This window comes from Sander vitreus, chromosome 18 (assembly GCF_031162955.1).
Source record: "Sander vitreus isolate 19-12246 chromosome 18, sanVit1, whole genome shotgun sequence".
Lineage (NCBI taxonomy): Eukaryota > Metazoa > Chordata > Actinopteri > Perciformes > Percidae > Sander > Sander vitreus.
Genome location: NC_135872.1, coordinates 15,037,614 through 15,109,702, shown reverse-complemented (window position 1 = coordinate 15,109,702; position 72,089 = coordinate 15,037,614). Strand labels below are relative to the sequence as shown.

Sequence of the window (72,089 nt, the reverse complement as noted above, 5' to 3'; positions counted from 1 at the left end):
CAAACTGCTTCAGGGGTGATTAATATTGAGCCAAATGAGTGTTATCAAGAGGAATATTGTTACATTGGTGAAAAAAGTCTTGTTGAAGAATTTACTTTCCACCTAACAACAACTCTTTATTGGAAGTGACACATTATAAGAAATGTTCAAAATCAACTGCTCCCGAATAGCTCTGACTGAACTGCTTGAATTGATGTCGTTACTCCATCACAGATGAATAAAACAACTTTTGTTTGGCAAGGTTGAACGGGTGAAGTATTAAGTCTAAATTTCCCCTTGGTGAATTTCATTCCCCGTGTCAGCATTGCAAACAAAATGACAGCTAAGCATCTCACATACCTTCAGCAAACTGCAAACAGCAGCATTTTTCTTTTTAACAGCCCTTAGACGGGGGCAGTTTTGATGTGGTGTATTGCTATGACACCAGTCACCTCACTGACTGACTGTGATGTCTCCCTGATGTTAATATTGACAGCCTGGACATCCTTTTTTTAAAAGATGCAAATACATTTAATTGTAATCACAGCTGTCTGCATGTCAGAGGGAAGAAAGGAGTAGCCAGCGACTCAAGGTTTTCCAATTTAACAGGCCTGAGCCTCAAAGCTAAAGTGATGAAGATTAGAAACAGGTTGGATGAATTATTCAGATCAAGAGTAATCCTGGCCCCAGGTGACAAGGAAGGTGGACTGTACATCAATCATGTGTCTGTCCGGTGATTCAAGATGTCTGAGATAGCTGTTGGTTGGTGGTGTTTACGGAAAGTAGCCACATATAAAATGTGTAGAGGTGGGAGGAAGGAATAATTGACATGTCACTCATGAGATAGGACCTCATCCTCCTCCTCCCCTCTGAAGTAAAGAGATTTATAATGCAGTGATTCACAGACATTTACAGGTTTGCCATCATGCACTTACTTTGCAGGAGACAGCCTTCCTCTCGAGGCTTTGCAGTCCAGAGAGAATAAAACATATTTGCCATTGCTATGAACATGTGAAAGTAGTGAATGTGCTATGTTGTCCCTGAGAGGATGCAGTGCACCCACAGAAGATACAAAGTGTTTCAGAAGGAGCTAACTTGCATGTGTTTGTCTATTACTCTTTAATGCCATTTCAGGTCACCTCTGTAATGTTAATTCGACAACTTTCAAGTTGATGGAAAACTTTGGGTTCATAAGCCACAAGAATTCAAGCAACAACTCCATGAATCCTTTGACCTCTTGCTCTGTCATTAACAATGCTCACAGATGTGTTTCATTATATGATATTATATTATATGAGTCCTCTGCAATCCCAACAGTACAGTGATTTTAATTTGATGAGTAGTTTTTGGCATTCTGTCCTTGTTTGAGATGCAAAATAAATCAGTTATTTATTAACAGTACAAGATGTATGTGTGCAGGCTAACGTTTCGTGCTCTGTTTAAAGCGCAAAGTCCATTTAAAAAAAGCTATTATAACTTTCATGCCCGACAAATATGGCATTCAGAATAATGGCAAAACTCTTCAGTGTTGACTGGAGCCATAAAAATCAATTGGGAAATATCATTTGGCCGTATGACTGGAAAATATGACCTTTTTAATAGCTCTGAATATTATAAGGAAGAGAGAACAGACAAGTTTTAATTGGATCTATTTCAGACAAATTACTTTGATAATTAAGAGCAGATTCGCATGAAGACCTCAGTCAGGATAAAGTCAAATTAGCCTTAGGTCATTTGTACTTCTCAAATAAAAGGTAGACAGTATTAACTGTCAGCATAACCTTAGTCAATGATTACTGGTGTCACAAGACTGTATTAGTGGTTGATATTTAAATAAAGAGTACAACACTGTTTTCCTTTTGCCCTCACTGTGGATCCTACACACACTTCCAATAAAGCTTGATGACAGAGGTTGGCCTTTGAAGTCTTTGCTGGAAGCAATTGTGAAACTGCAAAAATAGCATTGGACAACAAATTCGATGATATTGATTACAAATCCAAAAAAAATTGAGATTCCATTTAACAATACTTAGAGTCTCACATTATGTGACATAATATATAATATTGTATAGTGTCATACAAATCTGATCTGTAGTTCAAGAAACAATCACCCTAAAATAAAATGGAGGACAATACAGACTGTATAGTGCACAATATGGTAAATTGTTATTCATCACCTGCCATTAATGTAAAAAGTCATGAGCTCTCCATGGGGCAGATCCACAGTTGCCTCATGTTTAATATACTTAATGTATACTGGACTAGGGCTGGGCAATATGTCAATATATATCCTTCAAACGATTTAAAAATGTCTATTGTCAAAAATGTTTATCATAATACAACTGCGTTATGGCAATAATTACGTCATTAGGACAACGATTTATGTTCTGGTCCTTAAATAGGCTAACCATGTGGTTATTTCATATAGACATTGTATTAATTGAATTAGCAGAACACATTCCATATTGTGATATATATATATATATATATATATATATATATATATATATATATATATATATATATATATATATATATCGATATCGAGATATGCAATTAAACTATATCGGGATAGAAGATTTTGGCTATATCACCCAGCCCTTTACTGGACACATAGTACAGATCTTGACACTATACAGTAATTACTGTCACTCATGTAAGACCTTCTTGCTTGTTTCATCCTTTGCAGAACCTCAACATCCAATTACTATCAATTTAATTCAACACATCATCGCTTTTCTTATGGGGTTAGGTATAACTACTATTGCTTTTCAATGATGGTTATCATTGATCTGCCAAGAACCAAAGAGCTTGTGTCATTTAAGGATGCGTAGGCTTCACAGATGAGGTCCACTAATCAAAGTAAAACATGGACTCAGGTTTTAAAGGCAGAGGAGAAAAGGAGAAAAAGATTAAGAATCTACAGGCGGATTCCTCAATATGTGCCAAAATTTTGAACACAGACATGTTTGGGGCTAGTAGTAGCTGCTTCAACATCAACATTACCTGAAGTAGAGGAAGGAGGAGAGGTGGCTGGCTATACAGAGAAGCAGAAACAACATGACAGGGAAGAAGCCGAGGAGGAGGAGAGTGACCTTGACAGGGAAATTGGGAGCGAGTGAGGAAAAGATGGAAGAGTAGATGACGACGTGGTAAGGAGTAGGCAAATTAACAGGGAATGTCAGGAAGGGAGGGAGGCTGTGTGTGTGTGTGTGTGTGTGTGTGTGTGTGTGTGTGTGTATGTGCGTCACATCATAATATATATATATATAATATATATACAAAATATGAATCTTACAATAGTTAAAATTAACAGTTAACAGTTTTTTAAAGTTGCTAAGCCAATTTTAAGCAAAATAGTAATAATAACAATGGCAATACAGTATCAAATATCAATAATAAAAAAATATAAATACCATAAATATACAAATCATAACTCTAAGAATGAATGAATTATTTAAGTGTAAGATCAACAGATAAGTCTTGAGACCCCTCTTGAAGGATCGACAACTATCACATGACCGCAGAACACTAGGCAACTCATATCATAGAATGCGCGCACATTTTAAGAGGACTGCAGGGAATGTGTCTGACTAATCACGGTGGGTGTGGGCCGCCTGGGCCAAAAATGCCAGGGCCAATTTTTTGTCCCAGTCCAGCCCTGTGCGGACGTAAGAGAGGCCCGTGCGAAGCCTATACGAAATAGAACATTTGGTTCAAGTGTTAAAGTTACTATATCGTTAGCTTGCTTAGAAAATGAATACATACTTTGATGTTTGTCCTTGGACAAACAGTCATTTATTCCAAATGTAATTTATATCACTTTTGTCCCCCTGAAATATGTTTTGTTACAGAATAATGTAATCCTAAACTAGGACACAGTTGATGAGATTGTGACCCTTGGCCAGCCTCAAATGTATTTAATTTATGGTTTGCATTATTACACCATGGTGCACGGGCAAACAGAGATATGATACTGAGAAAACACATTTTAATTTCAGCTTCTGATTATATTATTTTTTCTCTATAGTGTTCCATATTTACATACTCACAGACAGTGGAAAAGACACCTAGCTAATGAAAAACTGTGCTTGCCATTCCCTATCTCCACTGCTTTAGGCCAGGTTTAGATTGGCTGAGTATTACTAGACATAACATACACTGTGTGACTTTCCTTTTCTTTCCAATTCTATTTTTTTTTCCACCAAAATCATTACTTCATTATCACTGACCTGTGTGTCATATCCTTTTCTGGGATTTTTTTATTCATTATGATATTGAGACATGCATTAATATCATTCCATAAATAGTCACAACACCTACCCCTAAATTAACTTGCCAATGTATTTGGGTAGTTTTGAGCTAAGATTGCTGCCTCATGCATATAGCAGGCTGGTCATTTCAGTGTTTCATAAGCATTACATTTCTTGCTTCACCCTTATTTTGCATCTACAAGATATATGAGCTGCAAACAGATGATGAAAATGCTGTACACAGAACATTAACATTTATTGCACCATCAGTAATACATTTTGCTAAAAACATTGCTACACACTGCAACGCAAAGGCTTTGTATTGATGTTTGTGTAAAAGAGACAATATAAATAATGCATTTTTGAAATTAAATTGGAATCCCATGCAAGCAATGGGAGCTGGGAAGTATCCTCTAATCTCTTCGTTGACTCCTCAGCAGCAGAGACAGTTTTGGTGTTGAGGGAGTATACCACACCTTATTAGCACAATCACTCTGCTTCTGCAATATAAACAATGGAAAGCAGTAGTGTCCACAGCAAAGTGGGTTTTAATGGTGCCAACGCTGAATCGGCAGGAGAGAGGGCACAGTGTGTGTTTGTGTATGTGAGTGTTGTTGACTGAGTGATAATGAAAGTCAGCAAATAAATCCCAACCTGAGATGAACTGTGTGTCTCTCCTATGTGTACCTGAGGTAAGAGCAAATGTCATGTCATGCTGTTCAGGAAACAGCTTTTAAGATAACTGTGGAAATCTATGATAACATCTTTGTCGTGAGATCCATTGTGTGTAGAGCCAAATATAGCAAGATCATAATAGGGGGCATGTTTACAGTGGCTCTGGTGAGGCAGTTCATGACACATTTGAGACATGTTAGAAATGTTTTGCAAGCCCTCTGAAAACACAAACTGTGTATCAGGTGAAACTACATCAGCATTCTTGCACTACTTCCACCCTAAGCTTCAACAAATATGGGTGTACTACTGTACAAACTGGGAATTTTGAAAGATGTGCCTCCTGTGATACAGCTTCAAATAATGATGACATGTGGCTTCAGATGTTAGAGATGAATCTTGAGCACTTCCTATTCCAACCAACTTTTTAACACCACTACATCTATGTCACTGTGCACTGTCCAGAGCTCCAGAGTTTCTCTTTCTATTGCAACAGTACACCTACTATGCACTGGTAGAGCTTAATGGCTGGCTAATGTGCAATGACCCCCATATATTATGTCTCTCAATGTGCTCGGCGATAAGATCAATATGGCTCACATCACTCCACATGGCTCCAAACAGGTTCTCTCTGTTGGGATTTCAGTGTGAGATTACAAACTGAGAGATTTTATCATAAGTCGCTTCACAAGCTCAACAAAACAACTTACTGGGTTTGTAACCAGTGTTTCAATCTTGACCATATGACAATAGCTGTTATGCTATCACTTATGAAACACAATCAGAAAAGTATTTGCTGGTACTGAGTTCCAATCTGAGTTGCAGTTAGAAAGTGAAGATAGATTACTGCAGTGGACTAATGCTCCTCTTCTAATCAGCTGGCTATCAACTCTGGCTCTTTTCATATGTACTGACAGTTGGACAGACCACACCAATGTGCTCTTCCACTACAGAGAGGTAATACAAAGTGGCATCTTCACTCACAGGTCACAGGAGAAATGTGAAATTGCCCATACCACCTGCCCATGGTCTTTGCCACGCTTGCTTTCAAGATAATTAATTTCTGCAGGCAGGCTCAATGAAGGGAGCACCGCTTCACCACACTGCACAGCTGCAGCACTTCAGCAGCAGAATATTTCTAAATAGGCTCATTTAGCCTGGTACTATAGGAAAGATCATTTTGCCACACTGCAAAAAGAGTTCAGAGTCATCTTGTCAGAGCAAACCTAAATTAGAGTAAAAAGGTCAAACATATTAAGGAAAATGTTCTGTTCAATTACTGACTATTCATTGTTTATTCTTATTATGTACACTCATTTCTTTTCAGTCACAACTGGTGATAGTACATGGTTCAGTGAAACACCAATCAGAATAGAGATGATAAATACATTATACTTGAATATATGAAATTGAGTAGCACATAATGCAGACTATGTACATAATGTAGGCTATGAAAAACAACTACAGCTAGGCTAGCAGCTCTGTGAGGCTGTACTTAGACACAGAGGTGCTTTGAGCTAAATGTTAACATCATCCTTACAATGACAATGCTAGCATGCTGATGTTAGGCTGGTAGTATATAATATAATACAATGTTTATTGGACCAGATAATGGCACTAGATAACATAATCAGGGGACCATCAAACATATTACAGTTCATCCTGAGGGGAACATGAATGTTGTACCAAATGTCATGGCAATCCATCCATTAGCAGGGGTTGAAGCAAGAAACATTTGTGAGCCTGAAATGCTGCTCGGGAGGAAATGTGTACTATGTATTGAATTACGTATTATATAAATGTAAAACTGCACAATGCCTGAATTCATGCCTGAGAACTTTAAGCTCTCCGTTACCTGTCGAGACACACAAAGCCACAACTGTCAACCTCATTGTGGCGCTAGATGAAAAGTCAAAGGATCACCAAAGTCAGATTACTCCGCAGGTCACCATGAATGTTTGAAGCAAATTTCATGACAAAATTTGTCTGAAAATATCACTAAAACCCAAATATAGTAACATCATGAGATCAACAAAGTCATTAGGATTCTTCCTCTGGGCACCATACTGGTTTGTACAAAATGTCATGACAGCTAGCGTGGCTAAAAATACCTTTTGCCATGCTGTTGTAGAAAACAGGAACTAGGATGTGATGCGTTATGCAGAGTATAAGCTAACAAAAATATGCAAACGCCCTACATCACTGCCAGTAAACATTGAGGACACAGAACACCACAATAAGTATGCACTAGTGCCTCAGTTTGTCAGTCTGAGAGCTGTCGTCAGCCTCCCATTACAGATAAAACTGAGGCTCCAGAAGCCTGCTCAGTTATTCAATTTGTGAAACATATCACACAACCAATAGACAGAAAAAGGGTTTTTTGTTACACTGTTATGGGGCCCTAAGTTTATTCATTTCTCAGTCGTGGGAGAAGTTACCTCTCTGGGGTGTTGAGAAACGTCTCTATTGATGATGAACACTGGAGGCTATCAAAACTGTCAGTCACAAGAGAGACTTGAGGGCTAAAAACATTATTAGTCATGCCCCCTGTGCCTCCTCAGAGTGAAAGTACATCCTTCACTCTGTCAATGCTTTCCATCACCTTAACCTAGGCCTAATTAGCATGTAATAGATCCATTTGTCACACTACAGAAGCATGGAGACCCTTGATAGACTGTGATTAATGTGATTCAAAATAGCAGTTGGTTCTTTGTGGTTTACATTTATTCTGAGATTTGATATATTGATCACTGTTTCAATCTCCAACTAGCATATTTATTTTAAAATAACATTATGGTGTGTGTCATTTTTGCATTTGTCTGGTCATGCATTTGTCACTGGATAAACTTGTTTAGGAGTTTAGGAGCGTTACGTACAGTATGAACTGTTAAAGGTTCACTCCAAGGCTTTATGTTTCTACTACATGACTGTATGGAGACATGCAAAAAAGGAGCGGGTTCTGTAGGAAAACACCAGAATGGACTGGACTTCCTGGTATGTTTTGAGCTTAAGTCTGAGGCTGAGCTGACAACACACAAGAGACACTTCACACTGCAGTTGGTATTTTGGCTTTTTGGGGTGAGTAAACATGAGCTGCAAAAACAAACCACTGGTGACGGTCGTGCATTCAGTGTGAACAAACATTAAGAAAATAGCCTCTAATGATAGTATCCAGTGCTTATGGAGTTCTAGGGGCTAAAACTCAACATATCTTGGCTTCTGCTTCTTATATTTTAACCAGTCCTTTTTCTTATTTGTCTCTACTAAATTGCTGAAGGTCCTCTTTATACTTTCTTCATACTGCAGGCAGTTCAGTAGATGTCAACCAAACCTCAAAAGCTTTAGGCTTGTGCACTGTACGTTCACCTAACAGGAGGATTTGTTTTAACTCTAGTTGTCAAGATATGAATTAAATATTTTGCTCCATGATTTATTTAGTTCCAGCAACACAGCTACTGTATCACAGCGCTTTGCTATTGTTACCTGGACTTTTTACAATTTGACTCATTATGCATAAACCCTGTATAAACTCCAAGCACATACTTGTTTCTTCAGTAGTTACTAAGAAATAATAATTTGTCTTTGTACAATTACTGAATTTACAGTACAATGTCTATTAGTGTATGTAGAATAATATCTGAAACTTTAACTGGAAGAGCATCAATCATCTGCATACAACAGCAGTAATTATTTGTTCTACATTCGACAAGCCTCCTACTTTGTTTTAAGTTCATTTGTTAAATTGACTCAGACATATTTTAGAAATATAAAGGTAAATGAGATTTATGGTTTATATTTAATTAAAATACTGAAAAGGTATAATAAATCTCTGTTTTATGGTGTCATAAAAAAAATAAAGTGAGACTGACAGGATCACTTATGATAAAACCTTTAGACTTAGACAAATAAGTTGTAAAATTTGTGTCAAATGGGAGGTAGAAAATGTATTTGTAGCAAACAATAAATCATCCTAGATTCCTTAATTGACTTTCCCTTTAAGGGACTCAAATGTCCACTCACTTTCACTTACTGTGATGAGAATGAATTAGGGAATTGCATGGAGCTGCCGAGTGGTCCCTGAAAGTCCTCTATAAAGTGTGTGACTAAGAACAGCATAGAAGAAGTACAGGATCTTTAAAGAAGCCCCCATATATATCTGCAAAGCCAGAAGAAGTATTAAATTATTATTATGGTAAAGGAACTTACCAACAGGTTTGTGTATTTGAGCATAGCTTTTTAGATGAATGAATCCGTTTCTTACCTTCAAGACAGTCACTGGTTGACAAAGCAAAAGTACAGTATAATAATTAAAAAATACAAAATCAGAACTGTCACCACCCATTACCATATACTTCTGCTGCTCACATTTTGGAAAACAAGTCCGTTATTTATCTATGATCAGTTGAGTTTAATATATTGCAATATCATGTAATTGTTGACTAATCTGCTGATCATTTTAATGTATCATCACAATTGTCTAAAGCCTAACATTATTGTCTCCAAATGTCTGTTTCATCCAACCAACTGACTAAAGGAAGATACTGTAATTAGTTTACTTCCATAGAAGACCATAAAAAGCTGTACATTCATACATTTGAGAAGCTGGAACCATTTTTGCTTAAAGTTAAATAATAATATATTATCCAAATTGTTACAGATACATTTTCTGTTGATCGACTAACCAAACACTGACAAATTATTTCAGTTCTAATTTGATTCTAACAATATAATAACATTTAGCAGTAAGGCAGAAATCTTATCTAGACCTCACTCCCCTCTTCCCTGTGGTCATCATTCCTCAATATCCATTTGAATGCATTTTCAATCCGTAGTGAATGAAACGGTAGACTTAAAAGACTTTACGTCTTTAAGACACTGGTAAGGTTAATACATTTCATACTAGTATTGAGTCATTTTAGTTTTTAAAGATAATTGCTAAGAAGCTTATGGTACTCTCACCCCATTGTTTGTGTATTTGACATTGTATAAACAAACCCAGTTCATACCCTTCAAAACTATAAGCGTGTGTCCTATTTACATAATTGGAACGTTTTCTGTGACTTGCAGTTAGGGCTCAAAGCAATAAAAATAATTGTAAACAAAAATGACGTATGAGTATGGTAACCTTGCCATGTTTAGCACCAATCAGCCGTGAATTTAAACAGCTCCTGCCAAAAGATATACCCTTGTTAGAACTCATTTACTCATCAAAGTCCTTTTACTATTATCTATACTGTGTTTGTGCCTTTTAAATTTCTATTATAGAATATGTGCTGCTATCTGACACAGGCATTTATGTCAAATGTTAAATCATGAATGTCTGTACAAAATGTCATGGCAATGCAATCCATCCAATATTTTTGCGATATTTCAGTCTGGACCTATATAACCCCCTGACAGACTGACATCCCTAGAACCACGTCGCTAATGTGGCTAAAATGCAGCAACATTTTGTAGACTACCTCCCTTGTGGAAAATTGAGTTAACAGTATTAACAGTTATCCGCCCACAACATAGCGTAAAAACACAACTGACAGAATTACTTAAGACTGTTTTGTAGAGTTTGAGAAAATGGGAATCATTTCTAAATTGACCAAATATAGCTTATGAAATTTGATATGCTATTTACCACACCAAAGCCTGCCAGTACCATGAGACCCAATAATCACTCTAATAGAGAAGTGGGTCTCAGGCACAGAGCATCCAGAGCCATTAGTGGCTACAATCTGCCAGTGTGGGGAATGTAAGCAAGTCCTGACAACAACCAAACATTACTCTCACCATACCATGGAGCACGTCTACATTACACAAAATAAAAAATACTGAGGCCCGATGTTGACACACTGACTTGTCCTTTATTTTCCATTATCTGTGAAATGTTAACCCAGTAGTCTCACAATATCCATCTTCCTGGTAAAAGCACAGACTGTTATGCAGTTATGTACCAGTGCCTTGTCTTGTGCATGTATTGTCCACCAGCATTGAGCCATAATGAAAGCTAAATGAATTTGATATACAGAGATGGACGACAGTGTTTGACCCTGACTAAAGCCATACCATCAGCTTGTTTTGTAACTAAGAACAGTAATGTGAGAGGAGCAAGACAGCATTGTCCTGAACTGAGCCCTTGACCCAGAACAGTACACACAGAAAAATCTGCTGTTGACTATACTGTTTAGGAAAGGTGTTGTATAACTGCCATCAATGGACAAGGGTATTGCAGAGGAAGGGGGAGTCCTTGTATATGAGAAAAACATTTGTAAAAAAGCTTCTTTTGATAGAAACATCTAGGCAGCAAGAGTGAAAGTGACAAGGCTGACCTGTTTCTGCCTCTCCAAGTTTCTGCCATTTTTGTTCACTTTTCGCAGCAGACTACGTAGCTTTACAATGATTCAGTATAACATGTGTTCAATTAAGCGTATGTCTTGCATTGCTTCAACTTAATACTTACAGATACCATAAAATGCAAATCTTTAAAGAAGGTTTTACACCAGGCCAAAGGGAGGCTATTAACCTTGGGAGGAAGACTGACAGTGATTCAACGAGATGGTTTCAAAGGAAACACTGCTTCTGTGCGGTGTTGAGCCGCAGCTGAGGTTTCGTATAATAGCAAAACATGAATAAATAAATATGATAAACAGTTATTTGTATTTCTACCTTAAGTATAAATAATGAATCACTTCTTATTCACATTTTGCACATGCCACAGTGAACTTTGCATCGGGTTCTCAATTGCCTTGATAGCTACACTACTGCTACTAAAATCCGATGTACCCAATTGTCTAAAGCCGTGCTAGCAGCACATAGAGGCTGCAACGGCCAATACAATAGTCTTGAAGGAATAAACATTCACCACAATCATGTTGTGGAGGGTTCATTCTTGACCTTGAAAACAGTTTGACAAAATAAATTATGACAATTATTAAAATTCTCGGCAAAAAGGCCCAACTTTTCAACGTTTGTGTAAATATTTTTTTGTCAAACAACATAACCATGATTGTTAAAGCAGTATTGGGACTAAAATCAAATTTGTCCTGAGGGTGGCGCTACAGGTACTAGGAGGCCATACAGTTGCAATGCATGAATGTCATCAGCAAATTTAGCTACAATCCTCCTTATGACATATCTTGTGTGCACATGGACATTTGGCCTGACAGTGGTGCCAAAGGAAAGGTCAGGTGGTCAGGTGGTCAGGTGGTTAGCAAAATGAATAGAATCATCCTTTGGGGACCATGACTATCCCCACAAAATGTGCCAACTTTTATGGCCAGCCTTGTTCCATTGGTTTGCATTGTTGGTTGTAACACAAAACAACACATTCACAATGTAAAATACTTCCTAACGCAACATAACTATAATATTGCCATTCAAGACAATTTTCCGAGATGAGAATGACAATAATATTTGTGGAAAAAAGTCTGACACTACATCTGCGTCAAAATATTCTGTGTCCACCATGAATCTGAGAAAATTACATTTCATTGCTAAAGTCAAAGTGCTTATTTACAATATGACCAAAATAAAATGTACTGATGTGGAAAAGCCAGTACAGTTACTTTTAGCAGAGTCAAAACTATTACCAGCAGTGACTGTGTTTTATAATCCAGCAATGGGCTGCGGAGTGATCACTCAGCAGTTCAGGATACAAACACACACGCACCCAGTACTTACATTATCAACATATAAATTCTCTTTCGGTGTCACCCATAAAACATATTTTAGTTGACAAATTAGACGTCTGTTTGTCTCCTATTTCCTCCTCTTGTCTTCTTTGCCTTTTGAATTTGGAAGGCAACCAGCTAATAAACAACTAAATCACCTCAGTGGGGCTTTCTCCCCAAACAAAGAGCAGGTAGAGGTGTCTGAACACATCACCACCAGCCCATCTGCTCATGTATACAGCAACATTTAGGATTCTTGCAGGAACGCTGCAGTGGAATCCACAAGTAAGAAATTAAAGATGCAAGAGTGACACTGTCCCTCATCATGAAACAATACAATACACATAAAAGGCTGCATCAAGAAATTGGTCACGTATATTTGTTTAGACAATGCTTTATCAAATGCTGATTCATTTCACATTCAACAATCCTGGGAATAGTTCCTTCCACCTTGAGAGATCAAGCATTTCATTTAAATGCAACAGATGGATTTTATGAAATGCATTTGTGTGACGCTTTAGACAGAGCTTTTTAGACAGGTAATGTCCATGCGTTAATGTGATCACTGAGCAAATTCAGCTGTTGTCAAATTTCATGAAATATTGTGTCACTAATGATTGTGTGCGTGTGTGTGCTTGTGTGTGCATTTGTGCAAAGGGGAGAGAGCAGGAAACACAAAGGACAGGAGGAGCAAGAAGCCAAAACACCAGAAATTCCAGACCCAGCGTGCTTCTAGATAGCAGCACCACAACGTATTTACAGTAAGCTAAAATCAGTGTTAATGTTTGAACTGTACTACGAGTGTCCCAGTGTGTGGTAAGTCCAGAGCAGCACCACCATTTAATCCTCTGCTCGGTGCTTGGCTGCTCAGTGAAGCAGACTATTAGTGTATTTCCTGAGCAATACACGTGTCACTGCCCCTTTTTAAAGTCAATGTAACGTAAATTCAATTTGAACTCGAGTGCACCTTTCCCTGGAAATATTATTCTCCCACATTAGCGCCCAGTGAGTTTCTATGTAATGTGTGGAAATCCCATTAATATAGGCAGACTGACGAGAGCCTGAAGGACAGCCTGATTCCCTCAGAGCTATCTTAAGTGCATACGGCACTGGTGTGATCTGAATGCCAATGGCAGGTAGCAGAGCAGCATGCCCGTTTGAAAACCAACATCAAGAAAGGATAAATGAAGGATTGAATTGAGTGTGATTATTATGTCTGCTCTTTCTAACCAAATGTCACATTAAAAAGACAAACCAAACACTGTGGTAGAGAAAAAAAGGTAATCTCAAACTTTGATTACTTCTTTTTGCTGAAACTTGAAGCCAAATCTTATTGAGCTATAGGAGAAAAATAGATTATTTCTATTCTTTGTCTTCATTCAGATGGCTCAGCACCCAAAGACCCTCTGCACCCCTGGAATCTCAGTGTTCAATTTGGCACACAAGACTGCTTTGATATTTGTGACCCTGACCCTCGCTATTTCTCGATGTGCTTCTTTTGGCTACCTGGTTTTGATTAAGAGTCCTTGCTTGGATAAGGACACAGCTGGGGTCTTGATTCTCACTTTCCTTCTGCTGACCTCCCTCCATTACCAACCAGAGAGGCCCAGAGGGATAGAGGATGCAGTAGATACAAGTGGGAAACACCTCAGCAACACTATTTCCTGTTATCCGTCTTGTTGTGGTTTTAGAAACCTCTCGTAGATTACAAACCATTTTCATTCCATGTAAATCAATTTATTTCAGATAAGAACTGATACCTTAAATAAAGTTTCAAGACAGTAATTACCATTACATTCTTGAAACCAGTCTGCTGGAAACAGCTTTATCACTGTACTTGATGAGATGGAGATTTTTACCAATGATGATGAAAGGAATATGACTTATGTAAATCTTTTTCTTGTCAAATACTAGATACTCTCACCTCTTCAGGCCTCTAAAATACTTTAAATAAAACAATCTGATAGGGAAAACTGCTCATAACAAACATAGCATGATGCATTGACCTGCACCTTTGTAATAAAAAAAAAAAGTCTTGAGAGTTGACTTTTTTCCTACAGTCGATGGAATCAAACATGTCCATGCCCTCCTCTCTGATACAGTACAGCTCCTCAAATCCTATTTATGCACAGTAGATGTATGGAAAAGATCAAATGTATTAAAATCGTAAAAAAAAAGATGAATGTGTCCAACCTTAATCAAACCTCAGCGAGGGAATCTCCAACTGTGACTTACATGGTATAACAGACTTAGTTCTTGCTATATCGAGTACATTGTTGCCTAAAGGTCTCTTATCACTTTTCTAACAATATTCTTAACTTCATGGATATTTGCAAGGAAGGGGAAGATGATGATAAAAAAAAAAAAAAAAATAGGACTAAAAAAAAGGGATTAGCGTGTAGGAGACTGCAGGAGACTTAAGAAAGAAAGAAAGAAAAAAGAAGAAAAAAAACACTGCAAAAGTGAAAACAACTTTAAGATGTGCTGCCCGCTGAAGAGTTTTACTCTGCTATTTGAGATTTGTTCGGCTTGACCGTGGCAAATGAACACCAAGAATTCTTAAATGTTGTTTTCTTTAAAGTTATTTCCTATCCTGCTTTGATTTCTCCTTTTTACTACAAGGACAACAGCAAGCTAAGTGGCCAGAGGCCTGTATTACTGACACTATCACATCAAACAAACAACAAGAGTGGGTCATACAGTAGGACTGTGCACTAGACCTATGCCAGTGGGGGGGATAGAGGGTGTTTACAAGGAAGAAAACAAGGTTTTCAGTAAAAAAGCTCATCTTTCACTGTTAAACTGGTCGAAGTTAGTAAAACCAGGCCTAAACTTCTAACAGTGGCAGAGCACAACTAATTGAGTTCAGCTGAAATGTAGCTTGCATACAACATTCATGCTAATATTTTGTTATCTGTCTTATTGCTATAAAGCAATAATGCTGTGCAAAATGTGGTTAATAATAGTATTGCTTGTTTGTGTTATGTTGCTTTGTAATGCTTCGCATGGATGCATGTACTAAATAGTGGATGTTGTCTTTGTATTGTTGCATCAATGTTTTGTTTCTTCCTGTTGCACTACATGTTTTGTGCATGTCTTGTGCATTCTGTTGCTTTTGCTGTCATTTTGGCATTTTTTTTCCCTATGTTTTGTATTTCTTAACCTATGACTTTATTGGTTTTTGAACATTTTGCCAAAGTACTGCAGTTGACAATTAGCATGCTGGCTAATACTGACACAGTTACAGAAATGTTGATGTATATTATAAAGTATAAAGTATATTCTATAGTAAGAAGATGATGTGGTGACTGCTATACAAAGTTATATGTATGTGAATGAATCACATCTATACTACTGGGTACTAAAACCATCAGGTGCCAGCTTTCAATACTTTAATTTCCAGACAAATAAATATTCCAGCAGTGAAACCGCTTTTATCACCGTTCCTAATCATTGCTGTCAAAACTACTTTAAATTGGCAAATTATCCAATCACATGCACAGCTAAAGGCTAATTCCACGGCAAAAAATCCAACTAAAAGTACCGGTAATAGGCACATAAAGGCATCACATAATGTGGACAGCATGAACATCTGTATAGTCAGAGGCAATCCAATACAATGCTGCCTTTGTGATTAATCTTTGCTGAAATTGTGTCTTTGTGAGTGCTGTCCAAACTATATGGTAATTTTTCAGGCCATATTTCCATACTGCATTACATATGTATTGTACTCCTGTTTGTGTTAAAGGAGTACAATACATAAGGTCTGCCGAGTCTTTGTTGTCCCTAGAACGCGGCTCAAAAAAAGGGAATATCAAGCATTTTCAGTCGTGGCCCCAAGGCTGTGGAATGAATTGCCTCTGCATGTGTCAGATTGGCCCCCAGCCTTCACATTTTTAAATCCCGACTTAAAACTCACTTTTATTCATTGGCCTTTAAACCTGCTTGAAAGTTGTATTCTGCATTTTCATTTTCCAGTTTGTTACTTGTTTTAAATGGTCGTTTTTGTTACTTGTATGTTTAGAATCTGTTCAAAATCATGTCAATGTCCAGCACGTTGGTCAACCTGGTTCTTTTAAATGTGATTTACAAATAAAGTTGGATTGGCTTGGATTGGATTGGATAATGCCGTTACTGAACATCAAAACATTAATATTAGCTAACTGGACCCCGTTCGCCTGCATTTCTCCACAGCAGAACAGAATGACGAATACAATCACTTTTCAAGCTGAAAAATAAAAATCCTAATAGCTTTCTCTACTTTCTCCAAGGTGATGTATTTTGTATGAATTTCGAATGGGTAACTAATACTCAATGTTCTTTGTGTAAACAAAACATCACTGCTGTACATGCATGTTTTATTTAAAATGTAAATATAATATTTCTAGGTTTAACAAATTATGTTTATTTTTTCAAGCAATTATGGTAATTAATGAAGGAACATAGGATGAATTATACAGCCCTGCAAGTCTTCTAGGTTTCCATTTAGTACATTTTAATAAGGCTGAAATCTAACTAATCTTTAATATGGTAATTTTAAAAACAGCAGTCAGAGAATCCTTCTGCTCCAAGACAGTGCCTACTTAGTCTGAGAACAGGTAAGACTAAGACCACAATAATGCGGACTAAACACTAAACCACACTTATACTCAGTGATAGACCCACTTATGAATTACTGTCATTAAAAACTAGTTCTTCTGAAATGAGTAATCTGTAACATCCGACACCCCATTTACTTTAAACCTCTCAGTCTTGTGGAGGTGACAAAAGTTTCTTCTGGCTTCTCTACAGCAGTGCATTTCCCTCCTGCTGGAAAAACAAGTACTGTATCATCTAAGCCACATAAGTCAATCAAAGAATCACAGGGAAAACTATGAGCAAGGAGTCAACAGTGCATTATCTCCCTTGAATTTAACGATCAGTGAGCAGAACTGTAGAAGACGTCCAAGCTTTTAATGATATTGCAGTTAAATAGTCAACGGCACTTCAAAAATACGCGAAGTCGTATGGATTTAGAGCACAATTTCACAGTTTGAAGTTTTACATTACTTCCAAATATATGTGTATGTTCCATATGGAGATAAACACATCAGGCAAAATGGAAAAATATCGCCCCCATTTGCATGTGTATCAGCACTATCTAATAAATAATGCATAAAAAGCCCAATATTCATATCTACCATTGAATTTACATTTAATATTGTTTTGTAGCCTTTTGGGTAAGTGGTGACATAACTGTAAGATGACAGTCAGCTTCCATTATGTAGTCATTTATTCTGTCCTCATGGTCTCTAGGAAGCATACAAACTGGATAATTATGTTTGCCTGATTACATTTTGTCTTGCCTTCTAACCAGTTATCTTATATTTATCCAGGGATATTTAATTATATTAAACCTAAGCTAAGAGAACTAGGATGTAAAAGAACACTGTCTTTGATATGTGCAGACCGTTGTATTTCCATTGGTCCAAATCAGTGTCATTCTGATTAATTGGTGTTCACAATATCCTCAGGCTGTCTCATTTCCTGCTGCTTGACTTATATAATGAGGTCTGGATGGAGGTCTGCGTTTTCTTTTTCTAGGTGGCATCTGCTGTGAAACACTTAACAAAGCCCAGACAGCTTGTGCAGAACCAAGCGCCCTTTGGCTGCACCAGGGATGCAACTTATAGCCTTTCAGTTTCCACCAACAAGATTTGCAGCGCTAAGTGCGGCCAAGTGTGCAGTTTGCAGAGGGCATGATGGCACTTTTGGTATCTTTGTGACCTGTGGCCCTCTTGATAATGGGGTGGGATTAGAAGAGACCAGTAGGCTATCACACAGTAGCAGTGGATGTGTTAGGGGCTGAAATCAATCATAGCCAATCACAGCTAATCTTGTTCCTTTGAAAGCACTGCTCTTGCTACCATAACATACTGACAATTCGGTAATGCAGCATCAGCAGAGTCCCGTCCAACTTTTTAAAGAGCAAACTCATATTTTTTTTCCAGGAAGTGCAATGTCATCATACAGCAGCTCAAATTTAAATATATAATAATAAAAGAAAACATACCACATGTCAAAGTCTCTTTATCTAAGGCCAGTCACAAATGTCCACAATAATCTACAATATTAGCCAGTTTCAGTGCACCTAGAGGATATCATTACCTCCAACAGCTGCACAGCAGAAACTGTGTAAAATACAAACGCACAAAAGTTGGTTTGGTTATCTTACAATATCCTGATGCTGGCTGCGCAAGATTTAATCGAGGCAAGACAGTGGAACAGTGTGGCTTTAGGGAGTCAATCTACTGAGGGTCTTCATAAAGCATACAAACTGTTGTGGACAGATGCCAGTAAGAATTACAAAACAATCTACAGTGTAATCTGATTTACTGGCACATTTCACATTGTTGGGAGTAAAATTGTATTTTGCTGCTGTCTATCTAGATATGTCCACTGACTGAATAATGTATAGTCAGAGTGAAACAGGCAGAAGATGTGATTTATTATTTTTTTTTAAAGGAACTATAATTAGTAGCTAAATATAATTTTAAAATCCTTTTTTGGGGTCAACGGTACTTTACTGATTCACTTGCTGACCTGAAACATAGTCCATACCACACTGAGCACACATTGAAACCATTTTCATGTCAAAAATCGTCAGCCGTTTAGCTGACTGTAACACTACCAGCTGCAACTTTTCACCAGACCGTTGTAGGGAAGTTTTTTTTGTTCACATTTGATGTTTGGTTTCAACTTTTGCTAAGTTGCATACTGTATTTCCTCTCATGCAGAGTGTGCATGGCATGACAATGTAAATGTGTGTCGGCTGGCCATCGAATGCTTTGTGCTGCGTTCGAGTGCAACTTCATTAGTGGGCCTTTGTTGGTGCTTGTTATTTGAGGTAAGTCTGGTGTGTCAGGGCCCTAAGAAAGATAATATGTCACTGTTACAGAATATCCATTGGCAAAAGCCCTACATTTCACAAAACATTTCCAGTGACAGATTTATTAATTGTTGCACACAATTTGACATGTTATAGATTTAAAAAGTTAATGTTATCACAAATCCCTGCCTGTTACTCCCAAAGCAAACATGAATAAAGTGGCAGAGCACACTGGTTCCGAGGACTAGGAGAAGCCTGAACTGTGTTGGTCTCCCAGAGTGGATTAGCAGAGTTTATCAGCACCAGCACACTGCGGCACTCATTGCTTACGCACTGCTGTGGATAAGTGGCTGCAGAGAGCACTGAGTCCTTGGCCTTGGTCAATAACAGCCCTCAGGGTACACAAGGTGCTGGTCAATTAGAAAACGCTGAAACTGTTTCTTGGTCAATATATTCATGGTCACAGTATAAGCTACTATTTATTTTGTAAAACACTCTGTGGAATGTTGTGTGAAATCATATTTTGCTTTCATTTGGATTTAAAGACGATATACTAGACAGTGTTGTTACAAATATGGACGAATTCTATTGCATATATTGAGCAAGACAAAACATTCATTTCCTGAATATCAGACATATTTTGAAAAATAGCATAAAATAATGTATGCAAATAATGTCTTGCATACTGAAATGTTGTAAAAGGTGATGATTATTCAGCTTTAATCATCAGAATGTGTCACTGTCACATAAGACAATTCCTCTGCATCACAAACAGCAAATCACTGTTATGGTATGTATCTGCCAAGCAAATCACTTTGAGGCTTTAAAGGACATTTAGTTCAATAATCCATTTCCCCTCCATAAAAAAATCCATATGCAGTTATAAATGACTGGATTTTCTACCTGTTGTAGAATTCAAACAGCTATCTTTAAAAGATTTCCTCCTACCCACGTAATGGAAGCTGCTGCATTTCAGGTAACATTCATTGCAGAAGTCAAGGATTTCGTGGTCAATTATGTGACATGGTTTACATTGAGAAAGAAAAAAACGCTCCCATATGGTGCCTTTTTTCCTGGGTAAACTGAAGCATCTTGGACATGCCACATGCATGTCTAAACATGGCGGAGGGCTTTTAACACTGTGACGTTTGACACAACCATCTGGTCTGCTGCAATATGACAGTAACACGTGACTCAAGTGTTATTGTCAAGTCTTTTTCAAGATTCTTTGAAATGTTAGAGTAAGATATGCAAACAATACAATACAAATAGGAAATTATGTAAAAAGGCAACATTTTTATCTGGACCAAATGAACCAAACTACAGATGTGAGAAGTGACCTTCGCACAATAAATTCATTGAACTAAATCAAAACGTACGAACCAGAGAAAGCTCCAGAGGGGATTGTAAACTACCACATAGGAAAAGTACCTTTGGGCAGTCAGCTTTCTCCTATCGAGCAGCACATACATTACCTGGAACACTATACCCACAGAACTAAGGAACATTACATCTCTCAACTCTTACTTGGTTTCTGGACTATCAAACATGCTGTCATAATCTGATGATAGTTATGTAATTGTTTTACTATTTGTTTGTGTCTATGTTATGTAATTGTTTCACTATTTGTTTGTGTCTATGTGCTTATGTATCTGTGCTTATGTGCTTTTGGCTGTGCTTATGTGTGTATGTGCTCTGATCTGCTTGTATGTTTTCTTTTAATGTCATCAACCTGCCAGGGACTGCCGATTAAAATTAGCCTGTATGGCTAAATCTGGCACATTTACATGTTGGACTCAAATGCTCATGTAAATAAATAAACCTAAATGCAACATGAGGTGAAGATGATATGAACAAAAGGTTGTTTAATAGCATATCCTAATTCAAAGTTGGGTGATTTATGTGATTATTAAAGTGTGTCCTTTCACCACAACAGACACTGTGATGACACATACCTATATCAGATTATCCATGATTTAAAATGTGTTTAATCCTCTTCTTAGATAAGTTAAATGTGCCAGATACCTATCAATGTTGTTATGTCTCGGTTGTCTATTAGAGTTTGATAAAAATCATAGATCTCTTCCATGTCTTTCAGCCTCTGGTTAAACACTTTTCTGCAGTAGGTATCAAAAATCAATTCAAATTATTGCTGATCTGGATAACTGGATGCCATCAGCAGTAGATTTGTACCTCCAAGATTAAGAATTAAAAAAAAATGTCTTGTCAGTGAACCCACCTGCCTGTGGCACTATTCCAGGAACATGTGCATGGTCTTTTTTAGATTGTTTTGCTGTCTATTATTCTGCATTTAAGAGACAAGGACATCTGTGCAGGGAGGGGGAGAGGAAATGAAAAAAAGTATTCAGAGTTAGATACAGTATGAAGTGAAAACTACACACCCTTTCAAGTACTCTGTTTTTAAGAATGCATTTCTTAAAATCAAATACAATTAAACCACATTATCGGAGCCAACTCAACTTTACAGTGCATTCTTAATCTGTCACTACTGTACACTGTCTTGGTATGGAAGTCATAATATCTACTGGGAAAAAGTGTTGTGGTGTTGTTTTTTTCACATACATTACTTAAGTACAGTACATACTTCAGACATATTTTAATGGGACCATTCCTAGAATAAATAGGAAATGTATATCCAACGTGGTAATAAAAAGACATTCCCCCTATACTAACCCAAATGCTTCCTCTGTCCCCCACCAGAGCCTACAGATGTGAAGTAGATTACTCCCCCTATACGCCTCCTTTTGCCAGCCCCTCTTTCCACTGCAAAGAAAGAAATCATTCAGTTTCAGCCTTTTCTGCTAACATCCCCCTCCCCTACCTTCCCCTCCCAACAGCAGACAGGGGCTCACAGACGACCACACTCTCCAGCCAATCCCTAATTGTGTGTGCGTGTGTCTGCATTTTTTTCCTGACATGAAGAAGGAAACCGAGTGAGTATTTGTTCTCTGAGCCTGTGTCTGGTAGTGCTGAGCCTTTTGAATTGTTTGCTTGACTGAAAAAGTGAAGGTGGCAGAATTTAGCCGTGAAAAATTACTGGAGTTTGGTAAGTTTGGTTTTTGGATTTATAAAACTTAACTTATAAAGTATATTGGAAAGCTAGGTTTTTTCACCTGGCACTTCATAACTTACAAACAGCCTACTGTTACATTTCTATGGCATTTCTATGTATAATATACATATAATGTAATTATTGTTTGGTTTTAGAATACTCTTACTGATGTGGTTGCTTTAGAGCTGAAATGTATGTGAGGGAAATAGAGAAGTTACCTTTTTCTATGTCAGATTGTATGTGCAGCCAGTACATGTTGATATAATATGTGTGTATAAGTATACAGTAGGTGTGTGTTTGCAAACATATCTATATCTAGCTCTTGGATTATTATGCTGCCAAGTATGTCTCCAGTTTACATGATTACCTGTCATTTCTGTATATGGTATTAACCTGAACCTGCGAGGCCTCTCTATGCCGTACTGGCTTATTGCCAAAGACCTTGCTGTCATAACAACATTGAAGCGATTGAGTGTTGTGACACCTGTGAAACACACCTGTTCAGGCTTTGACAAGAGGGGCCACAGGGTTGAGCTGCAGATCAGATTAGCTCTGACCCACAGCTAAGGATGTTGCCAGGGATAAGTACTGTATTAAATCGAAGGTGCACTTTGACAACTAAAAAGGCTGGAAAACAGAGATGTCATTGGTGAATATATCACAACCATGCACTAGTCATGAAGTGAGAACTACACACCCTTTCAAGTACTTTGTTTTAAATATATCACAACAAATACTAACTATTTAAAAAAACTATTTTGATAATCAAAGAATCGCTTAAGTCATTCTAAAGGCAATTATGCCAAACATCCTCTTGTTCCAGCTTCTGAATTGTTGAAAGATTTGCGGCTTCTGATCATGAATTAAATAGCTTTTAGTTTTGGTTAGTTGGTCGTACAAAAAAAGCAGTGTTGGGCAACTTACTTCCAAAATGTAATGCATTATATATACATTACTAGTTACTGTCATTTGAGAGTAATTTGTTATATTACAATATTACTGTCTCTGAATTGTAATGCTTTACACTACTTTTGCGTTACTTTTGACTTACTTTCACCAAAATAACCACGGATTTATGACTTGGCAGTTAGCTTGTGAATTTCACCACAGGATCAACACAGTCTCATCTTCATCCAATTTAATACATGCTAATTTATTTGTATTCATAATATTTTGTCTTATTAATCTGAATCTGCAAAGTTACTAAAGTTATAAAATAATTAGTGAAGTAAAACCTACCATAGGCCTACTTGACTGAATCGTAGTGGAGTAGAAGTATAAAGTAGGAGAAAATGGAAATTTAAACCTTACAGTTGTATTGAAGTCATGTTAATTCCCGTAATGTTTATATCTGCCAGCTGCTCGGAGACACCGCTGTCCTCGCTGACGTACCGTTACCTGACGGGACTATAATAATAATAATAATAATAATAATAACTCCTGAAAATAATGGAAGTTTGTCCATCTCGCAAATGTAGTATCAGTCTCTGCAGTCATCTCAACCATCGAATTCCAGCAACAGGAAATAACATTACTCTTTACTCACCGATTTTTTTTCTCTGGTGCCGAAATAATTTGCGGTGTTGGTGAATTCTTAAAAAAACAAAACACTTAATTTTGGGTTAAAATGTGTTGTAACTCACGTTACTGAGATTGTAACAGGTCTAATATTACCGAGACTGTATTAGTAATGCATTATGCGTTACAGAAAAAAGCAATACATTACTGTAATTGCATTATTTTTGTAACACGTTACTCCTAACACTGAAAACAAGTGATTTGAAGACGTCCCCTTAAGCTTTAGGAAATTTTGATAAGCATTTTTTTTACTTTTTCTGAAATGTTTTGGACCAAATGATTAATCAATTAATTGAGAAAGTATTCCTGATTCATTTATTCAATCAAGGTGGGAAAATGAAACCTGATTTCTTTAACAATTGGGTGCTTGTTGAAGCTTCAGCCAGTCTCAGTCCTAAACTCTGCCAGTTGACAGTTTTTAACATAGAAATAAAATGTATTATGGATCCTTTTATTTCTATAGTTATGAAACGAGGATCATGCCATTTTGGCTATATGGGGGTGTTCAATGTTGGATTTTACATAAAACTACCTGTTTTCTCCCAATAAGTTAATATACAGTGGGGCAAAAAAGTATTTAGTCAGCCACCGATTGTGCAAGTTCTCCCACTTAAAAAGATGAGAGAGGCCTGTAATTTTCATCATAGGTACACTTCAACTATGAGAGACAAAATGAGAAAAAAAATCCAGAAAATCACATTGTAGGATTTTTAATGAATTTATTTGCAAATTATGGTGGAAAATAAGTATTTGGTTAATAACAAAAGTTCATCTCAATACTTTGTTATATACCCTTTGTTGTCAATGACAGAGGTCAAACGTTTTCTGTAAGTCTTCACAAGGTTTTCACACACTGTTGCTGGTATTTTGGCCAATTCCTCCATGCAGATCTACTCTAGAGCAGTGATGTTTTGGGGCTGTCGCTGGGCAACACAGACTTTCAACTCCCTCCAAAGATTTTCTATGGGGTTGAGATCTGGAGACTGGCTAGGCCACTCCAGGACCTTGAAATGCTTCTTATGAAGCCACTCCTTAGTTGCCTGGGCGGTGTGTTTGGGATCATTGTTATGCTGAAAGACCCAGCCACGTTTCATCTTCAATGCCCTTGCTGATGGAAGGAGGTTTTCACTCAAAATCTCACGATACATGGCCCCATTCATTCTTTCCTTTACACAGATCAGTCGTCCTGGTCCCTTTGCAGAAAAACAGCCCCAAAGCATGATGTTTCCACGACCATGCTTCACAGTAGGTATGGTGTTCTTTGGATGCAACTCAGCATTCTTTCCCCTCCAAACACGACGAGTTGAGTTTTTACCAAAAAGTTCTATTTTGGTTTTATCTGCCCATATGACATTCTCCCAATCCTCTTCTGGATCATCCAAATGCTCTCTAGCAAACTCCAGACGGGCCTGGACATGTACTGGCTTAAGCAGGGGGACACATCTGGCACTGCAGGATTTGAGTCCCTGGCGGCGTAGTGTGTTACTGATGGTAGCCTTTGTTACTTTGGTCCCAGCTCTCTGCAGGTCATTCACTAGGTCCCCCCGTGTGGTTCTGGGATTTTTGCTCACCGTTCTTGTGATCATTTTGACCCCACGGGGTGAGATCTTGCGTGGAACCCCAGATCGAGGGAGATTATTAGTGGTCTTGTATGTCTTCCATTTTCTTATAATTGCTCCCACAGTTGATTTCTTCACACCAAGCTGCTTACCTATTGCAGATTCAGTCTTCCCAGCCTGGTGCAGGTCTACAATTTTGTTTCTGGTGTCCTTTGACAGCTCTTTGGTCTTGGACATAGTGGAGTTTGGAGTGTGACTGTTTGAGGTTCTGGACAACAGGTGCCATTAATACAGGTAACGAGTGGAGGACAGAGGAGCCTCTTAAAGAAGAAGTTACAGGTCTGTGAGAGCCAGAAATCTTGCTTGTTTGTAGGTGACCAAATACTTATTTTCCTGAGGAATTTGCAAATAAATTCATTAAAAATCCTACAATGTGATTTTCTGGATTTTTTTTTCTCATTTTGTCTCTCATAGTTGAAGTGTACCTATGATGAAAATTACAGGCCTCTCTCATCTTTTTAAGTGGGAGAACTTGCACAATTGGTGGCTGACTAAATACTTTTTTGCACCACTGTACAGCCAAATATAAATATCAACATATTGGCGTAAATAAAAATGTGAAAAGAAAGAAGCTCTTAGACATGACAATTGTGATTCAAATATGTAAATTCTTAGTCGGGGACACCCCTAGATCAGAAACAAGAACTGAAATATCCTAATGGTGTTCTGAGCTATTGGCTGGGAACTCCTTTCCCTCTGCAGGCGAGCTTCTGCTATTTTAAGCCAAAAGAAAAGTCAGCCTATAAAAGCCACTTTACAATGACAGATCCTTCACAGCGAAGCCAAAAAAGGTCACTACAGGCCACAAAGAGTCTAACACAAACAGTTTCAACTAAACCATAAAATGCCAGCGTGGAAATTGTGCAGACATTTTCCAAACAGAAAACTGCTCCTGCCAATCTGTGACACAGAGAGGAGCATGTGTGCTTCTAGTTAGCAGGCCTTTTAGAGACTGAAATAATGTCACTAAATGTCCTTTGACTTATGCCTTTTACCGCTGTGATGCTAATAGAACACAGAGACAATGAAGTTATAGTTTAAGATGAATTATATTTCCATTTGGCTGCATTCTCTCATTAGGCTGAAAGTGTTGTCACTCTATGCCATAAGATTTTGATTTATATACATCCAAACAAGTGCAGTAAAAGTTCAGAGCAATAAAAAGTTTTGGACATGCTGTTCTGCAGATCTCCAATTAGAAGATGGAGATGCATTCAGCATTAGAGTGTTTTTTTGCCTCACCTTATGACAAGTTTCACAGTAAACTCGTCTACAAGTGTGCTTTCTGAATCTTACTAGCCCATTTCAAAGTTCAACATGAAACGTAGACTCACTAAAAATGTTTTTCCAAATATTTGCACACTTGAGGGTTAACGCTATGGTGGGTTGAAGGACAAAGAATGACTTGTCACAGTGAACCAGCAGATATCTATAATAGTACAAAGATGTTTGTAAATGCTCATGACGTAAACAATATCTGAAATATTCAACCTGAAATGAGCACATTTATTACTCTGACGTCATGATTCAAAGCTCCTGGATTGTGTCTCTGCTTGCAGTTTGGATTGGTTTGAAGGTTTCTGTTTACAACTCTTCTAACAGCTGTTGTAACATATGTGAGGTCACCATTTAAAGTAGTCAGAAACAGAGGGAGGCAGGGAGAGGGAGGCCAACAGTTGGTTGTTTTATGGGTTACAACTCATCTTAAAATAAATAATTTTACGGTGTCCATTCTAGCAAGCACGACTGGGCATTCATTTTGCTTTTCTCTGCAAAACAAGTCAACCAACTGACCAATGAGAAGTTGAGATAGTTTCAAGGCTGCTGTAAAAGTAAACTGCAGCTGAAACTAAATGTGCTCTAAGAGCAGAAAGAGCTCTGCAATGCCTCTACCTCACAGGCCTGGTTTGGGTCTTTAAATATATTTCCAAATGCACAGGAGAGAAAAATGAATGGCAGTCCACAAAGTGATAAAGTGACACTTGTTGTTTGACTGTAACACATGCAGGCCTAACTTGATAGGACTGAGGTTTGATGGATCTTTGGTAGGCTGGATAATCTACAGCAAGGCTTTTCAAATTGGGTGAATGTGAGCCTCCCCTTAGAGTAGGTAAGGACAGCCGAGCCCCCCCTTCCCCAAAATCCCGTCCACCTGCCCTAACCAACACACGCCTCTGCAGTAAATGCCATCTTTTGTGTGTTTGATGAGTTTCAATAACAACTGATAAAATGTAAATATTTTTTAATATTGTATTTGAAGACATTTTATTTCCAAGTGCATTCATAAACGATTCTTTGCAACAGCAAATCATTTCCAACTTCATGCAGGCCTAATTGAGGCTACTTTTAAAATTACTGAACATCAGTAGGCCTATCCACAAGTCAACAAAACATGCTTAACATGTGTAATTGGCAAGTTAGATGGCACCAACATTTGGCCTAATCATAACTGGCCTGGCAACCCAAAGGCCAAGGTTTTGTTTCCAGATTTGTGTGGTGACTTATGATGTGGGGGGTCTGGGGGTCCACCCCCCGAAAATTTTAAGCATTAAACACTTCATTTCCTGCATTCTGGTGAATTTTTATGCCCCTATTTCTACCTTTTTCTGAATTAATATGCTGGAAATATCTTTAAGTAAAGGGAAACATATTACAATCCAAATATAAAAACATAATGGAATATTTTGCATATATGCTCTTAGGCATTCTGTATTGTTTTCAACTATTTATTCTCCTTTGGATTGACTGTCCTAATTATATCTGAGTGAGCACACATGCCTAGCCTAGCATCATTTACTCTTCCCTTCTCTTTTGCATCTTTTGTTGGGGAAGTAGGCTAACCTCCGTAAATGTGCATATGACAATTATTCACCTCAATTATACATTATTCATTATAATTTATTAATAAACCCCTGGACTGTAATATTTCAGATGTTTGAGTAAGATTTCTGCTCATGTCCAAAACTTTGTGCACATTCAAAATATAACTCATCCCATCTGTGTTCTCTGAGGTTTGGAGGAGTCCTGATATTTTGTGAAAAATAAAGTTATAATAGCCTATTACAAGAATAAAGTCATTATATTTTAGAAAATAATCTACCTGCACCATAGTCTGCTGTGCAATACCTGATTGCTCTGCTGATACGGTAGATCTCAGACCTTCTGACAGACACAGAGCCCCGTTTGAGACTCTAGTCTCTGAATGAGACAAAGTTTAGGGAAGTGGCTGTACGCTGCTCTACATCGGAGGTGGAAAACCTAAACTACTGCAGAAATACACAGAGCACAAACATGAGGTGAGGCCGCGCTTTTGATGCGCAGAGGTGTTCGATGCGGGGCTGCACTGCAGAGAAATAAATGCAAGTCGTCCTCCACCTGTAGCCTTGATCTGTATTTGTTTTTAATCAGGGTCAGTGCGGAAAACCCACATAACTTAACTTATAACATAACTTTTCAATGCTATACATTCAGTGGAATTTACAGTAAATGTCAACATTAAATTATTTCTTAACTTCAACATTTCTTAAATAGGTGTTCAGTTGCTAAAATTTAAATTATAAAAGCATTTATATTCCATCTCTGGTAATGTGGGTCTTGATAAAAGAAAGACTTCCTAGGACTCCAAATATCCCTTGATCAAACTTCCAGTAGTACAACAGCCTGCTCCTTTGAGTAAATTATATATATATATATATATATATATATATATATATATATATATATATATATATATATGTATATAGCATTGTTATATAAGGTGTCAGTGACATATTACAAAAGGTTCAAGAGAAAGGAAATGTTAGCTGACAAACTACACAATGGTATGAAATGATCACTGCTAAAATATGCAGTGTGACATTCACAGTGTCACATTTTTGAACCATTACAATATTAAAGATTAAATAGAAGCCATTTATATATATTACTGACAGATACAGACATACAATAAATGTCTAAAGGTCATGAATCAGATTTAGGTCTAGCCTTTGAGGTCACCAGAGCACCATTGTTTTGGCAAATAACTATCCCCAATGTTTGTGTGATTTAAATAAAGCTGTTTAAAACATGGAGATGCAGAAAGTACAATATAAAACCTTCAGATTAGAATTTAAGCTGTGGGAATGTGCCTAATAAACAGACTGTGGTTCTTTGGATACATAGCTATTATCCCTGTTTATCTGGGACTACTAAGGGAGCAGAGTGGTGAAGCTTTGATTTCAAAAGGTGATAGTGAAGAAATGAGGGTCCACACTTAATATTCTCTCAATGCTCCAAAGATCTGCAGAGATATTGACTTTAAAGATGTCTTTAAACATGAATTTACATTTATTTATCTTAGCGACATTACTTTTTTGGTAATAACCACTGGAGACATTATGTGAATGAGTTCATTAACTACAAAAACAAATAAAAAAGGTTACAGACTTGCATGCTGTTTGAATAAAAATCATGTTAAAAGTGTAACATGTACACTATCTGGGCTAAATTTCACTTAAAGCAATAAATTGACATTTTGGAGAAAAAAAACATTTTTGCAGAGAGTTAGATAAGAGGACTGATATTACTCTCATAATATAAAATATTAAGCTACAGCCAGCAGCAAGTTAAGGTTAGCTTAGCATAAAGATGGGAAACAGGTAGCCTGGATCTGTCAGAAGATAACAAAATCCACCTACCAGGGCCTCTAAAGCTAATTAACTAACACATTATATGTTGTTTGTTTGTTTAATAAAGTGTAAAAACGACACATTGTGGTTTCATAAGGGCTTTTGTGTAGCACTATTTCTTGTCTGGGAGCAGTAAAAGTTATTGAGCTTAAAAGGTGCTGGCAGGCGGATTTTTTCTTCTGTATCTTTGGACGAAGCCTGGCTAGCTGTTTCCCTCTGTTTCCAGTCTTCATGCTAAGCTTAAATTAGCTGCTACTGGCTGTAGCCTTGCATTTATCATGAAGACATGAGAGTGGTATTAATCGTTCCATCTCACGCTTAACAAGAGAGCAAATAAATGTCCCAAAATGTCTCCTTCAAAGTGCTTCTACACCTTTTGGAGTTCTCAGAAGTTATTAACAGTCACTTACCTCCTTCTCTTTTCAGGTTACCATGTGGCATTGTTGGATGCCCTTCATCTTGGCCTGGGTATCCATGGCAACCCCAACGCTCTGCCAAAGTGGAGATTGGGGTTCAGGCTTTGACATTTACTCTGCGAGAATGGCCACCAATGACACATTGCAGGCAGTTGGTGATGAGCCTGTGAGGATAAGAAACAATCAAGACTGGGTCACATCAGCAGCTTCACCGATGCTGCAGTATGAGCCTCAACCGGACAAGTGCTTGGTCCACTTCAGCACTAACACTGCTTCGGCTCGAAGGCTGAAGGTCCAGAAAGAGGAGCTGGCCTATCTGCAGGCCATCCAGCATGGAAACAAGGCAGTGATGGAGAACTTGGTGCAGTTTGTGGGGGCAGAGTTGGGAGATCAGAACTATGAAGATGTGATTAAAGAAAATGTCATTGGCATCCAAGAGGACCACAAGAGTTGCCATGAGGTGGTGGAGAAAGCTGAAGAAGACATGGAAAAGCAGCTGGAGGGGGAAGTGTTGGGCGCTGGGATGAAGAAGTGAGTGCAATAATCTGTTTTAAGATGTCAGGAAGAATGTGTCTGCTAAGCTTAATAAAAGGTCAAGGTTAAAATATGAAGAGAGCAGCTAAAAAAAGATCAGTTCTTGTTTGTTAGCGTACTGAAGACAAACAAATTAATGATAACAGAAATGGGAGGAATTGTGAGTGAAGATGTGATGGCAGAGACAGGCAATCGTTTACCTTTTATTAGAGCATAGGCGACTGCATTGATGACTGCTGTTTCAACCTGTCTGTCATAATGCACATGTCAATCAAAAGAAATTAGCAAAAGTATTAATATAATGATGCAAGGCTACCGCATTGTGTCTCTGCTTGAAGTCTACACTGGTGTCGAGATTTCTGTTTACTACTCTTCTTACAGTGTACAGATATGTGTGGGTAACATATGGTATGTGTGGTCACAATTCAAAGTAATCAGAAACAAAAACCTGTTTTAATTGTTTAAGATATTTATCAAGCAAAATTGTCACACAATCGCTGGTTCCCACCTCTCAAATGTGAGGATTTGCTGCTTTCTCCATGTGTAGGTCATTGCAAATATCTTTGGGTTTTGGAGTGTTCGTTGGACAAAACAAACAAATTGAAGAATTACCCTGGCCTCTGAGAAGTTATTTTATGGCGTTACATAAACAAACACTTAACTGAAAAGCAATTAACAGATCAATTGTTAATGAAAATAAGCTCTGTAAGTGAATAAATCTGAATCCAGTAATTCACCTGATATGCAGCAGGAAATTCTTTAAAGTTGAGGTAACTAACGCATACAAATTATTTTGTAAATGCTGAGTACAAAGTGTCGGACTAAAGAACATTCACTGTGTCTACACATACAGATATTATACATATGGTATGGTGCAGCACAAAATGGCCTTTTGTTGTCTCTGTTATGCTTTGCATTATACGTCTTCCCCTTTACACAGTCTTTCCTATTATATAACCAGCTTTAACAGCAACCATATGTATGACCGCCTTATAATGTATTTAATGTCCTCAGCTACTCATTTACTTACTGTCTCTCTCCACATATGCCCCTGTTTCTTCCTTCCCTTCACTCGGTGACCTGGATCGTTTGTGTTTCCGGAGCAGAATCAGAGAAGAGTCCTTGGCCTTTGAAGACATGCTTCGTGCTGCAGTGGACATCGCCAACAGGCTAGAGATCTCATCGCAGTCTCTGCATGCTTCATTCACCAAGCAGCTGAAAGACATGGCCAAAATTCATCGCTAAGGAAGTGTTGAAAAGACGGGCTGCCCTCATGTCATCCTCCAACTTGGTGAGGATGTATGGTATCCTCATGGTGTGAGACCCAAAATAAGGGAAATAAACCTTCCTGCCATTTGATATTTTTAATTAATTTATCTATATATGCTTAAATCACTAAGATACAAAATGTGACTAGGTGTGCCATTATATCAACTGTAGGAATCAACGTTGTTAAAAGATGACAGGAAAGTTAAGAGAACAAAGCAAAAAATCATTGCTGGTTAAAAAAATATTTTTTCCCTTCACCCAAGTTATAACCCCATAACTCAACCCCATAAAATAAGATATTATTTTCCATTCAGGCATTATTCGTGGAATTGGGTGAGGTCAAATGTGGTAACAGTATGTGGTGCAGGTTCAAGCCAAGTTGAGTGTTAATGGATCAAACTAGATTGGCCTTCAGAGACCAAACATAATGGCTCTGTTAGTCTGTTAGGGCAAGCTATGGATCAGCCATCTGGTTCCAGGGTGAGGATGGAGGCCAGGATACGCTAGTGTGTTCCAACTGACATTTTTATTTTTGCAACAAAAAAAAAGAGGAGACTGCAAATGGGTCTGCAATACAAACCATTGTTATCTCTTGTTTGGGAAACAACTATGCAATAACCTGTGTATGAGGGACAAGATATTGTTTAAAGTGCTCATATTATGCTGATTTTCAGGTTCATCATTGTATTTAGAGGTTCTGCTTTCGCACACTAATCCCCCAACCCCCACCCCCAAATCCTTCTTGTCGGTTATTGGCTGGAACGCTGGAAGACTGTTATGTTCCGTGGTGCAGGTTGGCGCAGTTTGTTTTTGTTGGCATTTGTGGAGCCTGGGCTGTCTACAGAGACCGCATTTTTTACAGTGTGTTAAGGGACAGGCAGCTACAGTTTGCTGTATGTGACAAAAACATGTAGCCTAAAAAACGCGTGACATCGCTTAGAGCACCTTTAAAACATAGCACCTCTGAATCTGCACATTGTGTAAATGAATGTTTTCGAGATTTCACACAGAATGTAAACTTTAGGATCAGAAAAGAAAAACTACAGGCTTTTGTTGTGTATCCAGCACCATTGTGCTATTCTCTCTTTGACCCTGCCAGGACTTGTGATAAAGAATGCTTTCATGTTTGAAATCATTACATATATAATAATATGAATTTGTACAATGTATGATATGAAGTATGCGTTATCCAGTTAACAGCAACAAACAATAAATCAGCCATTGTTTGTTTTCTGAATATGTTCATTGCCATGCTGTCACATCTTCTATTCTATCGTCTATCAATATTTTAGGGGGACCAAAACGCATATTCACTCACCTAGTCTGCCCTCTAGTTGTCTCCCACAGAAACATCTCACGGACGTTTCAGTTGCATGTGTCACTTATTCTACAAAACAAATAAACGATTAGTCTTTACTCTTTTGGAGCGAACGTGATGTAATTTGAGTTAATGGTCTATCATTTCCCATACATACAAGTTACCACTTTAACGGTGAATCCTGTGCGTGTATGTGTGCGTGTGTAAGAGTGAGCAGGAGAGAGAAAGGAGGAGGGACTGTTATAGGTACCAGATGAAAGACGCGAAGTACTCAGATGTATCCTGTCTTCTCACAGTGGATGATGCGGTTTTGCGGATCTAATAGACCAAAGTGGTCACTAAAAATGCTTCTAATCATGGAATAGAGCTAATTTAACATTTTAAATGGTTATCGAAGTCTTAGATTAGGTCACAAAAGAACGCGTAAATTATTGGCACCGTGCGTAAAAGGGTGGAATTTGTTTGGATAATATACACGGCAACAAACCGGACTATTTTCCGTAAATTAATTTCTTGATACTTGATTTGTATATAGGCAGCATTGAACTGGCACTTTAATCTGCTAATTCACCAGAGGTAAGGTACGGTGTTCAGTGCCGCTGCCCGTTTCAGCACCGGATGGCTCACGGACTCAGTGCGCGGACAGGCTTTTGGAGCGCGGAAACAAGAGGTGCATAATTACTCGCTCTCATTCGGTCTAAGCAGGGCTAAAGTGTGAAGAGTGACACAAAATCACATAGTTGCAGGGTTGTAGGGAAAAGACAGTAATTCACACAGAGTATCGTCCCCGCCCACAGATGTAAACGGGCTATAGCCTACAGTATGGTGAAGTTGTCCTGATATGACTCCCAACTGCGAAGATGACAGATTTTGCTCACAAATCACGATTTCAAGGTAACGTTTTGACAGCGGACGTAAACACTTCCGTGCTCTCCAGTGAAGTTGGACTTATTTTAAGCAGAGTCGAAAATGGGACAAAACAACCACCTGTTCTCTGTGAGGACGGCTATTCTCTGCTCGCTACTCTTGTGTCAGTCAGGTAAGCACTTTTTAAACATTTTATCGTGACCTCAACGTGCCTTCCACAAACGGAGAAGTAGATACGTGCAACTTATACGCTAACTTTGACAGTCAGAAGGCTACTAAACATTATTTGCACGATAGTGATAAACTTCGAATTACCTTAACGTAGTCTCTTAACGCCAGACCTTACCTTTCAATCTCAACACCTGCTCACTTTTACCCAAAACTCCCACAATGCTTTTCTCAAATTAGTTAAATCATCGTCTCGCGCCAGTCTGCTAAAGCTAAAGCCTACTCAAGTTATTTCAGCTCATACATACTGCGATACAGTGTGTATTTCTTTCATTCTTTCATTTGTTTTTGATATGTGACAGCCAGAAATCAATTCTGGAAGAGACCAGTTTCATCACTGTATGTTGATTTAGGGAGTCCGCCATCTTTTACTTCTGCAGCACTTTTAGTTTTAATAACACGTATAACAAAGCTACAAAAGATGAATGAACTAGCTAGCTTCTCTGTTATCTGAGAGTTTGGTATCCTTAACCATGAACATTTAGAAGTTGTCAGAGAGAACTTAACGAAAAATGTACAAATCCACAGAGTGTGAGAAAATATTCTACACAATATTTTCAGTGGGTGTTAATGGTCACAGATTAGTTTTTTAGAAACAGCAATGGACAAGACAAATATGCATGTTTGTAGTCAGAATTCGGAGCAGGTTTCGCTGTTCAACCACAGAGTAATTATTTTTAAGTTGAGCTGCAACTTTAATTCTCACTGCTGTATCCATACTAAAATACTATTTTCAAGACCTTTTTGTGGGCATATTTGTGTCTAAGATAATACAAGTTAAATTCAGTTTAACTTTTTAAATCCATCAAGCTTGACAGTGGAACTCAGGGCAGCTCTATTTATCAATTCAGGAGCTTCTGCAGGGGCATTCATGAGTTCTCTTTGTATGCACAAACCAGCACTACCTGAGAGTTTTTGTCCCCTCTGTCCTACGTGTTGACATGCTACAGCAATCAGATGTGCAGGTGCTTCTCTGCCAATTTACATCTCATAATGTCACTGACTTTCTGACTCAAATCCTGGAATTTTAGTCAACTCGTGAAAAATTGTTGCATGTTGTTTTTTTAGTAAACTTTTTACTCTTAGATAATTTGACAGCCTAATTTCACGAGAGCGCCTCTGTCTTGGGAAGCTGCTGACTCGATCATCTAAAGTGGTCAGTGGTCAGTGTTTCATACATCTCGCCAGGGGGCTTGGCTATGGTCCAACATGCACAGCTCAGTATGTTGGAGGTGTCATGTCATCTCATTTCAAGTCTCCGCTGGCAGGAGCCTTTGATCTATGCCACCTTTTTTTGTAAGCCCCACATGCACGGACAGATGAACATGCACCGCCCTGACTGTCAAGAGAGCAGATAAGAAGTCTCTGGTGCATGCTTGTTTGGCAGAATGAAATTAGTCCATGATGGCAGGAGACGCGCCCCAGTGCGCCATGAGCAAATTAACTCTGAATTCACACTATTTACCACATCTAATGCCTCCTTTTTTCTTTCTTTTTTCCAAACTATTGTTAAAATAATTACGTTTTGCCTAAATTGCTACTTCACATGATAGCCACTGATCCCATTTGTAAGACAGCTGTGTTACACAGAGACTTCATCTGCATATTTATCCATGCTTTCACTGTTAAAGACCCTCAAGCCAAGGAATTAACATAGGCAATAAATCATTTCAACAGATTTGCATGTATCCATCTTGCATGTATCCCTCATGCCATCTCCATGCAACATTTAAGCCCCTCATGTGGGTATCCTCCAATGGGCTGTGTTACAGTTATGGGTTGTCAATGTGGTCGTCAGAACTACAACTTACCCATGGTCAGGTAATGATGTGGCCTTTGCGACTGCTGCCAAATTCAGGTGGCCCAAGGTCTCATTTTTAGGATCTTTGATGGAAGCACACTTTATTCGGTTGCATTACACCCTTACACTGTAAAACAGAGATGCAGAGGGAGTGGGTGTTAATAGCATGCAAACCCCATGGTGTTTCATTTAAAAAAATAATATTGATTCTTGAGGTTTGGCTTTGTTGGTTGTGATGCCTTACTTATTTCCTTATATACATCTCTAGAGAGAAGCTGCCATGAGATATTTGGTCAAAAGATAAGTTATCTCTGTACATTAAACAGTAGTAAAAATATGATTACGAACAGGAGAATGAATGACTAATGCAGGTTCAAACATACTCTATACACTAGAGCAGGACCGATAAATTGGCAGATATTGGCTTATTACAGTTATCCATGGTATTGCGAGTCGGTCTATAGGGGATAAGAAATTCCATTACAGTAAAGTCAGTGATATGGGGGTAGTTTATGAACAGGGAAACCGTTACTTAGTTTAGTTAAATGTAAGGTGTACCTATCTTGGTCACAATTGTTTAGAAAAACAATAATTACATTTATTGGCCCTATATGATTATCTGATTATTTTTTAACTCTTAAATATCCAATATGGGTCGCAAAACTCTTGTATTGGTCAGGATACTGTATACACAAATGCAACCGCGTTATCGTCAGCACCCCCTGCTTAAAGTGAAAACTAAGTTAATTGTTTCACGTATCAACTGTAACACAGAGTGACAGACAGCTCGACAATAAACACCCTTCACTCGTGAGAAATTAGCTCACCTCCACTTAACACAAGCAAGCAATGATGTGTGTAATTGACTCTAACTACATTGATGAAGGTGGAAGCGGTAATCCCCAAGGGGCGGGATTTGCTGTTTATTTCCATGCTATTCATTCTGCAGAAAATGAAAAATAAAATTCACTGAGTCAGTCTGAGCTTGTACGCAAATCTGTCTAGACTTCATATTCAAAATCAGTTTCATTAAGCCACCTCTCATTGTGTAGCAACACATGCATAAGAATAACATTACATAGATAAAAAGAGGTTGCAGCTGAATCGGTGTTGCCCCAGTCTCCACCTGCTCACCTCGAGAGGTTTTAACAGACGAGCCACATGGATCAAGAGATCAAAAGATTTGCTGAGATGTGGAAAAGTCAATAAGACTTTACCAGGAAAGGTTTTAGTTGTTTAGAGCATGCATCTATGCTGAAACATGAGATGTTCACAACACTCATCTTCACTCCCAAAAGCCAATATGATGCCAGGCTGATTAACTAGTTTGACAAGTAAGGATTAGAGGAGACACGGGTGAGAGAACATAGATATGATCCCTATATACTGTGAAACTTACTCCTGTCCTCTTCTTCAGTACTCACTTCACACGCGTTTGTTATAATACCAACAAATATTAATACTGCTTAATACCAACAAAACAAAGTCAGGAGTTCAAACTGGCTACATTACCGTGATGTCAAAAGGACATTTGCACTAACATTGGTTACTTTAGTTTTAACAGTTTCAAATATTTAATGGTTCTCTTAAATGCATATGAATGAAATTTAATTTAATCTGGAATTTCATTTGTACAGTGTTGAACAAATGTGTCCAATTTATAAATCCCATTATTGTCATATTCTATCAGTAGCTCTATAAATGTTTAACGTTTAACACTTCAATTAAAAAGCAATAATGTATCTGCAGTTCTTTGTCATGAGAAGACCCACTCGCACGCTGAGGACGAGCTCTTCAAGACGCTGTTCGCTGGTTACAACAAGTGGTCGAGACCTGTGCCAAACATCTCTGACGTGGTTATTGTCAAGTTCGGACTGTCCATAGCACAGCTCATTGATGTGGTGAGTCATCACGCATGTGTGTCCAATTCATATAAATTAGTACATTAATAATGACATTAATAGAGGTGATATTTAAACACAAGCTATTTGTTTTCTGTGACTTGGAAGCTGCTGCTTTTAATGTGAACCAAGATTTCATAATGGGATGATATCATTTCTGTCAATAATGTGTCCCTAGAACTTTAATTAGTATGATTAGTCCTCCCTATACTAACAAAGGTTAAGGCATAGCAACTCATTAGAAATGTACCTTGTCAGTTTACACTATGTGTTTTTTCAACAGTATGTTTTTGGCATTTCTATATACAGTAGCAAAAACAAATTTAGAAAAACTAGATTACGGTATGCACCCCCTCCACAGAACAAACTACTACAGAACACTTCCATCAAGTTATTGAAGTAAAGTTGCTGCACGCTATATTTGGGTCTGCTTTGACAAACCTCCAAGAACCTCTCTCTCATATTCCTCTGGCCTGAGTTGACAGCCTTAACTCAGTCTGTCTCTCTGTCTCTCTCTCTCTCTCTCTCCTTCTGTCTGTCTGCTAGGATGAGAAGAACCAAATGATGACAACCAATGTGTGGCTTAAACAGGTCAGAAAAATGTGTGTCTGTGTTATTTTATTATTAAGATTTTGACTTCTGGTGATATAAAATGGTAAAGATATGAAAACTTTCTTCTACTGTGCTCATTTGAAAAAGTTCATGAGGAATGGAATGACGTATTTGACAGTTAAGGATCATAGCCCCCCAAAACATGTTGTTTATCTCCCAGGAGTGGAATGACTACAAACTTCGCTGGAAACCATCCGACTATGATAATGTAACGTCCATAAGAGTGCCGTCAGAGCTCATATGGGTACCAGACATTGTCCTCTACAACAAGTAAGTGTGATATGAGACTAACATAACAGTAAAAAAAAGAACCTTAACATGCAATTAACTTAAATTATTTAACTATTCTCTTGATTAACCGATTTATTGTTTAGTCTATAACATGTCAGAAAATAGTGAACAATGGCAAATACAATCTCCCAGAGTTGAAGACGGCCTGTTCAAATTGCTCGTTTTTTCCAACCAACAGTTCAAAAATCCAGAGTTTACCATCATAAAGGACAACGAAAACCATTTAATATTTACATCTGAGAAGCTTTACATTGCTCTAAATGATAAATTGATTATTCAGATTGACAAATCTATTCCGCTCTTCATAAGATAGGCATGTTATTTAATTGGTGATCAGGTAAAGCCTATAAAGCTATGTCTGTCTACTGCACTGTAATACTACAATGTTTCTTTTAATAACATGCCACAGTGGATGCTAGCAGAGTTGCACACAAATGTAAGAAAAGAGTAACAGCTACCCTCATACAATGATAAATTGGTTCAGATTGATGCCTCTTTACTGGATGGTGTATAGTATAAAAATGGCGCCATCTAGTGATAATAAAACATGCTGCTCCTTTCTATACCTTCACATTGGCATTAAGTCAAAGAGTTTTAATTAAAATTATGACATAACTTCCTTCCGTTCTTCCTGTCTCAAATTGTACGTTGCCAAACACTATTAACTGCATTTGTATTTTGCATCTCTGTAAATGTATATTGACACAGTTTATTTAATAGAAAATGAAGACAACCTCCAGGCTTGTATTGCTTCAATGTGACATAGATTTTAAGACACCTCTCCCTCCTCCTAAATCCACCTCATGGAGATTAAACCGAGAGAGTTGATGATGGAGTTCTACTGTGTCGAGCCAGTGTAATCACAATCTGTGAGTGAAATTAAAAAAGGTGTGAAACTGATGAAATGATAACGACTCATCATTACATTTTCAGGAGAAGCTATTATCACCACTAAAGCGATGAATGGAGGGAGATTACTGGAGGAGATTATTATTGGAAAATGCTTTTTCACTGCATAGCTTCTCAAGTAAGAAAAGGATTTTCTCAGCACAAGGGGTAGTAGAAGCAGGATATGATTGTTTATCTGCTATTTTAGCCTTTTGATATTTAAAACTGATGTTTCGTACTGTATGTCACCATCACTCATATGACCACTTCTGCTTTTCCAGCGCTGACGGTGAGTTTGCTGTGACCCATATGACGAAAGCTCACCTATTCCACAATGGTAAAGTACGCTGGGTCCCTCCTGCCATTTACAAGAGCTCCTGCAGCATCGACGTCACCTTCTTCCCCTTTGATCAACAGAACTGTAAAATGAAATTTGGCTCCTGGACGTACGACAAGGCCAAGATCGACCTGGAGCGAACTGAAAACGTGGACCTGAACAACTACTGGGAGAGCGGCGAATGGGCCATCATCAACGCGGTGGGGACATACAATACAAAGAAATACGACTGCTGCCATGAGATCTACCCAGACATCACCTATTTTTTCATCATTCGAAGGCTTCCCTTGTTTTACACCATCAACCTCATCATCCCCTGTTTGTTGATCTCTTGCCTCACTGTTCTGGTTTTCTATCTACCCTCAGACTGTGGCGAGAAGATCACCCTGTGCATCTCTGTGCTGCTGTCCCTCACTGTTTTCCTTCTCCTCATCACTGAGATCATACCATCCACATCCCTCGTCATCCCGCTCATCGGCGAGTACCTCCTCTTCACTATGATTTTCGTCACCCTCTCCATCGTCATCACTGTCTTTGTGCTCAATGTGCACCATCGCTCTCCAAGCACTCACAAGATGCCCCGCTGGGTCCACTTCGTGTTCCTGGACCTGATCCCACGCTGGCTGTTCATGCGACGGCCTGCGCCAGATGGCCGGCGTCACAGGCTGTTGCTGCTGCAGCAGGAAGCAGCGGTGGAGCGGCGGCATGGCCAGATTGCCGGGTACAAATCTGGCAAGTGCCTCAGCACCTCGGTGAACTGGTTAAGAGATGGGACCATGACAGAAGACCCTCTGAGAAGCTCTTTTGAGGATTTAGAGCTGGGAACACTAACGTCATATTTTTCCTTCCGCCCTCCTTCACCCAGACCGCCTGGGTCGACTCCCCCACCACAACAGAAAACCCCACAGAACAGCCAGAACCAACAGGAGGGGGCTGCATTGACCAACAGACATTTAACAGGGGCCCGAGTCAATCCCACTCAGAGGCCAACTAAAATTGATAATACAGTATCAGACTCAACAATCCTGCTTTCACCAAATGTTTTACGTGCTCTGGAAGGGGTGCACTACATTGCAGACCATCTGAGGGCAGAGGATGCGGATTTCAGCGTGAGTATGCCACATCTACTATTATCAAGATGGCACTTTAAAGGCACTTGCTATTTGTACCACTGTTGGCCTGTACAACAGCCTCACAGTATATGGATTATATGCTAAAGTGAATATACTGTATGCCAAAAATGTGCTTTGTTATAGCAGTAGAACAAATGTCAGTCATAAAGTGAAGTCCTGTTTAAGATTTTTTTGCTCCTTAAGTACAGTGCATACTCCACAGCTTACCAACACTAAAAAAAAACACATGCACCTGTATTGTTGTTGTACACTTAGGCCAGGATGGGAAAACTTGAACTTTACCGTATACTGAAATAACATACCTGAATTGAGAGAGCCTAACTAAAAGAAAAGTATAGTTAGAGTTATAGCTTTACTTGCTTTACTAAAGGTGCACAGGGGTGGGCTGAAAGCTAGGTGGGCTTAGGGTCTTCCTTAAACCAAAGGTCAAATCATAAACAAACAAAGAAAGCGGAAAAACACTAACTACGGTCATAGCTAATAATTATTTTCATTTTAGATTAATCTGAAGAATAATTTTCTTTTTCTTCAGTTGAATCAAATCCAAAATCAACGATGTGAAAACAATGTGGAAGTGGTCACTTTTTGTGATAAAACCTACAGAGAATTGCTAACAAACTACATACATCATAAAAAGAATTTCATGTGTAACTTTTTATTTTCTCACTGTCCGTTTCTCTTGTTCTTAACTCTACACAGGTGAAAGAGGATTGGAAGTATGTTGCCATGGTGATTGACCGCATCTTCCTGTGGATGTTCATTATTGTGTGCTTGCTTGGGACCATTGGCCTCTTCCTACCCCCTTGGCTAGCTGGCATGATCTAGCTCTTGTGAGAAGGTGTGAAAAATCCATAACCACCATTAGTTAGTGAAGTCTGACATTCACCATGTAGCTAAACTCTACTTCAGGACTCTGAATGTAACAAGTTTGTGTAATATTGCTGCGTTAATGGCCTCATGAGGCTATGTTGCTCTTTACACACCACCAAAAAGTTTGCTAATTTTAGATCCTTATAAAAACTAGTGTGGCCATTTTGGCCATCTCAGACTTAGCTCGTCACTTTGCTCAACTTTCATCTGTCTAAACTGTGTTAGCCTCAGGTGAACTTCCCCTGCCTCAGCTGTAATGTGTCAGGTTTGACCTGAATGCTAACATTAGCATGTTAACAAGCCCAGGGTTGGAAATTGTTACATGCTAATGCTTAGCACAATGTAAGATTTGGCATGTTAGCATACTAATGTTAGTATGTTAACGTGCCAATGTTTAGTATATTGTCTCTTTAGCATGTTAGTTATCGTAACACGTTAGTTAAATAGCATGGCACCAGCATCAGTGTTGGGAATGGTGTTACAGTAATGTTATCACTTCTGTTGTTTGAGGAATTACAATTTTATATTCAGTAACCTAATTACATTTACTAGTAACGCTGGGATCAGTAACGCTATGGGTCTAGCTGTTAATGGCCAGTAGCTAAATGGCTGCAATGGCTCGACTGGCTGCTCCACAAAGTGTGCGAGTGTGTCTAGGTACAATAAATATAACTAACTTAATGCTAGTTTTTGGTTACTAGTAAAGTAATGTGACTTTTTTTCAATTACCAATAAAAAAATCCCTTTCATTACATTTTCCAAGAAACTTGCCCACGTTGGTCAGCAGGTCTAAGCATACAGCTGATGCTGACAGGAATTCACTAAGTACTTAGAGGTATCCAGTCATGACCTGAAATGTTAAGTGGAAACTTGGTGTTTTTTGTGGAGAATAGTAAAGGTATAACCAAAGTCATTATGAATCATCATCTGGGGAATATTAATGAACCATGGCAACCAATCCAAGTTGTCAATGTCATTCAAATGTTGGACTGACAGTGATATATGTTTCTCAACTTTCTTTGTTTTTGACCATCAGCGGCATGCTGTACCGGGATTCTATAATATATTAGACACACTAACTGGGGTCATTTTGTGCTGGTTTGGGAATCATTTCTTACTTGTTTTGGGTTTTTCTTTCTAGCCATGCTGGCTGCCATATAATTACAATTATTTTTGAATGATCATACTATGTAATAAATACCCTCATGAAACCTCTAAAATCTGTCTATATAGCATTTATTGAGTGGTGTGAAAATGACCTAAGAGCAGCAACAGGTTGTCATTCCTGCAGTCGTCCTTCGCAGAATGTCTAGATTTAAATATTCAACAGCAACAATGAAAATGCATGTATAGTAGTATACATCATATTTATTTTTATATCACTTGAGCTACGTGCTAGAATTTCATATTTTATAATAATAGACATAATACAAAAATCTTTCTTTTAAGAGTACCTGACACATATCTGACAATCCATTATACATACCATTGTAGTCTTCATCTAATAATTTCAATATAATGCATCATAATCAAACTTGAGATATATATTGTATTTGTTTTTTTTAAATTGGCATTTCACTCAGGTTACTGTTGACAGGTTTGAAAGAGTAAATCATTTACTTGTTTTAATTTGCATTATTTCTTTTTCTCGGCAATTGTTCTTGCCCAAAGACAAAGACAATTCTTTTTATATTTACAAGGATAAATCAATTTCTGAGCAGATATTTAAGTCAATATCTCACCAATCACAGATTAGAAGTTTACATTAAATGTAGTGGAAATTTGTCTAAAATGACGGCATCGTAAATATGATGCCAATAGCATCATATTTAAACTTAAAGCTGGAGTAGGATTTCTTTTTGCCTTCACTGGGCAAAAATTCCATAATAACCTTTCAGCATATTGTAATTAAAGCAGTCTGACAGAAAACTAGACTTATGCACTTATTCTTGGGTTGAGCCGGTGACGGGAGACTTCAATCACAGGTCATTTCAGAATGAGGCTGTTCCTATTGGTTATTCTACAAATGCAGATGCATGTGCACGTTCCTTTAGATGGTAAAAGCCTGATTCAATGGCAAAAAACCTGCATGCTAGTTAAGCATTGGCAACAACTGCCTACGCTGCAAAGCAACCCAAAAAAGATGACAGACTTCTGTAAAAGAGAGTCAATGACAATAAACGGTCAGTATTGGTGAAGCATTTCAGAGATGGAGAGAAAATGTAGCTAACAGTTTAGCCTTCTGCTAACTGTTGCTAAAGGCTCACAGCTGGGGCTGATAGAAGTTCATGTTTATGTATCTGTCTAGCGCCTATAATCACAGTATGTCATCTCAAAGGGCTTCACAAGCCCACAAGTTTGCAACCGTATAACGCTACTGGGATCAGGATCAGATTGGGACGATTGAAATTAAGGACTAGTACTCGTACAGGTTACTGTATTAAGTGCGTGTGTATGCCCGTGCTCGTCTGGTGGGAGGGGCTTAAGACTGAGAGCCTGTATTTTCATATTCTGACGTTTTTTTGCCTTTTTCAGAAAAATGCCTACCCCAGCTTTAAAACACATTTACAGGTATAATATATTTTAAGCAGTTTGATCAAAACAAAAATGCTTAACTGTGTGCAAATGTTAATGACTGACTGACAGATGTGAATCATTAGCTTGATGTCTAAACTGAATAAGAGGGCTTACAGTCCACTAGAGGACCACTGGCTTGGCTAAATTGGCCCTAACTCTGGCTTGGTCCACAGCATCCAACATGTTCTTGCTGTCCATAGCCAGAGTGTGTGCTGCAGCCAGCATCTGTTTCTGACACTCCTCCTTCAACGAGGTGATGGAATTCTGCTGGGCCATCCGCATTTTGTTGATCAGCTCCGCCATGTCATGGTTCAGCAGCTTCTGGGTGCCCTCGATCTGTGGGGATGGTTAGCAAACTTAATGGATGGGCACTGTCGGCCCTTTTTTCATGGAAGACATTTTGAAATGTCACAGTAGGAAAAGCACAGTTGTAAATAATAAAATGAATGATGGCTGAATTACATTTAGCTGCTTCAGTGTTAGGGTCTTGGTATTGTGCATGCTGACTCACTGTCAAACTGCCATGACTTACTGGGACATTTGAATTCAACAGAGCCATTGTTTATGTTATTAGTAACACACTTTTCCTACTAACTAACAAACAACAAAATGTCTCCTGTGAAAAAGGCCTATAAGTGCACCTGTACAATATTGTGTAATCCAAATAAATAGACTACAGTCATTTTTTTTAAACTTATTAACGTCAACTGTTTGACTGTTTTTCATGTACAGCACATATATGGTCCTTTAGGTACATTTTGTTGAGCCCCTGTGTGCATCAGCTGGTCTTGTTTTAAGTAAGCAAGAAATGCATCAACTTCTATTTGATAAATATGACTTTGTAGAAACTGCTCTAATATGCAAGCTTTGGATTTTGGCTGTACTCAGCCAGAATAGTAAACATGAAATGGTCATTTCCTCTGTGCTTCTTTGTGTTTGAAGAAAAGTTATGCAATGTTCTGTTTCAGTGACAAACAGCAGGAACCAAAAATCAATAAAGAAAGAGAGTCAGGAGATGAGAAAACACAGCCAACAGGCTGCAGACAATATACTATACCTCAGTCCTGACAGACTTGTGTAAGGTGGGCAGTATGTCATCCACGCTGCGAATCAGATCTCGTAAAGCCAACCCAACAGACTGTGGGCAGAGATCAATGCAGATAATAAATCCGCTGTATGACTCAAGAGGTTTGTTTTCCATTACAATTCACACACCTTTAATTTGTCTCTAAAGCAGCAGCAGCAAACTGTAAAAAAAAGTAAAAATTTTTGTCTCTGTGTACCTTGACAATGGTGATATATTTTTCCGGGGGTGAATCAGTGATGTCATTCTTGAGTTGGACAACAACTTTGACCAGTTCCATGACGTATTGGTACACTTTGTCGTCAGAGCGGTCCAGCTCAGCTGTGGGTGCAGGCTAAGTAAGAGGAAATAATGTGTTTTAATAATTAAAATCCTCATTAATTTACACAATGGATCACTGGGCACTATTTTAAATGCAAGTTGGCACCAATTCCCTTTCAATTGAAAGGTCATTTTACTTTCGTGAGATGACTGAGTTCATTATAAATTTAAAATCTAAAAATCAAAGCTAATACAACTAAATGGTCTTTTCAGGGGGCTAAACAAATATTACATTTAAAAAAAATTAATCAATATAATTACCTGTGCTGTGAGCCTTGGGGGCTTTTCTGGAGGTGCTGCAGTGCAGAAAGATTAACAATATGAAAGAGAAAGAAAAGAACGACAGGAGGGTTTAGAGAGTGATGATAGCTTTCAGAATGACTCGAAATAAAAGGGAATTCACTCATTTCTTTTGAGCGCTTACCATTCTGTGCGTCAGCTTCAGGGGACTAAAATGAATTGGAAAAGTATGAATTTCATGAGAATTGGAAAATAAAACAATGTTGTCTATCCTTGTAAATAGCAGGACTATTTGCAGACAAATAATTATATAAATCTGTGACAATCACTCAATTCCCTCAGATTAAATCTCACTTATCATTTTTAGTGTTTCTGTTCTACTTTCACTAAAGCGTGCCTCCAATAATTCTGTTGTCGACAATTCCAAAAATGCTTCTCTTAATGTTCATACCCTATAAAACAATGTATGAACTTCGGCAAGTAGATAATGGTTATATATGACCAGAGTGAACATTGTATTGCATATTGTTGTAATACATTTCAGTGCATTAGATCTTGTGTTCCTGATCACTGAAGAAGAAAGACAAAAATGGCCTTTTTTTAATTCCTTTTTGGGAATTATGTCTATTTTCTGTTTTTAGTTCTCCTATGATCACAAAATGTCATCGTTATACTTTAATTGCTTTGATTTCCAATTTAAATAACCACACTTACTTTACTGCTGCTACAGAAGTTTTAGGTAGCTGAAAACAGTTGTCCAACTCCATTACACTACGCAAACTACTACATGTTGTGTGGCATCATGCTGGGCTCAGAAATGTAAGCTACATCTCCAAAAGCATTAAGCATTAACATTATTTAAAGTAGATTCTTCTTTTAATGTGACTGAAATTACAGTTTGTGTAGGCAGACACCTACCGCTGGGCCGGCAGCGTCCTCTGGTCCCATGGGGTCCTGAAAAAGAACAGGCAAGTTTATGTTATAGAATATGGACATGGACCCCTATTTGGAACTGTTATCAGGGGAACTAGTGGGGCGTCGAGAGTAAATGAGTAGGTCGATATTGTGTAATGATGTCTAGTTCCACTGAGCCTCCAGGGCTTCATTAAATTGAGTGGGGGGGGACACAGAATCACATAGAGGGGGCTGACAAGAGTTAATAATGCTCTGTTTCCCACCAGGAGTCTCTCCTCCTCTTTCAGCCACTTTTTATCCTTCATCATGTCTTCTTTCTGCTGGCGGAGAGTGTTCTGCATGTGCTGTTTCTCCCTCTGCCACAGGACCGTGGCGTCCTCCCTGCTTTTCGGTTCCACTCGGAGAAAGTCGCCCTCCTAAAATCGGTTGAAGTGTAACAGAAGAATGACCGTTAACAACACACAAAGCTGTTTTTTTTGTTTTTTTTAAATTCCAGACCTAGCAACAACGTGACTTCAAATGTAAGCAAAGTGACAAACACACAGACAAGATTAGACCTTTAGACAAAGTGCTGAGTCTTACTTACCGCCATGCTTCGAGGTCGAGGGGACAAGGATGGCAACGTGAGACTGCTCATGGAGTCGGCGGGGGACTGGTAATCACATGGGCTGGCCAGGTCAGGTGAGCTGGCACACAAAGCCTCGTTCAGCTGCACAGATACACACACAAACACATCACTTACATGAATATATTTTTTAAGTACAGTCTGTCATCTTGGAGGAAACAGGTTAGAGGGTACTTGGGTACGGTACTGTACCTGAATGTGTAGACCAATACTGAGCATGTTCCCAAAGCGCCCAGGTTGCGTTCTTGAAGGCTGCAGTAAATATTAAAAAGCTGTATTAAAATATACACCAAATTAAAACATTACATTTATATAATGTGATGTTGTGTAACATGTAACTGGCTGAATTTGACCCGTACCTTGGGAGGAGGCTCGTTGAAGTTGAACTTGGTGTCAAATAATTTTGTGGTGCGCGCTCTGTCCCTCTCTCTCTCTGCTTCCTGCTCCTTCTCCATCTTGTGGACATCACTGACAGATTTTAGACAACAAGTTATATCATGTCTTAGTAAGAGAGATCTGTACATCCTTAAGGACCAACTAAAAGACTTTGAGAACATTTGGCGACCTTTGGAATCTTATCTTACAGGACAAGTAGTTTCCTGATCGCAGTCCGGGGTGGGGTATTGCGGGAAGGGATTAGGGCCTCTCATTTGTAAATTTTTTGTTTTTATTTATCCTTATTTCCATTCCTTATTTTTGTTTTTACACTGTAAAAAAGAAGCACTGTAATAACAATTTTGTAACAAGATTTTTGGAAATTACGTAATAATTCATAATAAAATAATAATAAAAATATTTGAAACAGTAAGAGAGATCTAAAAATACACCTAAATGGCTGTTATTGCAGGTAACTATATACTGCACTAAATCATTTCAGTGCACCGCTGATCTACCATCTTAATTGTTTACAATTTTTAAACTAACCAGCGATCCATTGATCGAACTCCTTCTATACTGAATTTACTCTGGGAAGAGAGTTGAATTGATACATTAAATGAAGACACTTTTTGCATCTTTGCAGAGGCTAAAATAAAACAACAGTAACCTTTGTCATTGTTCTTCATGAGTCAACGGAAATTGCCAATTGAGAGTTACAAACCATTGACTCATGAGAAAAGGAGTACAAGTAATAATCATTAGAGAAAGGTAATCACCCTATATCCCACCTTAGTTTAAGGGTATTTATTCATATTCACTCAGAGCTTTTTATTGAATAGATTTTTATATTAAATAGAGAAGTACTTGATCTTGACCACCAGCTCGGTGAAGTTGGGTCTCTCTCTGGGGTCGTAGGACCAGCAGCGCGTCATGAGTGAATAGAGGGCAGGAGGGCAGTTGTCCGGCTTGGGCAGCCTGATTCCCTGCTCCAGTTGGTTGATCACGTCTCTGTTCTCAAGCCAGAAAAACGGCTGCTGTCCAACACTCATTATCTCCCACATACATACAGCTATCGAGAAGAGAAACAAATAAATGCTTAGACCTACCGAACCTACCATGCTGTATATGCCCAATGCAATAATACTGGTTTGTCTCATGGCCCCAAACCCAAGCTGCTGGCTCTTTTTTATTTCTCGTTCCCTTTCAAATGCACAGAGTGGTTCACTTTTTCTTTGCCTTGAAAACATAAATAATAGATAGTTTGGTTATGTTCCAGAAAATGTTCAGCTTTAGGGGAGGACACAAACCAGTATTATTGCGGCGGGCATATGAATAATGAGGAGCATTAAGGTTCTTATGCCTTGCTTGCTTTGGCTCTATCTCTTAGGCAAATAGACGAGGGTGTCTAAACAAATCATTAAAAAGGTCAGAGTATGCCAATGTTTCCATTTTTGGGTCTGACACCTTAAAGAAGTTGAAATAAATACACATGAAGATCTGAGATGTTTCCTGTGATCCATTTGATTGTAATTAGGCTATTGGTATGAAATTCTGCAGATCACAGGTGATAACAGATTATACTGTCACTTGATTATTGAATCATGTAATTAGTAGATCTTGTACATGCTCTATACAAATGTATATAAAATGGTTTCTAACCCATCATCCCTGAATTCCCCAAAGGAGATAATACTGTGTGCCTATAGTACTGGATATAATATCAGTTGAAGTCATTTTATCATATAAATCATCCAATACTTCTTTTGGGTGAAGATTAACCAGCCACCTGCCTTGTGCCACGCGTGAGTGAGTGTGGTTTCTTGTCTCATTCCCCGAACCCACTAAAGGTCTTTGCACTGAGCTGATGTACTGTATTTTAGTGGATCACAAGCTCACCAAACATCCAGACATCACTGGCTGTGGTGAAACGTCTGAAGTTGATGGATTCCGGGGCCATCCACTTGATTGGCAAGCGAGTAACAGATGCTGCAAAGAAATAGGCGAAGTTGGTATTTTGTGATCAACATTTTTCATTTTTGGACAGGGACAAAAAGATGTACATTTTCAAAATGTGGCAACTATATTATGTTATGTTTTAAGTCAGGGATATGTGTGTGTGTATGCATTACAATTTAGACAATTAGGTGACCAATCAGACCAGCTTTATTGTCCTTAGTGCCTCTTTTTACCTTTGTAGTATTCTTCATGCTCAATGTATCTCGACAGACCAAAGTCTCCGAGCTTCACACAGTCTGGACTGGCGACTAACACATTCCGAACCGCAATGTCTCTGTAACAAAACACAGATAAGACAGAAAGAAACATATATGTATTTACAGATGGAGATGGTAAATATATAGATAATACAGGCAGAGTTTCTTAAATGGCCCTAAGCCCTTTCTGATTGACCTGAATTTCCCTCTTGATCATTGCAGTGCTGCCATGATTGCAGCAAAAAAAGAATACAAAAGGAATCTTTGCATTTTCCACAGAAGCAGAAAGTAACTTCCTTTGTCTGTGTTTTTTTTCTTCACAGGACATTAAATCCAAAACAGCTGCTTTGCCGTCGGAAACGTGTTGATAACATTCTGCAGAAACAACTGAGCGCGACATGTTTCTCTGTCATCTCACATCAACTTTCTGTAATGTTGAGTCTCAGTATAAATGCTTCGTTTAAATGAAAAATGAATGCTCTACTGTCACTGCCTTATATGACTCCATTTTACATTCAAATGTTATGGCTTTTTGTTTTGTTTTCTTGCTGTACCTATCGATAGGACTGTCACCTTGCCCTTTTCCTCACCACCCTGTGAATTAACACTGTGCAGTAAATCACACCTCAAATCAGTCAAATTATTTCAAGAACATACTGTAACTCAGCGTGATCGGCTCAGAACATTACAGGTTGTGCCTCTTCTCTCATGACAGTAACAAAGGACCTAATTTATCATACGAGGAAATTATGAGTGTCAGCAAAGACATACTGTGCAAACATTATCATATCATACAAAATCAGTATGGGTTAGCTGGTCACGGTGCCTCAGTAGTGCTATCTAAGTGACAACTTTGTCATCATCCCACACAAAAAGTTTTATTACACCCTAAACATGAGGCCTTGTTTGTATGCATAACGTTTTAGGGGACCCGATATGGCTCCATCAATTTACAGAAGATTGTCAGTTGATCAAAGAAATTGATCGTCCATCCATCCATCCATCTTCATCCGCTTATCCGGGGTCGGGTCACGGGGGTAGCAGCTCCAGCAGGGGACCCCAAACTTCCCTTTCCCGGGCCACATTAACCAGCTCCGACTGGGGGATCCCGAGGCGTTCCCAGGCCAGGTTAGAGATATAATCCCTCCACCTAGTCCTGGGTCTCCCCCGAGGCCTCCTCCCAGCTGGACGTGCCTGGAACACCTCCCTAGGGAGGCGCCCAGGGGGCATCCTTACCAGATGCCCGAACCACCTCAACTGGCTCCTTTCGACGCAAAGGAGCAGCGGCTCTACTCCGAGCTCCTCACGGATAACTGAGCTTCTCACCCTATCTCTAAGGGAGACGCCAGCTACCCTCCTGAGGAAACCCATTTCGGCCGCTTGTACCCTGGATCTTGTTCTTTCGGTCATGACCCAGCCTTCATGACCATAGGTGAGGGTAGGAACAAAAACTGACCGGTAGATTGAGAGCTTTGCCTTCTGGCTCAGCTCTCTTTTCGTCACAACGGTGCGATAAATTGAATGTAATACCGCACCTGCTGTGCCGATTCTCCGACCAATCTCCCGCTCCATTGTCCCCTCACACGCGAACAAGACCCCAAGGTACTTGAACTCCTTCACTTGGGGGTAAGGACTCATTCCCCTACCTGGAGAAGGCACTCCATCGGTTTCCTGCTGAGAACCATGGCCTCCGATTTAGAGGTGCTGATCCTCATCCCAGCCGCTCACACTCGGCTGCGAACCGATCCAGTGAGTGCTGAAGGTCACAGGCCGATGATGCCATCAGGACCACATCATCTGCAAAAAGCAGCGATGAGATCCCCAGCCCACCGAACTGCAACCCCTCTCCACCCCGACTACGCCTCGATATCCTGTCCATAAATACTACAAACAGGATTGGTGACAAAGCGCAGCCCTGGCGGAGGCCAACTCTCACCTGAAACGAGTCCGACTTACTGCCGAGAACCCGGACACAGCTCTCGCTTTGGTCGTACAGAGATTGGATGGCCCTGAGAAGGGACCCTCACCCCTGTACTCCCGCAGCACCTCCCACAGTATCTCCCGGGGCACCCGGTCATACGCCTTCTCCAGATCCACAAAACACATGTAGACTGGTTGGGCATACTCCCAGGCTCCCTCCAGGATCCTTGCGAGTAAAGATCTGGTCCGTTGTTCCACGACCAGGACGGAATCCGCATTGTTCCTCTTCAACCTGAGATTCGACTATCGACCGAACCCTCCTTTCCAGCACCTTCGAGTAGACTTTACCGGGGAGGCTGAGAAGTGTGATACCCCTGTAATTGGCACACACCCTCTGGTCCCCCTTTTTAAAAAGGGGAACCACCACCCCGGTCTGCCACTCCTTAGGCACCGTCCCAGACTTCCACGCAATGTTGAAGAGGCGTGTCAACCAAGACAAACCCTCCACACCCAGAGCTTTAAGCATTTCTGGACGGATCTCATCAATTCCTGGGGCTTTGCCACTGTGGAGTTGTTTAACTACCTCAGCAACCTCCACCAGGGAAATTGATGCCAATCCCCCTCATCCTCCAGCTCTGCCTCTACCATAGAGGGCGTATTAGTCGGATTTAGGAGTTCCTCAAAGTGCTCCTTCCACCGCCTCTATTACCTCCTCAGTTGAGGTCAACAGCGTCCCCATCCTTACTGTACACAGCTTGGATGGTTCCCCGCTTCCCCCTCCTGAGGTGGCGAACGGTTTTCCAGAAGTACCTTGGTGCCGACCGAAAGTCCTTCTCCATGTCTTCTCCGAACTTCTCCCACACACGCTGCTTTGCCTCTTTCACGGCAGAGGCTGCAGCCCTTCGGGCCCTTCGGTACCTTGCAACTGCCTCCGGAGTCGCTCTGGGATAACATATCCCGGAAAGACTCCTTCTTCAGTCGGACGGCTTCCTGACCACCGGTGTCCACCACGGTGTTCGTGGGCTACCGCCCCTTGAGGCACCTAAGACCCTAAGACCACAGCTCCTCACCGCAGCTTCAGCAATGGAAACTTTGAACATTGTCCACTCGGGTTCAATGCCCCCAGCCTCCACAGGGATGCACGAAAAGCTCCGCCGGAGGCGTGAGTTGAAAGTCTGTCGGACAGGGGCCCTCCTCCAGACGTTCCCAATTTACCCGCACTACCCGTTTGGGCTTACCAGGTCTGTCCAGAGTCTTCCCCACCCCTGACCCAACTCACCACCAGATGGTGATCGGTTGACAGCTCCGCCCCTCTCTTCACCCGAGTGTCCAAAAACATATGGCCTCAGATCAGATGAAACGATTATAAAATCGATCATTGACCTTTGGGCCTAGGGTGCTCTGGTACCAAGTACACTTATGAGCATCCCTATGTTCGAACATGGTGTTCGTTATAGACAATCCATGACTAGCACAGAAGTCCAACAACAAACAACCACTCTGGTTTAGATCAGGGAGGCCGTTCCTCCCAATCACGCCTTCCATGTGTCTCCATCATTACCCACGTGCGCGTTGAAGTCCCCCCAGCAGAACTATGGAGTCCCCGACTGAGCCCCATGCAGGACTCCACTCAAGGTCTCCAAGAAGGTCGAATACTCTGAACTCTTGTTTGGTGCATATGCACAAACAACAGTCAGAGTTTTCCCCCCCACAACCCGCAGGCATAGGGAGGCGACCCTCTCGTCCACCGGGTTAAACTCCAACGTAGCGGCGCTCAGCCGGGGGCTTGTGAGTATCCCCACACCCGCCCGGCGCCTCACACCCTGGGCAACTCCGGAGAAGAAAAGAGTCCAACCCCTATCCAGGAGTATGGTTCCAGAACCAAGACTGTGCGTAGAGGTAAGCCCCACCAGATCTAACCGGTAGCGCTCCACCTCCCGCACAAGTTCCGGCTCCTTCCCCCACAGAGAGGTGACATTCCACGTCCCCAGAGCCAGCCTCTGCTGCCCGGGTCTGGTCCGTCGAGGCCCCTGACCTTCACTGCCACCCATGTGGCAGCGCACCCGACCCCAGCAGTGATCGTAAGTCATTATGTTATTATTGGATTTATTTTTCCAGCCAGGATAAGAAATGTAAACGTACATAGTATACTGTATGTTCTGTGTTAGCCATTCTTCCTGTGATGAAAACAGCACAGACACAAGACAACAGCTGTATCTCCACTTCCTGGATAACAACACAAAAAATAAAGGAGCCTCTCACCTGTGCACCATGTTGACCCCTTCAAGGTAGACAAGAGCTTTGCAGATCTGCAGGCTGAACAGCACCAGAGTTGTATTTGTCAGCTTGTTCTGGTTCTGAGTTAGGTAGTTCCCGAGCTGCAACGTCACATTTAAATAAGACAGGAATCACTTATTCTTCATCTGCACAGATTTTCTGTCTTGCTGAGATGCATGAATCAAGTTGCAACACAATGACTCATGACAGAACTGTGCAAGATTTCAGTTCAACTCTACAGTACGATTAGATTAAATCTGAAATCATGGAATTAAGATTGGCACTAACCTCTCCATACTGATAAAGCTCCATGACGATCCACACAGGGTCGTCCTCTATGATTCCAATCAGTTTGACAATGTTCTGATGATTGAGGTTCTTCATAATTACTGGCAAGCACACAAAGTCCCCATATTTATTGTCACAGTTATTGTTATCACATTTGCTTCATTATATTCTACGCATTTTACTAATTACCTGCTTCACTCATGAACTTCTCCATCACATCAGGTGAACAGTCTTTGCAGGTCTTCACTGCCACGTTAATCCTCTCGCCATTCTGTTAAATCAACCGCGGAAAAAAACACCGTGATGCTGTGAACATTTGAATGGAAACTAGTGAAAGCATTTACAGACAGACTGTAGCGGACAGAACATTAATCTACAACTATTTTGATAATTTTTCAATAAATGTATACATTTTTCAAACAAAAACCGAACATTCTTTGGTTACAGCTTCTCAATCGTGACGATTTTCTGCTTTCATTGGTCTCATGTGACAGTAAACTGGTATATTTAGCGTTTGGGACTGTTGGTCAGACAAAACTTGTAATCTGAAGATCTTCATTTAGGCTTTAGATCATTCTGAAAAGCAGTTTTAGATAAATGTCAGTTGCAGCTCTACTACATGTGTAATTCAAGTCAATACGATCATATGTTCTATAGCTACATATTTTATGCAGCAATTGTCACTCCTGGTAACATAAATATTGTATTAATTTATATTCCTCCAACAAGCTTCCCACAATTATAGTCTGTAGTCAGTTTATAGATAGTTGTATCCTTTTTTGCTGGTAGTATTGATATACTTCAACTAGGGGGATGCACTTACACCCTTTTTGTAAACTCCATCGTAGACTTCCCCGAAAAAACCCTCACCAAGGATTCGGCCGAGAACAATGTCACTTCGGTTGATCCCGTACTTTATAACTACAGAAAAAGATTTAAATTGACGATAGTTCAAAAGTGAGTTCCACAGCTATTATTCTGCAAAAGACATGAATACAAACTTTCGACGAACCTGATTTGGGCCGTTCATCGAGAATCTCACAATAGATTTCTGACCCTGAAAATACGAAAGAAAGATCAATTTGCTTTTACTTTATAAGATAATGACATAAAGGTTTGGCTTTGAAGATGCTATGTATAGCATTATACTGTACATGGAGGTTATGTAAAACTGTGAAAACAGTCAGCTCACCCATGCTGTGTCTGACCGAGCTGGTGTCTCTGCTGCTCCACAGAAAAGACGGAATGAGAGAAAGCCACGCTTATAAATGTTCAATTTATGGCTCCTCAGAGCGCTGACAGAATTATTCAATAAAACAGCCTTTCTCATTTATAACTCAAACTTTTCATTTCATCCTACAACCAAAGAACATTATAACAGCTTGGACTCTGCAGCTACGCTGAGGCTGAGGGAGGGCACACATCATTCAAAGTTTTAAAAACAGCCACTCACTCTGTAGGAATCTCAGGTAGGGAATTCCGCGCATTGGCATCTAGGATAGAAATTAGTTATGATAATTCCAGTTAAGATTAAATAATACATTTAAAAAAGTCTTTCATATGCTCCATCCGTAGAAACAGCATATGTATTGTAAGCTTTAACCACGGTAATGTTGCAACAGGGGAAGTGGCTGAGTGGTACACACCTCTATTTGGTCGGTAGATGACAGTATCATCTGTGTCAGTTTCCAAGCGGCAGTAGCCGTCAATAAGGTCCATCATGTTCTCTGCCATAGGGACTGTGGCCACATTGATTGATAGACGCTATCAGGAAGAAGAAAAAAGGCCACAATGTAAGCACGTGTACCGGCTCACATTTCCTGTGCAGACGCTCTCTATAGTAAATGTATTGACTTATTTTAGCTATTCTGATTCTTAACACTGTACAAAGTAATATTGTATAACTAGGTAGATAATGTCGTGGTACTTACTTGTCTGGCCCCCTCTATGTTGAGGTCTATGAGAGCCTTGCCGTCGCTCTGAGATAAGCATTGTATTTTCTTGATTTGTTTGAAGTCGGCTAGAAAAACAGGCTGAGGCACATAAAAGGGGAATGCAATAAATGTAATTATGATGAGACTGATTACATTTAATAAGCGGTGTTAGATCTATAATGACGTAGCATGCACTGATGGCAAGGGACCAGTTTCTTTGAAAAATATGTCTAGACTTTGATAAGGAGTTGATAAATACAACTTTCAGAATAAATAAAGCAGTGGTATTTTTAGAAGTATAGGATTACTACAAAGGAATAGTTATTATTGTATTGAAATAGAAATAGGGAAATGTGCTTATTGTCTTTCTTGCTGAGCGTTAGATGAGAAGATTAATTCCGCTTTTATGACAGAGAGTGGTATCAATCTTCTCTCTCTAACTCGGAAGTGAATAAGCACATTTCCCAAAATGGTCAACTATTTCTTTAACACAAATCCTGAAACTAGGCTAGATAGATTAGCTATATAACACAACACAATGTAATATATGATGAAAGGTCAAAGCCCTCTCTAGTAATATCTAAATCTTAACCATGCTTACCGCTGAATTCTTGTGTGTGCGTTGGCGAATCCCCCTCCCACCAATGACCAGCTCCACTGCAAGACTCCAACCTTGCTGTTGGCAAGTGAGCATGGGAAAATGTTTGTAATATTAATGTGAACAAGAGCAGATTTGGATTTGGAACTGCTGATGTTTAGAACCATGACTTCCATAGGATTTAGGGGGCTACTCACCACTAGTTCACATGGGAAAACCTCTTCATCGTAGTTGATGAAGTCTTTGAGGGTATCAAAAAACTTGATAATGCAGTCGTCCTCCTTGAGTGTTGCGTACTGTTGAAACGTTTGCTGGATCAACTTCCGTAGCGGCTTTGGCTGGATCACAAGCAGGGACATTTAAAACATTATTTTTATGTACATTCTGATGAAGGTCTGATTGACCACCCAGTACTAAATATGGAAAATAAATGTGGTAGTCATTAAGAAAAGCATGGTTAGCATAGTTTACCTTCATGCTGTTAATCAGCTGTTTAGGAAAGAAGAGGTCCAGGCCCACGTCTTTTCTTCATTTGTAAAGGAACATTCAGAAAAATAGTAGGAATTTTATAATATATGTATATTGCTACCAGATTAAAACATCATGTTCTAAATGTTATCTTTTAATTGACTACAAAAATGGTAGTCAAGCTGCTACAAGAATTATCGGCAACATTATCCAGTAGGGCTTTTAAAAGGGTAACTCAATGCTCACCATCAACCCATACAGAGTAATGAGTGAAGTTATGTCACCAAAGTTACAAGATTAATGGAAAATAAAAACTTACTCTAGCAGCTCAAAGTTGGACTTCTTCTCGAGACCTTTTGCATTCATGTCTTTGTAGAACCTCCTATGAAAAGAAAACATCTCAGCAACTAATGAATTTTATACAACCAAATGTTCTTCATAAAGAACTAAACAATAAGTCACTTTATGACCTACTCTTCTACATCTATAATAAACCCATGAAACGTACCAGAGTATATTCTGTATAACACATACCTGCCAGTATAACTTTAACCAACTCTATCAAGTAACCTTGCACTCACTGCACTCAATAAAGCGAATTTAATTAAGACTTTGAGAGCAAAAGAACGAGAGGACTGCAGTGACTCACCTTATCTCCAAACAGCCCAGCTGCAGCGCCATCCCATCACTGACCTTAGAGGCATGATACTGCATGTAATCACTACGCACCTATCATAAAATGAAACACAAACACATGAATACTACAGTTATGCTGGACTATTACACTATTGTAAAAAATAATGTGATATGGTGACAAAATAAAGATTCATATAGATTTATATTTATTTTCCCATTTCCACTCACAGACAGTTTTTATATTGACAATACTGGCCAATAGCACAGATTTTTTTTTTTTAAAAGATTGTTTTTTGGGCTTTTCCACCTTTATTTGACAGGACAGCTAGGTGAGAAAGGGGGAAGACATGCAAGAAATCGTCACAAGTCAGATTTGAACCCTGGACCTCTGCATCGAGGCATAAACCTCCAAGTATATGTGCGCCTGCTCTACCCACTGAGCCAACCCAGCCACACTGAGCCAACCCGCCCACACAGCACAGATTTAATGTACTGCTCATAATTATTATTCAGCTTCTCTGCAGAATTAAATGGTTTCCAGCGGGCCGGTAGCAAACATTTTGTGGCCCTGTCATACAGTACTGAAGGTTTTACATTGTTATATGTAGAGTAGGGCTGCACAATTAACTGCAATTTTATAGAAATCACAATATGGTAATTTGGTAATATCCAAATTGCAGGGAGGGCGCAATATTTGTTAAAGGCAAAATATGTGTCAAACCATTCTGAATGTGGTATTGTGGCGCTGCAGAGACGTACCGGTCTACAAATGGTATCCTACAGACGTAAGGTTCCAGATCCTCGCAAAAATCACACTATAATCATTTAAAAAAAATTCTTTTATTCTATTTCTATAAAATGAGAATCATAATGCAAAAAAATTATCATTACCTCCAATATCGTGAATCATATCGCAATATCAGTCAAAATAATCACAATTAGATATTTTCCTCATATCGTGCAGCCCTAATGTAGAGTTGTTCCAAACTAAAGGAGTACCACCTAAATTTTAATTCAACTTTATCAACACAAAAGCAGCCAATGAAACACATTGACAGCTGCTCTCTTATGTGGTGTGAAAACAACACCTTTTATTGCCAAAAATTCATTGTCTAAACAATGAATCCTATACCAGCCAAACAACGTAACAATATAATACACTGCAGCTTGTTACCTGTTGGTAAAAATACACTAACGTAGATCTGTCATCTTTGAATTTTTCCACGAAATCGACGGGAACGTATCTGACACGAAGGTCATACCTGCATTCGGAGAGAAAACAGACACACCATGCAAGTTTATCAAACGCCATACTCTCACTTTACAAGATCAAATCAGACACAAACGTCCTTGCAATCTATCAGTACCTCCACTCAGCTTCCACATGATGGCTCTCGTAGCGTTGCTCCACCTCGCTGACAGTCAGATCTGGATGCAGCCAGTGAAGTTCGTCTGACTTCAGGTGCTTCAACAGGAGGCCGTAGCATCCTGTGTGTTCAATGTTCGGCCCCAATCGACCACTGATCAGAATCGAACGAATGATAGCCTAAAGAAGACAAAATGAGCAATCTTTGAATTTTTTTTAAATATCATGAACTTTTATTTACCCTTCTATTTACTTTGTGGATGATACTTGCTTCAAATTTACATGTAAGGGCTAACACATTAGCTGTAAAAGAAATCACTGAAAGAAGCACTGAAACCTTTAAAAATGCTTCCTCTCATCACTTCTGTTGCTGTACACCAATGAAGGATTGATTGCCTTTCCTGCATGTTAAAGATGCAGTTTGTTTTTGTTGCCGTTTGTGGAGCCTGGGCTGTTTACAGAGACCGCGTTTTTTTACAGTGTGTGAAGAGACAGGCAACTCGCAGATAGTGTGGAGATGTTTGCTGTATGTGACAAAAAATGTTGTAGCCTAAAAAATGCGTGACATCGCTTAGAGCACCTTTAAGGAGGCTAAATAAAACAGATGTCTGGCTCAAATACAGTTTTTTTCGATTTGTAATCGAAACTACTCCATCAGATAAACAAGATTACTCTCTTAATCACAGTCTTCTGACACATTACCTCCCTTCCCCAGATTTCTTTTAGATTTCTCTTACCCTAATTTGCCAGGAGCTGTCACATTTAACCAGTTTGAAGTTCTTGCCCAAGGTGTTGTTGGTGCAGAAGCAAACTTTGAGGATCTTGGTAGGCCCTCCGTCCCCAGTAAAGTGCGATTCGGGGGTGGACTCTGTGCTGCTTTGGCTTGGAGTCAGCACCTTCCAGGACAGGGTGTCACCGGACATCACCTCATACATTCTCAGGGCTGGGTAAGCACCATCATATCCACGTCATCCTTTCAACAGACAAAAGGAAAAAGATTCATTAAGATTTTAAAATGAGTAGTAAAACGTTGGGGGTCCTAAACTGGTTGCAATCTTCAATCCTGAAGATGACAAATTAGAAAAGAGGAAAGCCTGTTTCATATAATAAGGTGCTGTTTTTTAAGATTGTGGTCCAAGTAATCTAACTGTAGTGACAATGTGTCTTTAACACGAGAGTACACACTGTTCTGTGATTTGCTTCATCATAGTACTACAGTCATACTACGCTTCACATTCATGATCTTGTGCCATGAGGTGTCTGTGACTCATCATTTGATTCAGAGAGCCACTGATTACATTCCTTCCTAACAGTTACTGCAAGTGAGGGCATGTGTGATTCAGGAAGTCAAATTGTGACAGTGTGGAGACATCAATGAGGAAAACTCCTTGAAATTCGTTCTTCTTAGCGAATGCAAACATAACTTACATGTCATAGCATTTGCAGTGTTGAAGGGGAAACTACCTGGCTGACAGGGAGAACAAAATGCCGTAAATTGAAACAACACCTAAATCTGTCCGAAACCAATGTGATGATTGAGTAACTTGTGTAGTAGCTTCTTCGCTGTGGGCTGTTATGCAACCTGTTTTGATTTGTCCTACATGCAAGAATATGAGGTGGAAACAACTCCTAATTTAGCAGGGAAGCAGCTCTTCTGTCCTTTTTAAAGGAATAATTTGACATTTTGGGAAATACTCTCACACGCTTTTTTGCCAAGAGTAAGATGAGACCATTGATACCACTTTCACAGAGAGAGTCATAGCCACAAGATGGTTAGCTTAGCTTAGCATATGGACCCGAAACAGGGGAAACAGCTAGCCTGGTTCTGTCTGAGGGTAAAAAATATCTACCCACCAGCACCTCTAAAGATCACTATTTAGCATGCTGTAGCTTGTTTGTTTAAAGGGGCTTTACATGATATTTAGAACACAAATATAGCAGTAAACAACCATTACCTGGGTGCCCAGATAGCTCAGTTGGTAGAGTGGGCACCCATATATAGAGGTTTCCTCCTCGACACAGTGGGCCCGGGTTCGACTCCAACCTGTGGCCCTTTGCTGCATGTCATTCCCCTCTCTCTCTCCCCTTTCATTTCTTCAGCTGTCCTGTCAATAAAGGCATAAAAATGCCCAAAAAATAATCTTTAAAAAAGTAAGATAGATGTGGGGTAATGGCGTCTTTAGCAGAGAATAAAGTCACACTCCCTCTGTGTGTGTTGTAATCCAAGCTCTGTTCTTTGTTTTGGTCCGGCCGCCTGTGCATCTCAGAGCATGTGAGTGCCTTGTGCGTCGGTATCTGATGCTGAGGGCCGTGACAAAGCGCCAGTATTTGACGAGTTGGGGAACGGTCTGTGAGAGCCGTGTGGAGACAATCCCAGACTGCATATCAAGTACAACCCCTTTAATACGTACAAATGACAAAAGTAGACATGACAATTTGCGCGGTTTTAAAGGGGGGTATGTACCAGAGTATTTCTATGCTAAGTGCAGTGCAGGGGGTAGTAGGTGGATTTTGTCACTTTGGGACAGAGCCAGGCTAGCTGTTTCCCCTTGTTTCCAGTCTTTGTGCTAAGCTATGCTAACCGGCCGCTAGCTCCAGCTACTTATCTGTACAGAAATGAGAGTGGTATCGAAAATCCCAAATGTCTAACCACTCCTGTAAGAAATGAATGCCTCATAAAAAATACATCCCTGCAACAGATCCTGCTCCAACCACTTAGCTTTAAACAAACATGGTGACGGTTACTGAAGGTCGTAAAAACTTTAGCACACAGCCACAATCACAGCAAACTGCAACTGCACTCCTCCAAACAGTCAACCAATATCTTTTCATTGGGTGAAAAAGCTGAAAGCCTGCACATACTTTGGTTGAACTTTCAGGTTACAGCAACCAACTGACGCATTAAATAAAACAAATTAGGAAAATACTCTTTCACCTTAAGCACCCAAACATAACTCCTCACATTAGTAGTCTGCCCTGTCAATCAAACATCTGAGGTTGACTCAGCACACAGAGTAAATACTTTGAAACAACCTTAACAACAAACCTCCTAGCTGTGAGGTAGACATGGCAGCCAGTTACCCACCTCTCAAGAGTGTCTGTCAGAAAAGAGTCATAATGTGTTTTCTCATAAATGAAGCTCCATGTTGTTAGCCTGCTGCGAGGGAGCTGAGCTGTGTTAGTTTCTCTCAGGGCTTTCCGCTGCCGCTGTTGGACAGGGTTGTGTTTTGTTAGCCTGAGGCCATGAATTCCCCAGCAGGGCTGTGCGGTGTGTTGTGTGTGTGTAAGTGTGTGTGTGTGTGTGTGTGTGTGTGTGTGTGTGTGTGTGTGTGTGTGTGTGTGTACAGTGAAAAAAGAGAAAAGGGGAAAGAGAGAGAAGATGAGTTTGCAGCATGGCTGGCATGTTGCACCATCACCTGGGTGTGGGAGGCCAAACAAGAGGGGATTGAGGAGGCGGAGGGTTTTATAGTATGTGGGGCTGTGGTGGATACAAATACACTCCTTGGCTCACATGGAACAAACAATGAGTCAACAAATGCTCAGAAAGAATTGCAACATCTGATGTGTCAAGATATTTGTCAGCTATGTAAAAACTAAATTAAAGAAAGAAATCTGGAAGAAATGAAGAAAAAGTTCAGTCTGAATGATGAATGACACAATAAATAGCACTGGTTGTGGTGAAGCTTTGGACATGTTTTCTGTTTCACTGATGAACACTTAAAAACTTAAACCCAGAACAATGGGGCATAAAGAAAGACTGTTAATAGTTTACATTCATGTATACATTTTTATATCATAAATATATTAGATTGTTGTTAGTTTCACGTTATTTGCTACTGTAGATATTACAGATTTCACATGAATAAACTAAAAAAATTTGGAGTAAGCTGATTGATAATTGTGTCTTATTGCTCACACTCAGCAAAGAACTTTTTTACTCCTAAATTGGCTCGGTTATTAAGTGTAATTCTTAGAAGTCTGATACATACAGATCATGGTATGGCATTGAAAGTTGCCATCAAATGCCCAGTCAGACTCACAGTCTTGGTGACTTTTTTTTTTCAGATATTTATGGATTTAAATCATAATCTTACCAATCTTATACTGTGTTTTGTAAGTTATTGGACAGCTGCTTGTATTTTAGACAACATTTAACCACGTTTGGCTTATTTTGCTGAATATAAAAAAATATGTTTGTATTTGTCAAAGTAAGGTATTGAGAAAGGCATGTTTTTCGTATTGTGCCAAAACTCATATCGTATTATAGCACGAGTAGCAAAAATGTTAAAATGATCTCAGGCCCAGTGCTCTGCTGTTTTTAATGTGGTCATTTGATTTGATTTCATAATTCATCAGTTTGTAAAAGAATTATACACTACAATAATAAATGAGTGATTTAGTGATTCTAAACATTTGAAATGTAGCATTTAAATGTTTTTCAGTTACAACGTTGGTATTTATTAACGCAGACACTGTAGCACAGACCTGTATTGTACTTTATAAAGATTTTTTTTTTTTCTACCAAAAATGTTTTGTGTGGTACATGGCTGAAAAAAATTTCAAAAGGGTATATTATTGAAAAAGTTTGAGAACTACTAATCTAAACAATAAAAGCCACTAATTAAAATCACTCACGGCCATGAAGTCTTTTCTTCTGCATTTTTCTAACAACTCTCTAGTCTTGTTATTTAGTGAACAAAAACGACACTTTCCAGGCACAGTGTTGTTGACTCTCTTAAACACTGTCATGCTGGCAAAATCTCCCTCGGGATCAGTTGTTATGGTAACAACTATTCCAGAGGGAGATTTTTATCACAAACTGAAAGCAAGGTGGAGTAAACTAACTCTTGCAACACTCAGACACAACAAACGCTGCAGCAGCAGGAATATTATTTAGTACCCAAACATTTGTCCAGATTAGGAGTTATTCCTGCATATCACAGCTGCCAGTCTTCCCTCTCTGGACTCCAGTGTTTTGTTAGAAACGTACAGTATCTAGGAGGAGAAAGACAGGGACTGATTCAGGGTGACAGATTGTGACAAATGAGATTGAAATTCCACAGCAGCTGGCGGAGAAGCTACAAACTTCAACAAGGCTGCTCTTGAGAGAGAGGAGACCGATAAATTCTTTTGGGCAATGTATCAACAGATATTAGCTTCCTGCTGATAAATCAGTATCGTGTAGGCCAGAGATCTTCAACAGGGGGGTCCGGGACCTGTAGGAAGTTTTTTTAAATTGAAATGTCTCAACATGAAGCCAACATATTATTAGCAAATATAAATCCAGGTAAGGTAGTCACTAAGATACATCCACAGATACAGTATATCCTAAGGATTCACTCATCCACATGTATTTGTAACATTAAGCGATGATTTATAAAATCCTGCCGACAATTATTATTTTAATAGCTTAGCTAAAAAGGTATGTAAAGGCTTTAGGCTGCCCTACAAGTTATTGTAGGCCCAGGTTAATATGCTACTTCATTTTATACAATATTAGTAGTAGGGGCTCCCTGCTCCGTCTCTCTTTCAGTTAAGGGGTTCTTGGTTTAAAAAAACGGCTAGGCTATATTTCCAGAGCTGCAATGATTAGTCCAATAATAGTGGATCAAAAAAAGAAATAATCAACAACTATTTTCCTGGTCAATTGATTGTTTAAGTAATTGTTTAAAGCAAAATATTACAAACATTCCATAGTTCTGTAGTGAGAGATTTTTCACTATTTTTTGACATTTTAAAGACAATTAAACAAGAAAATAATCAAACCAGGTTTGAGGTAAATTAGAGACAGTGTCACCATTACCTTTACATAGTTTGTCCACAATGTCAAGTTGACTTTTCAACTGTGAAATGGCCTGCTCAGTGTGTATATTGTTCACAATCTTTTAATAAAAAACAAACAAATCTTAGGGATCTAAATCCAAAGATTGATTGTTTAGTTGGTGTTTATTACACTGTGGGCAGCTATATAGTTATTGGACTTTTTAAATATCTCAAAAAGCCAGTACATGGGTCGTGCTTCAGGTTCAATCTATGACTGTCTCTCTGCGGTCTCTCTAACTGCACAGTGGTGCAATGGAAGACACACTGCTTTTGCCGGAATGTGTCATGACATGCAATTGTGACTGCATTATCCATTCAATCAAGAAGTGTCCTCAGAAGGTGTCTCTGCGCATTATAGGAAAACTGTCAGCATCAAACTCTCAGTAATGTCAATACACCCATCCATGCAGTAGGCTACTTATCCAACTGAAGTGGCCTTTAATCAGACTTCAGATATTCTTTAAAGATAATTTGAGAAAAGGATGTTTTTGATATTTAAAAAATCTGATGCTTGTATAACTTGTGTATCAATTAGAAATCTGAGTTAGTAAGTGAGTGAGTGCCATAGTTATAGCTCTTTTCCTGTTAGGTGCTTGTAACACAGGCAGGTATTCAGCCAGGCCTAGCTCTGTAACAGTGTTGTGCTGCTAGGGTCTGCATGCTGCACCGTCATGACCCCAGGCAAGAACTGGAATGTGGCTGGCTGCTTCTTCACCTGCACAGACTTGCTTTGATGAAGAACAAAGTTCTCTCACTCTGGGAGAAAATGGCAGCTAGTATGCTACTTCACATTGTGCCATTATAATCAATATCATTACCTCGAAGAAAATGCAATTATTCAAGCTTCAAAGCCAAGTTTTACATTTTGCTTGGTCCCACCAAAAAAAAATGTGTCTTTTAAAGAGAAACATAGCATGTTGTTTACCAGTCAAACAAAAAAAATCTTTACTTTTAAGCTCATGTAATGGTTTAAAAAAGGTCTATCTGTTTATTTCGTGAACCTCTATAAATGTGGGCCTACTACAAGCACTTGTATCAGTTGTAATGACTCACCTCAGCAGGAGTTGTAAATCCCTATGCTAAAATACACATTCGCGATCTATTAATCTTGTGTCTTACCTGATTCTGATTTAATTCCTCTTAGAGTATAAGCTTGACAGAAAGTGTAACTCCTCACGGAGAGTCCGGCCTGAAGGTTCCTCAGTTCTGTCACACTGTTATCGAACAAGAGGTGGCAGGTGGCCACTCCCTCACCTATATGAAACTCTGCTGGAAGGTGGGCCCCATGGACTTCCTTATTTTCCTCATAAACTGGAAATATGGCGGACTACCTCTTACTTTCCCCGCTAAGATTTTTAAAGTACATTGTATGTTTGTTTCTTGTGTGTTACTGCTGAGTCATGCCATAGTTTTGGTCTTTTTCTGACGCACGAGTGATTTTGAAATGTTATGGTACATTTCAAAACCTTGTGCTAGTTGCAAAACGCTCAATCTTTTTTATTTTTTTTTTTAGAAATAACGACTTTAATATACAGAATAGAAACTTTACAAACAAATGAAGTCCTGGAATTTGACACTTTGTGTACTTTTTGTTGTTGCTCTTTCATGCCTACTTCCCGTTTTCAGTTGTCCGTTATTGGCTTTATACTGGTGTAATTACACCGCCTGAACAGCAGATGGCGATGCAAGCTAAATAAAATAAATAAACCTGGACTTGTAAACGGACTTTAAAGGCCCAACCTTGTTTATACTTTACAGGTAGATTATAAATAACTGAAGGGATGTATAAAAAAAAATAACAACGCGTGTGTGTGTGTGTGTGTGTGTGTGTGTGTGTGTGTGTGTGTGTGTGTGTGTGTTTCACAAATATTCACTAACTTTATTCACAGAACAGAACTTACAGCAAGCATATAGTGAAAGGAAGACATAAACTATCCAATCAATGCATACATTAAAGCAAAAAATTAAATAAAGACCTATTAAATAAAGAGATAGAAGAAAGTTCAAAGAAAACTTATATGATGTCAGTCTTTCACATCCATACACAGTTTTTATGGCCAAGCAATTCGGACTAAGTTCCAAAGAGATGGTGTTGAATACAGTGAAGTTTGTTTTTCGTTCTGCAAATAAATTATCGTATGAATACAGATTGACAATGTATATTATAGATATAACAGTCTTTCAAATTATCCTTCCTATAATAGTGCAAAAGTATTACAAGTAAAAGTCCTGCATTTGAAATCGTTTTAAAGTAAAAGTAACATTATTATCATTACCAAAATGTACTTATATATTATCATATATCATATATCATATATATCAGCAATTGCATGTTGTAGCTGGTTGAGGTGGAGCTAATTTAACCATTTTATATACCGTTAGGTAGTTTAACCTGTAGTAATGCATCATATTTTATTAACTGATCATATGTTTTGGTTTGCAGAGTAACTACAGCTGTCAGATACAGATATTAAAACAAAGAAAGTACCGTAAAATGGAAACACTGAAGTAAAGTACAAGTACTCGAGTAAATGTACTTTGTTCAACGGATGGTATAAACTGGCCCAAAAGAATTATTTGTAGCTTTAAATACAACATATATTTGAATAAAAATGCAGCGTGTATGCTTTCATCAGCATATAGGAAGAAATGTATTATTAAATAAGAGTCATCAGTGAGCCATCTTCTCAGTGGCATCTTTTATTCACTCAGTCTTCCCTTTCCCGCGTCGTAGCATCCAGTACTGCCTTCTATGCCAGAGCAGATTTGAATAGCTGTGTGGAGCGGTGACAGCTGTGAGGGAGTTCAAGTCTGGGTCAGAACAAGACCAACCAACACCCACCACCCAGCAGACCAGGGCAGTGTCAAGGCCAAGAATCCACAACAGGTGCCCGTCAAGCTCGGATTTGTGTGCATTAAGACAGTAGCAGGCATGGGTTCTGCAATGGCACGCTTTAGCAGTTACAATGGTTTCACTGTTCACTGGGCTTGATGTGATCATTAACACTGACGTTTTGAGACCCCTACTGCTCTGAAACTCCTAAAATCCTCACCATCACACCTTCCTCCTTCACTTGTGCCCTCGCTGGGTGCCACCTCCCTGCATTGAGCTGTGCCAGTATTTAGAAACATAAACTCGGGGCACACAGGTGGCTCTGTGGCATTCAGAATGTCTCTTCTCCAGGGAGTCTGCGGCGTTGAAGGAGAAGTATGAGATATGGTATGGCAGCAAAAGAGCTAATAATATGATTCACTGTTATTGATATTCTAGCCATTCTGTCATCGTGGGTGTATAATGTGATGATAAAATGAAAAATATTCAAGCCATATCAGACTGCAGTTATGTTTTGACTGATGCTTTTTTGATTTTATACCCATGGTCCTGAGAGAAACTTCATTTTAGCTTTATTTTTTATAGCTGGAATGACGGTAACAATAAACTTAAACTAAACACATGGGTGTATTAATGTAGTGCAGTGGCGGAGAAAGTACTTGGATCCTATATTGATAATGTAAGAGCATTATAAGCAAAAGTACTGGTAAAAAGTAAAGTAAAAGTACACAAATTATCATTGACTTAAGCAAATAATTAAGCAGCATTTTTATGTTATAGCTGACTGCAGTTCTGTCTCTGTCCACAAGAGGATTCATAACACAAATTATCTGTTGATGCATAAAATATGGTATGTCATGTTCAAAAACCTTAATGAATATCTATATTCTACCAGTGTAACATTTTTGCCATGAAGAGCAAATATTGGTTGAATCATTTTGATTTACTTTTAGAGGCTGTGCCCTTTTTATGAGGGATGAACTGGTATAAAAGCTCTGATGACTCCCTGTCCAAGCATCCCACCCTAATAATGACCATAAGTGCCCACACCCTGGTTGACATGGCATGCTTTGATCTTATACGTCTGCTCCCCCCACCTCCTACCGTCACATTATAGAAATCTTTGCCCCACCTTCTGTCTGTTTAATGATGTCTGGAATATTTATCTTTCCCCTGATGGTCATTAAGTCCACATTCTTCCAGCGGTGACCTCTGAGGTCAAAACTTTGTTGACATCCCTTCTCTGAGTAATGGTTAGCTATGACTTGTCCCTGCTTCTCTATTTGCTAACCTTTTGACTCGTGGAACGTACACCTGCGACACAAAGAGATGTGGCACCAGAACGCTGGAGGAGTTATTTGGTTTGTGTAGCAGGTGTGTTAGGTCTCTAGTGTTTATATGTGTGTCCTGTAAAAGGGTTGGTCATTGAATCCCATTCAAACTCAGCGGGAGTCCACAGTGTTCACCGAGGTGTGAAGTGGCCCGGGCCAGGAGTGGATTATAAACCTGGCTTGCATTACAATAGAGGTGAGAAGCAGCAGGGGCCCTACATTACAGCTCAGCAAACAAGACAAAATGCACAAGAATCTCCTTAAAGAGGGAATTTGAATAGGGAGCCGTTGTTTGAAATGATATACAATTAAGCCTCCTGGAGGAAAGAATAAAGGTCACAGGGGTTGTTAAATAGTAGTAAAAGCATCAAAAAACAGCAGGTCATTAAATACAGGTTAGACTGCTAAACAACACAGGTTAGATAAGGTTGATAACTTCACAAAAGACTATTTAAATTTTCACACAGACTTGCAAATGTTGTGGAAATGTGTTAAATGATAAGGTTTTTTGACTTTGTGTCGCTGGTTCTATCGTTGAATAGGTGAAATGCTAACGTTAAAGTGTCTCAGTTGTTTTTTTACTTCAAAATTACACAAGGAAACAGAAAAGTTCTGATCTTGGGTCAGATTTTTTAGTAAAACATAAAGCCTCATGATAAAGATTAGGATAAAATGACATAAACTTTATTGGTCCCATGCAGGGACATTTAAAATAATAAACACAGATGCGCAGTTCAGAGTTACTTTGCATAAGTAACTTAAAAGAAACTAGAATACTATGTACACTATCAGCATCTACCATACACAAAGCATGAAAAAACACTAAATATATACACCAACGTATATGGGACAAAAATAGTGTGGGAAATGAACATTTTAGATTTAGTAACCAATGTATTGATTTTAGAGAAGCCGATGATTCTATGTGTTTAAGTTGTGCGGTTGTTAGATAAAAGTCAGAGACAGTCAACTGAGAGATAGATGATGAATGAATGATTGAGGGAATCAACCTTGTCATGATGTCAGCAACTGTTGTTGTTTTGTTTGCCTGATGATAAGGCAAGGCACTCTGAAGGGACTCTTCCAGAGATTTCATTTATTGCACCATCGACTCTATAATATTTTTAACAATTTCTACTATAGTCAAATGAAGCGAGAAGACAAGGAAGATTCGATAAATCAAGTTGATTGTTTTCCTGTTTTACTATAACTTGTGAATAGAATGTAACCAAGCTCCTTTCGTATATATTCTAGTAACAAGACAAAATACGATTATGTGGCAGTAAAGAAAAAAAGCCAAAAGAAGAGTGGACCTGCAGAGTTGGCCGATAATTCTCTGTCTGTTTGTCACTACAAGCAACACCTTTTACATTGCACACACTCATTTGATCCATTGTTATTATAACAATTTTGATTGTAGCAGCGTA

General features: G+C 39.1%; 3 protein-coding genes across 5 annotated transcripts; 2 read left to right on the top strand and 1 right to left on the bottom strand.

The window, feature by feature from the left end:
* The first annotated feature begins 22,273 nt into the window (after window positions 1-22,273).
* Window positions 22,274-33,963, top strand: LOC144533306 (uncharacterized). 2 transcript variants are annotated; one of them, XM_078274583.1, is made up of 3 exons: window positions 22,274-22,387; window positions 30,797-31,317; window positions 32,427-33,963. In XM_078274583.1, exons 2-3 carry the CDS (start codon window positions 30,803-30,805, stop codon window positions 32,563-32,565), a joined length of 654 nt encoding a protein of 217 aa, XP_078130709.1. In that variant the 5' UTR covers window positions 22,274-22,387; window positions 30,797-30,802; the 3' UTR covers window positions 32,566-33,963. The 2 variants fall into 2 exon arrangements, with proteins under 2 accessions (XP_078130709.1, XP_078130708.1); XM_078274582.1 differs by lacking the exon at window positions 22,274-22,387 and adding an exon at window positions 22,396-22,500.
* A 201-nt stretch (window positions 33,964-34,164) lies between these two features.
* On the top strand, window positions 34,165-45,360 carry chrna2b (cholinergic receptor, nicotinic, alpha 2b (neuronal)). The gene is made up of 6 exons (XM_078275277.1): window positions 34,165-34,946; window positions 38,553-38,704; window positions 39,251-39,295; window positions 39,477-39,586; window positions 40,777-41,941; window positions 42,665-45,360. Exons 1-6 carry the CDS (start codon window positions 34,877-34,879, stop codon window positions 42,788-42,790), a joined length of 1,668 nt encoding a protein of 555 aa, XP_078131403.1. The 5' UTR covers window positions 34,165-34,876; the 3' UTR covers window positions 42,791-45,360.
* On the bottom strand, window positions 44,186-67,749 carry ptk2bb (protein tyrosine kinase 2 beta, b). 2 transcript variants are annotated; one of them, XM_078275276.1, is made up of 32 exons: window positions 67,618-67,749; window positions 65,576-65,670; window positions 61,413-61,648; window positions 60,677-60,855; window positions 60,484-60,571; window positions 59,323-59,402; window positions 58,993-59,055; window positions 58,677-58,731; window positions 58,403-58,543; window positions 58,209-58,283; window positions 57,605-57,706; window positions 57,320-57,437; window positions 57,127-57,166; window positions 56,866-56,897; window positions 56,686-56,730; window positions 56,497-56,594; window positions 55,863-55,944; window positions 55,674-55,774; window positions 55,371-55,486; window positions 51,165-51,265; window positions 50,872-50,961; window positions 49,840-50,044; window positions 48,957-49,065; window positions 48,790-48,849; window positions 48,559-48,681; window positions 48,236-48,388; window positions 47,976-48,011; window positions 47,242-47,266; window positions 47,079-47,113; window positions 46,696-46,830; window positions 46,470-46,550; window positions 44,186-45,748 (listed from the first exon to the last, which is right to left on the bottom strand). In XM_078275276.1, exons 3-32 carry the CDS (start codon window positions 61,608-61,610, stop codon window positions 45,533-45,535), a joined length of 2,982 nt encoding a protein of 993 aa, XP_078131402.1. In that variant the 5' UTR covers window positions 61,611-61,648; window positions 65,576-65,670; window positions 67,618-67,749; the 3' UTR covers window positions 44,186-45,532. The 2 variants fall into 2 exon arrangements, with proteins under 2 accessions (XP_078131402.1, XP_078131401.1); XM_078275275.1 differs by lacking the exon at window positions 65,576-65,670.
* Between the last annotated feature and the right edge of the window lie 4,340 nt (window positions 67,750-72,089).

Coding starts and splice junctions, on each gene's coding strand:
- LOC144533306 (XM_078274583.1), top strand. CDS start 30,803: ATGTGGCATTGTTGGATGCCCTTCATCTTGGCCTGGGTATCCATGGCA. Junction 31,318..32,426: donor TTGGGCGCTGGGATGAAGAA/GTGAGTGCAATA, acceptor TTTCCGGAGCAG/AATCAGAGAAGAGTCCTTGG.
- chrna2b (XM_078275277.1), top strand. CDS start 34,877: ATGGGACAAAACAACCACCTGTTCTCTGTGAGGACGGCTATTCTCTGC. Junction 34,947..38,552: donor GCTACTCTTGTGTCAGTCAG/GTAAGCACTTTT, acceptor ATGTATCTGCAG/TTCTTTGTCATGAGAAGACC. Junction 41,942..42,664: donor CAGAGGATGCGGATTTCAGC/GTGAGTATGCCA, acceptor AACTCTACACAG/GTGAAAGAGGATTGGAAGTA.
- ptk2bb (XM_078275276.1), bottom strand. CDS start 61,610: ATGTATGAGGTGATGTCCGGTGACACCCTGTCCTGGAAGGTGCTGACT. Junction 56,595..56,685: donor CGATGAACGGCCCAAATCAG/GTTCGTCGAAAG, acceptor CTTTTTCTGTAG/TTATAAAGTACGGGATCAAC. Junction 48,682..48,789: donor GTATTGGTCTACACATTCAG/GTACAGTACCGT, acceptor GTATCTGTGCAG/CTGAACGAGGCTTTGTGTGC.